Raw genomic sequence first — 70424 nt, forward strand, 5'->3', positions numbered from 1 at the left:
AAAATAATAATAATATTCTGCACTTTTGTCTCCTGTTACGGGTGTCCTCTCTTCAGAGAGATGGGTGGGATGGAGCAGATGAAAGTCCTGGACAAGAGAGGCTGTGGGTATGAGGCAGAGCCCAGCCAACAACAGCAACAACAAAAAAATGCTCCCCAAAAAACCAAATACCCCAACAAACAAAAAAAACTAAAAAAAAAACCCACCCCAGAACAAACCAACCAACCAAAACAGAACAAAAAAACCCCAAAAGTCAAAGTACCCTCTCAACCAAAAAGTCCCCCCCAAACCCAACACAAAACCCAAGCCCAGCCAAAAAAAAGAAAAAAAATTAAATAAAATAAAACCCAAACCACCAAAAGTCAGTCACTTGTAGCTGCAGGTATTATAAACACAGTCTTTGCAGCACCTTGCTTTAACCTAGCCCTTGCTTCCCCTCCTGCTGCCCTCCAGCCTCTGTGCCCAGCCATGAACAAACCAGATGGAGCCTTCAGTCAGAGGATGACAATGGAAGTAGGTGTAGGAAACCCTGCACCAACATATCCTGTGTATAATTTTATTCCCTCTTATCCCACATGCCAGCTCTATCCCACAGCAGAGCTCTCATCTGAAATCAGACATGCTGAGCAGAAATAGCCTGGTGCTTCAGAGATGTGCCTTCAGAGCCTGGAGAGAAACTAACCCTTCATTGCCCACAGCTGCAGGACACAGATGTGCCTCAGCCTGGCCTTTTCCAGATCCATGTTGTGCCTGTTTCAGAGCTTCTGGGGAGCCCCAGGCTTGCATCTGAAGTGTGCCAAGACAGCAGCACAACAGGATGCCAGGGAAGGGCCAGAGGGCTGCTGCAGGTGAGATGTTGTAGCTACAAGCTCCAGGCCTCTGGGGCAGGGCTCTGCAAAGCCACAGCTCTGCCTCCAGATGTGCAGAACATCACCAACCCCTCTGGCAAGGGGAGCAGGAAGGAAATTGAAATTGAACTCTGCTTTCCCAGTCACACTGACTCCTTCTCCATCATTCCTGGCACTGTCAGACCATGTCACGATCCTCCTGACAAGCTTTTGGGGTAAAGGCAAGGAAAAGTGAGTAGTCAGCTTTCTTTTAGCTTCTGGAAGCAACAGGAAGGTGGCAGAGCCTTTGATGCCTTGTTCAGCTTAGCAGGCAGAGATGTTCCAAATGGCTCTGAGTCAGCACAGCTGGAGAGCTTTATGAGCCACAGGTGGAGTGTTCAGTGAGGCCCTCAGTGGAGAGCACAAAGGGCTGGAGGAGGTGTCCCACCTGCCTGGAGACTTAGAGAGGTACAGGAGGCTTAATCAGAGTGAATCCTTCTGGGGGAAAAAAAAAATTTAAAAAATCAACAAAAGCTGTTTGGCAAAGGCCCTACCTGGTGGTTTGAAAAATGTGGATTCCTGCCTTGGGTGGGCAGGGAGGGTGTGGGAACTCCTGAAGCATTTGGAGATAAGAATTGTCCATCAAGAAAAGGACAGTCCAAACCAAAAAGATCTGGAGGGAAAGCTGATGTTCTGCAGGCTGGTAGAAGTAGAGAACAGGGTAACTGTGCTCCTACCTCCCAAAACAGAAGGAAATTTGGGGTCTGGAGGGAGAGCAAAAGAGAGCTGGAGAGGGATTTTTGACAAGGAATAACTTTAAGCTGAAGGAGGGTAGGTTTAGATCAGATATTGGGAAGAAATTCTCCCCTGTAAGGCTGGGGAGGCCCTGGCACAGGTTGCCCAAAAAAGCTGTGGCTGCCCCTGGATCCCTGACAGTGTCCAAGGTGAGGCTGGATGGGGCTTGGATCAAGCTGGGACAGTGGAAAGTGTTCCTGCCCATGGCAGGGAAGTTGGACCAAATGGTCTTTAAGGTTCCTTCCAACCCAAACCATTCTGTGATTCTCTAAACCCTTAGGTTAGGCTGTGCAAATGAACCATTCCAATGGGCAAATTATCCAGCGTTCTTGTGGGACCTGATCTTATCTGGGCTGCTACACAGGAGAGAAAAAAAACTCAGGAGAAAAAAGCAAGTCAATGGAAAGTGTCTCAAGCAATGCAGAAAGCAGAACCCGCATCTCTTTGTTGATGGAAGAAGGTGCCTCCATCTCTGTCTTCAGGGCCCAATTCCATCTCCAGAAAATAGGCTGAGTGCACCAATGAAGACATCATTTTTCAGGACCCTTGCACAAGATGGCCTGGTAAAATTGTTATTTTTAAAAAGGCCAAACTTTTGGAGAGAGAGGTAGCAAATTTTATATTAGCAAGGCACTGCAGAGGCTGTGGGTGACTGCACTGTTTGATGCTATTGTGCTGGGCTCGGGGCTGAAAGGGGCTGGTAACCTCTAGAAGGATTAAAGGGAACATGGAAAGGAAAACCCTGAATTTGGATTAAAGACTTTAAAAGTCTCTGGTATCAGCAAGCTCTTTTCTCCGGGAGAGATTAGGAGTGCAGCTTCTCTCGACAGTTCTGTTAATCTGGTCTCCATGGAAACAGGATGATGTTAGTGGTGACACACTCCCCTAAATGGCTTCTCAGCAGCTGTGTTAAGGAGGGAGATTGCCTTTGCTTTGTCACCCAAATCTGGTTAGTTTGTCCCCTCTCAGTCCCTGGCAGCTGCTGCTGGGGGAATTTTGCTGCTGGTTTTGTGCTGGTGGGACCTGCACCAGTGCCCCAGCGCTGCAGAGATTTTGCTGGAGAATTCACAGACTCCACAGCGAACCCAGCCAGCCCAGAAAAAGCCACAAACTTTCACACAATCACGTTTGTGCTGGTGCTCCTGAACGGGCCAGGCTGTGGCTGCTTTGCAAGCGTCTCCCACCCTCCTACAGTGCCCAGGGTGACTGAGTGACCTCCTTGCTGTGACACCGTGTGCAGGAGCCTGGGGTCTGCTGCACTGACCACTCCTGGACTCATACATGGACAAGGAATTGAGCAAGAAGCTGGGAAATTTGCCAAGTCTTAAAGCAAAACCAGCCTCGCAGTAAACACAGGCAGAGCTGGGGCAGCTTTGCTCCTCTGCCTGACTGTGCAGGGGACAGAAGAAAAGCCTGTCCCAGGGATTTGCCTCTAAATGCAACCTGGACGTGCTAATGTGGCCATCCAGGCTGGGGGTGAAACGGTGGGTGGCTTGTAAATGTTCCCTGCAACTTTCTAAATCCCTTTTCATCCTGAGTCACACGCAGAAGAGCGTGGGTGAGTGCGAGTAGGCAGAGGGAGAGGGGTGGTGGGGCTGCATGAATTTGGATATGCACATCAGCTATCAAACACAGTGCAAAATTGCTGTGAAAGCAATGAAAAAAGATAAATTTCGTGTCACAGTCTTCAGATGATGAGCTACTGCTGTTATTGCTTTCTGTGTTAGTGGAGTTAAAGTGGGACTCGAGATTAGCAAGGAGTCTGCTGCACCTCTCCTCTTCCTAACTCTTCCCTCTTCCTCTCCCCACTGCTCCACAGGTGCATTTCCCAGGGGATCTCAGCCAGGTGTGGGGGACTGCTGCTGCCTCTGGTCCTTTCAGATCAGTCATGGCTTTGGCTAAACAAAGCTGAAACAAAGAAAACAGAACGTAGATGACCTTTATGTCTGTCTGACTCCAGCTCATGCTTCAAAAACATTTTATGCCATCAGCTAATTCCACCTAGACCTGGAACTGTGTACTTAAAAACATCATGAAACTGAAGAGTCGATGGAGAGACCTTATTAGTGGCCCTGTTGGCCTCACTGTGAGCTCAGCCCTAAGTCAGACCTGAGATTCTCATCCCAGAAACTCCACAGCAATTCCAGCTTCCCTTACTCACTGGGGCCACCTGGAATTGCACCAGAGCAAGTCCCTGGGTGTTCCTGTAAATCCCATTGCTTCTCCAGCCTGTGTGACAGTTTTCACAGAAAGCAAGTCTAGTCCAAACAACCACTTCAGATTTAATCTATGAATGGTGACTTGAAATAAAATCCAGCTGTAGCAGCCCAGTGCAACTTACAGCAGGCACAGCCTGGCCTGGCTGTGAGTGACAGGGCTCTGCACACCTGCCCAGGTGGCCTTTCCCAGCTAGAGAGCCCTGGGGAGGGGTCCTGCAGCCTTGTGTATCATTTAAAGAATCATTCTAGCCCAGAAAGCAGGCAGCAGCTCCCGTGTGGGCTATACCTCGGCAGTCGTAACTCGTCCCAGTTTATAAATGAGATGCTTTTCCTGGACTGCCAGGTCCCAGTGACATCTACAAGGCAAGCTGTGATCTCTGTGGCCTGTGAATCATCTCTGATAATGGAGAACCTGCTGTCTGACTCCTATTTTTGTCAGTTGTACAGCACCAGAGTTTGTGGATGCACCCAGAGAGAGCTCCCTGGTGCTACGGCCAAGGAAATAATTTCTTCCCCCTGGAGCAGAGCCCTGGTGGAGATCACCTGGCAGGGATGCTCTTAAGGACAGAACAAGGTGGTGCTGTTCACCTTTGCTTTCCCTGAGAGGTATTCCTACCTCCCTGACCCAGCCTGGGGAAGATTCAGCATTTTTCTTCCTCTCATCTCACATTCGTGCCTTTTCTTAGCATCAAGGCCGTATTAAGTCTGAATTTCCCCCTCTCTTGCCCTTGGAATTGTTCAGTGCCTGGCCCATGTGCAATAGCCTCCAGCAATTAGGGGAAAACTTTGGGTCTCAGCATCTCCTGCTTCTCCCTCTGGAGCATCAGCATCCTGGCCTCCATCCCTGGAACCGGTTCAGAGCCCAGATAAATCTGCTTTGTGCACCAGTGTCCTCTTTACTGTGGTCACAGGAGTGTTGCCCTTTGTCAAAGTGAAGATAGCATCAAAAACTGTGGGAATCAGTAATGGGCATGAGCTGCACCTGGGAGGGTGAGAGCCTTTGCTGGGAGCAGCACTCAGGTGATGATGCTGGAGGCACTGGCTGCTGGCTGAAGTGTCTTGGGTGCTCTGCCTGCCTCCACCCCAGCCGTCTGGCACAGCTGACAGGGTGCTGTTTCCTCACTCTGCATCTCCTTTGCAGCCAGGATAACAACAACACCTTGTGGGGGTGAGGGATGTTCTTTGGCATTTGTCATCGACTCGCCTGCAAGCTCCCTGGGGAGGCCTGTAAATAAGTGAGGGGCTGTGATTCAGCAGCCACTGGAGGAGATGCAGCTGCCACCGTGTCCATTTCATGATCCCCTCAAAAGCCTCGAATCTTTATTTGATTTGTGCTTGTGCATTAAGTTTGCAAGAGCCCCCTCCACAAGAGGAGCAGGGCAAGGCGACCTGCTGTGCCTTGGGAGGGTGGGATGGATGGTGTGGAAGGGATTGTGGTGACAATGCAGCCCCTGGGAGTGATTGCAGGCTCCACCACAGCAGCCTCCCTCCTTATTGATGTGCACCTGCTTTTGTGTTTCTCTCCCCTTCTCTTTGCTCTGGTGGGTTTTCCTGATGCCTGCTATTGCTGGGCAGAGAGAGGAAATAAAAGAAAATATTCAGGCCAGGATTGTGGAGAAACAAGCTGTGTTATCAAGGTAGCAACACTTCTGCATCCCAGATCCAGAGATGGGACTAATATGAGACTGAGTGGTCAGAGCAAAAAGCACAACAGTGTTCACCTCGAGGCTCTGAGCAGCAAAATTGCAGCTTGGATTTAGGTTCAGGTTGCTGAACTTTACTCATTTAATTCCCCCAGTGCTCTGGGACTTGATTGGCAGTCATGATGGGACATGCTGAGGTGAAGGTCCTTTCCTGTTTCTGGATGAAACCACAGAACTGAAGCAGCTCTGTTTTCTGCAGGATTTCTGTGCTAACATAGCCTTACTGATTTTGTCTCTGGGAGGGTGCTTGTCTGTCCTTGTGGTGGGTTACACTGTGCTCAGCAGGGCTGCCCATTTCCACGGTGATGTTTTGTGGGAAGGGGAATCAGCTGGCCCCCAGGGTGGTGAACAGTAGCCACAGGAGCAGGTCTGCCCTAGGACATCCTGCTGACTCCATGTGGGCCCAGCAGCAGCAACACTGAGCTCCACTACTGGCTCAGAGCCACCTGAACGTCCATTCCGTGATGTCTCTGCAGCCTGGTGAGTGACAGCCCCCTCTGTGCCCTGCCTGTGAGTGTGGAAACATCCACAGAGGCACCACAGGCTTCTTCTGAGGCACAGCCAGTGTGGAGCAAAGATCCCTCAGCCAGGTCACCCTGCAGATCTCCCTGCTTCTAATGAAGCCTGGTGGCCACTCAGCCCCTTCTGCTTTCAAGTCAACAAATTAAAAAAAAAAAAAAAAAAAAAGAAAAAAGCAAAGAGGAGGAAAAAAAGACAGAATGATATATTTTTGTTCATCTCCCTCTCCTTCTTCATTCCTTTGAGCCATTTTTAACCCAAGCTAATTCAGCTGGAAATATTAATAACCCTATAAGGACGCCACCTCCTTGTAATGAAGTGTAAAGGTCACTTCTGCTCAAATCACACAACTCTTTCATTTTGTTCTCTGCAAGGAACAGCTCCTCTCTTTAATTATTCAGTTTGCTTTTATATTGCAGCCGCTGCTCTCTTGTCTCTAATCTCTGACACTTCCCCATTACACAAGTCCCCAGGAGGCTGGGCCATGTCACCTGCTGGGTCACCACCAGCGCCTGGATGTTGTCAGCAGCACTTGGGATCTGCCTGCTGGGGGGAAGGAGAGGCTGGATGTGGAGAAGAAGAGCTGACTCTTGGGTTTCAGTGTTGTTTCTTCGATGGTGTGAGCTGGCTGGTGTTTCTTCAGGGTGTGGGCTTTGCAAAATATGTTAATTTTTGGTTGAGTTGAATCCTCGTGCATGAGGTTGATGAGTTGGATAGGAGAAGGGCTGGAGGGGACTTGGAGCATCCCTGTCCTGGTTTTCCTGATGGCTGGGTGGAGGTGGGAGGCTGTGGGATGAGAAGTGACCTCTGTGTGGTCACTCCTCACTGAGGAACTGCTTGTGAAGCCCTAAGATGAAGCAAAACCTCTCAGATCAGTGCAATGTCCCCATTCTCAGATGTCTCTTGGGCCATGATGGCCACAGCCAGGGAGAAGAGAGGGAGAAATCACAGCATCCTCCTGTGAATGTGAGGATTTCTCCTGGGACAGCCCATAGCAGTCACCAGCACAAAGTGGGCAAGGGATTTGGGGAAAGCTGTTCTCTAGGGATGAATTTGGGGTCACATGGAAGTTCTCCCTGGACAGATGCCCAGGAGAGGGCTGGGGAACAGGGCAGTAGGACCATGCTGGTCAGCCTGGAGAAGGGAAGGCTCAAGGGACACTAAAGGAGCTCCAAAACAGCTTGAGAGGGGATTTAGACAAGGATTTTCAGTGATGGGACAAGGGGTAATGGCTTTAAACTAACAGAGGGCAGGTTTAGATTAGATTTTAGGAAGAAATTCTTTCCTGTGAGGGTGGGAGGGACCCAGCACAGGTTGTCCAGAGAAACTGTGGCTGCCCCATCCCTGGAAGTGTTCAAGGCCACGTTGGATGGGGCTTGGAGCAACCTGGGATAGTGAAAAGTGTCCCTGCCCATGGCAGAGGGGTTAAACTAGATCATTTTTAAGGTCCCTCCCAACCCAAATAATTCTGTGATTCTACGATTTCAGTGGCTGAGGTGATTATTCCACTAATTACTGCTGTGGGATCCTAAATAATTAATAACCATAATTAATTGTCTGGACCCAAGGGAGCAGAAACAACTTTTGTGGTGGCTGTAACCCCTCCCTCCCTCGAGCACTGCTCACTCCAGAACCTCTCTGCAGTGTTTTATCTCCCTGAATGTTTAAATGACTTGAGCAATTTGGGGTTTCCTCTGTTTCCCCATGGGACTCCTCACTCTCTGCTCTAATTATAACACCACAGCAGCTGTTAATGCCCACAAACAAACACAGGTCCTCGGTAGCTGCAATGAGTTAAGGTTTATATAATGATGTGAAGATCTGAGAGCTGAAAAGCCTTTCTCTGTGCACTGCATTAATCATTTAGAAGGAGCCTGACTGATGATTTTTGCATGTGTGTGTGGTTGTTTCCTTTTTTCCCCCGTGGAGTCCAGCTGTTGCTGGCTCCTCGTGGTGTGCTCAACACCAACCAAACCATTGCCAAAGCCACAAAGGCTTCTGGAAACTCCTGTTCACATTCATCTGCAGATTCATGCAGGACATGGGCTGTGCTGGTAGTGAAGAAACATACCTGGCCCTCTGATGAGGATGTGGAGAAGTTTTGCTGGTTAGTGGCAGGACAGTGGTAGAAGAAGCCTCACACTGAAAGGACAGAACTGACAGGGTCATTTCCAAATTACAGCTGGCAAATGAAGCACAGAGACACGGGAAGTCTAATCAAGAGCATAGCACTGATCAGCTCTTTGGCCAAGCATGGAGACATCCTTTTCCAAGCTGTGCTAGTGCCAGGGGTTTTGCCTCTCATTGCCCCTCTTGGTCATGCTTTGGGAGCAAAGGCATCATGGTAAAATCAAGCGACCAATTTAAATGTTGAAGCTGTTTTCTGTGATGTTGCCTGAACACCAGGCAGCCATCCCTCACACAACTGACACCAGAAACTGCTGCCCACAGTTTTTGCACCAGCATCGTCCCTCACCGCCTTCCCTGCTGTGCCAGTGGAGCATTAACAGCAGTGCAAGATGCAGGAGCACAGCCCGGACTGGGGCAGGGTTTGCTCTGTGTGCAGCCACAGCTGACAGGCTTGTATGACCTCATATCTGTAAAAGCTGATCTTAAACGTTCATTTGAAAACCTCACGTGGACATAAAACCCAGAGTTCAAAAGTTGCAACTTTTCAGACACAGGGGAGGGAAAAAAAAAATAGCTGTGAGGTTTTAGGTTAAAATGCAGAAACATTGGGCTGTGCTTTTGCAGATGTGATTTCCATGCTGCCACCATCAGTGGCGGGGACAGTTCAGCACCTCTGCTGCCACCATCCTCCTTCCCAGCCCCTAAGCATGGCTCAAAGTAATGAGATTTAAGGATGTGAGAAAGTCCTGGAAGAACTAAGGAAAGATAATCACGGCTAGTGAGCTGGCAGTGAGGGAAGAGGCTGAAAGTGGCAGGGGGCTATGGACTGGGTGGTGGAAATTCCACTTTCCAGAGTCAGTATTAAGGCCAATCAAGTCTTCTGGCTGAAAATGTGGTATGTTTTAATAATGCAGACATTGGAATTAGGAAGAGGAGCTAAGACAAGGGGACTTGCTGGGGTCTGTAAGTAGCAATGCTGTGGGTGATTGCTGTCCCAGCCCCATTTATTTGGAAGAATCTTGAGAGGAATGACAGATTTGTCTTTACAAACAAGCTGTGGGTCTGCTGGTAGGTAAAACTAGCACTGAGAGATAAAAGAAACGATGGGAAGGATTCCACAGATTGATGAATGGAAAAAAGATATTTGCCTTTACAAACAAACTGTAGGTTTGCTGATAAATGAAATTGGATATTGGAATATGAAATAAACAATGGGGAAACACCATAAATTCCATAAGAATTAGAAATTAAGGGGGAGGGTTGTGCATTAGAAGGGAATATTAGATATCAGGTGTTCAGGGTTCTGTACCTCAGCTAATGGGGAAAGAGAGAGGGAAATGCAGTCAGGAAATTGGGATAAAAAGGAGGCTGCATCCTCCAAAAATTTGAGACACCCCAGGAGAATGCCCCATGGCCTCTCCCTTTATTCAAATAAAGTAAAAGGACTCCTCTGTCTCCTCTTTGGACATGAACCTCTGGTGTTTGTGGAGTAATTTTCCTGACAGTCTCTGCAGATACCAGCAGGAATTCATCGGTAACCGCGTGTCCTGGAGCCTTCTGGCCCCAGCTAAAGGCACTGCAATTCAGGGAAAAATCAGCCAGCTTTTTCTCCTGGCCTTCCTCAATGCCCCAGCTGCCTGTCCTGCCCCGAGGTGGATGCTCTGAGCTGCACAGGGACAGCCCTCACCTGGGTGCAGGCGCTGAGCTCTGGCTTAGCTGGAACAGATGGCACCGCCTGACAAATGCACCCTTTCCAGCACTTCCCTGCTCCTTTCTGCCGCAAATTGAGGCCTTAAAAAGGATTGATGGTGCTAACAACAACCTCATCCAGGAGGACTTTTGGAGGGATTAATGACTAGTCGCTGGGGAAAGGTTTAATGGTCCAAAGAGATCAGCAGTCTCAAGCCAGTTTATTAATCAGCTAAGGCCATTTCCACTAAAAGGCTCAGCCTGGGGAGGAAGAGGAGGCGAGGGGTGGCAGTGATCCATCTCTGCACAGAGGTGGAATAATATAACAACAAACAAACAAATAAACAAGCCAGAGAAAGTGAAGGGATCCCTGGAATCCAGCACACAAACTCACCTCTCTTCCTTTGGTGTGGACTAGGATTCAGCGAGGAAATGCAAAGAGAAAAGGGAGCGATGGCCTTGCTTCGTTTCCTTCTGATTCACTGCAGCCCACCTCATGCTCTCGTGGCTGCAGCAGCTCCTGAGCAAGCCCACGGGCTCCCAGCCAGCTGTGCCTGCAGCAGTGCCCACTGCACATCCCTACACCCTGTGCTGTGGCCTGGGCAGTTGAGGACTGCTGTTGTGAGAGGAAATTTATTTCTGACACCTTGTTCAGAGATCATTTTTCTGCCCTGGAGCATGAAAACTGGGGTTCTTATTATTTTTATCACAGCAAGTCAAAGTGCAGGAGCTATTCTTATTTCTAATCCTACTCTGATTCCTTCCGAGCTGCTGCATTTGCTTTGATTACTTTTTCCAGTTATAGCTAAAATCAAATTTGCACTGTAATAATCTGCCCTTACAATAAGCAGTCCCTGAGATGAGGAGATGAGGGTCCTGCCGGGGACCTTCTCCCATTTCTGGGTGCAGGAAAAGCTTGGTTGTGTCCTGGCTGCCCTGGATTGCGTGGAGGAAAAGCCACATGTCTCAGTTTATTTATTTCTTCTTCACTTGAGACCCCCTTAGGGGTCATTTGTAGCTGGATTGGTATAATGTAATTTTCTGGGGCCCAGTGAGGGAGAGCAGTAGGGTTTCTGGTGAAGGAGACCCGCTCCCAGGTACTGGAGGTTTCGGGAGCAATTTTCCAATGCCTCCATGCCGTGGGACTGTAGAGCCAGGCCTGGGTCTGGGAAATGTTACAGCAAGCTGCTGTGGGTGGCTTGGGGTCAGGAGGCCTTTTAATTGCTTGAAAGTGAGGTCCTTGTGCTTTATCCTGACAGAGGTTGTTTTAGGCCACCAACAAAGGGTCTGATCTTCTGAGGAGAGCTCTGGCTTTGCTCTGGAATCTGATCACAGTGAGTTGTTTCTGTTCAGATACATTTTTAGGTGGCCGAAAATTTATATTATTTTTGGATTTTATTTTTTATTTTTTATTTTTTTTTTTAATTTTCACCTCTGTGCTTGTTCCATCCAAAGTCATGTACTACATGTGAGGTCAGGTGACTTACCTGCATTCATCAGCTGCCTTTTGGAGTAAATCCTCTTCTAAAGTGACATCCTGCTTTTCTTCCTTCTTCCTGCCAGCTCATGTATCAGGCAAATGAATTTCTGCTCCTTTGGGACACTGCTCCTGGAGAGCCTGGACCTCTGGCTGGCCCAAGATGGTAAAAGCCAGCATGGTCCATACACCCCAGAGCTCCAGCAATCCAGGTGTCTCCTCTTCACTTGGTATTATCAAGAGTCAAAAAGACAAACCAACCCTCCTGGAGAGGAGCTGAGACAATCAGCAGGTGAAAGCTGTCACTGCAAGAGGTATTTGGTGTCAAAAAGTGGTTTTCTGTGTGTATAAGGCTTAGGGAACAAAGGGGCTGAGCAACCTCCTGTGTCTTTGGATGGTTTTTGCACATCACTTAATATCAATTTTCCAGTTTACAAGGGCAGTAGCCTCAGTGTAAGGAGTCCCAGAGCAGAAAGGAGGTGGCAGACACCAGGGATGAGCTGAGTCCTTTTCTAGCTGGCATTCCTTTTCTAGACTGCCATGCCAAGACCTCACTGCTTTTCATCCCTCTTTTCACAGGTGGGATGGTTTATGGACCCAGTTCTCTGCACTTTTGGATTCCAAGACTTGCAGACTAGATATTTCTATTGCTTTAGCTAATGAAAGATGTGGATGGTTTCAACCTGCCAAGTTTTCCCCTAATATATACATATACACTGCTAGTGAATTTGAATTCAAGTCCTAAACACTGTGGGAGTGTTGGCCACCTCTGGGTCCACATGGAATGGTGACCCTATAACCCCTAAACCCAGCAACATTTACTAATGGCTTATCTGAAGTCCCTGTAGCAAACATTTCAGTCCCTTCAGGCAGGGAGAAGTGGGTTACTTTGTGAATATCAATGCAGATCAAATAAAACATATCTCAAGGACAAATGTATTTGTTCTGAAAATTTGGCCAAAGAAATCAGAAATGGTTCTTTAAAATACAGCAGCCCAGAGCAAGTTTTTATCTTCCTTTTTGAGCAGTGAAAGTTGATGATCAAACTATAATTTGAAATATGTGGTATGATACAGCAAAACCAATGCCACTGAAATTACCTTGCAGTTTGAACACAAACTGATCTGAAGATTTGACAAAAACATTTTCTTTGTTCTACAGGCATGAGACCATTTTCCTTCCTTTTATGTGTAGCACCCCTGGATTGTTCTGCACTGAACACATCTGGTGTTCTCTTTGATGAATCCACTTGTTTGGTTTATTTAGTTTGGGTTTTATTTTTATTTTTATTTTTTGTTGGTTTGGTGTTCCTTTTTTTGGAATGGTAGGTGGGTAAGATCTTCTTGGGCATGATGGGAAAGGGACAGCTAATTTATGTCATGGATTTGGCATAACTGGGCCATCAATCTCAGCAGAGCATGTACAAGGTGTCGGAAGCAGAGAGACACAAAGATCCGGTTGCTGCTTTCTTCCTTTTCTTATGTGAAATGAAAGCCAAAAAAAAAAAAATAAAGCAGGAATAGATACCTTCTGGTTCCAGGCTTCATGGAGCAATCCTGGGGCTGTCAGCAATGCTGCAAAGGGAGAGGGGAAGGAGGGAAGATGATGACTCACAAGAAGTTTCCCTGTCTGTTACGATTTTGCTTCGTCTTTTTGTGTTCTCTGGATGACTTAGGGAGAGACGCTTTTCCCTCATCTCTAATTTGCTGCCAGATGAATATATTGAGTAGCAGGATATTGAGAAGTCATGGGAAACTAATGAGAAATGCCTGAATGAACTCAGCATGTTCCTCCACGCGGCTGTTAGGCTTTAATATCCCAGTGGTGCTGGGCAGAGGGGCACAAGGGCTGTGCAGTTCCTTTTGCTCTGTGGTTTAGTGCCAAAAAGGGACAAGGAATAATGGTTTTGAACTAAAAAATGGAGAGTTCAGACTAGACACAAGGACAAATTTTTTAAATAATGAGAGTGGTGAAAACCTGGCATAGGTTGCTCAGGTAGAAGCTCCATCTCTGAGAACGTCCCAGGTCAGGTTCTGAGGCTCTGAGCAACCTGATCCAGATGAACATTTCCCTGCTCATTGCAGGGAGGTTGGACTAGATTGAATTTAAAGATTCCTCCTAATTCAAACTATTCTTCAATTCTATGTTTCTACCTGTTTGGCCAATGTGTGGTCTTGGAAATTCAGTCACCTAGAATTGTTATTGTACCTGTTATTTGGTGGTGTGACAGCTCTGGCCGACTAAAAACCCTTACTACAGCTTTTCCTTCTCACACATTGTCCTGGCTTCCTTCCCTGAGCTCTGTTGGATGCTGGGGTGGCCTGGCTGTGACAGAGGGGCTGGTTGGTGAAGGATGTTCCTCAAGGAATGGCAAGGACCACAGCAGATACTGAGCATTTTTGGGATGCTGACTGTAAACTCTTGGGCAGGGGTTCCTTGTCTTTCTGACCTGCCGAATTTCTGCTGCTATATATGTTTTTTGATGTTACTGGGAATTTCTGTGGCTAAAATGGGAGGAGACTATCGGCCTTAAAACATGTTTCAGAGCTGCCTGAACCTGGCCCAGCAGTCAGTATGGCAAAGGACATTTTCCTGGACTGCATGATCTTGAAAAGCAGATTGCAGTGAGGGACTGAATTGCTGCCACGGGGATTTTTTGACCAGATCTAAAGTTATTTCTCCAGGAAGAGCAATATATACCAGGAAAGTGGTACTCCAGTCCCAGATGGGCAGCCTTGCCTTCAGCTCATCTCTGATTCAGGTAGTGTTTTACCCTGAGGAGATGAAAACACCCAGAGAAGCAGAATAATGTGAAGGAGACATCTGTGTTTCACCACACTTTTGGCAAGGGGAGGTGGCAGCAAAAGTTCCTGGGGAGGTTTGTCAGGGTCAGTAACACTCCAGAGATGCAAATCAGCCCAGTGGCAGCCTGGCAATGACTCAACCTTTCCCTGCAGCCTGTTTCTGCCCATGTGTGTGATACAGGCTGCTGCAAAGATGGGTTTCATTTTTACAGATTTATCACCTTCCTTGGGCCTTTCATGCAGCAGAATGATGAAAGGCAGGAATCTTATGGCAGCTGAATAAAAGTCATATCCCAGCAGCTGTGACAATGTCCCTGGTTTGTTTTTCCAAGGAGTCCATGAAAGATCATGGGGACACCCATGGCTGCCACCTCCTGTCCACAGTGGCTGCTTTCTCTCGGGGCTCTTCAGACATCCATGGCATGTGCATCATCCCAAAACCTCACCCAGGGGCACCCAGCACGCGCCCTGGGGGTTTCACAACACGTACAACCCGTGTTGGTAAGATGGTTCTGCGCCTCTTGAGCCCAGCAAAGGGTGGTGTGAGCACGGGAGAGGGGCTGCAGACCCATCCAGCAGCCAGGCTGGGGCACTTCCCTCATAGATGGCTCTGCCATCTCACTCCAAACTTGCCTGCCTTGATGTGTCCTATCCTGTGCCTTGTGGAGGAGGTCCTCAAGAGCCTTGAGTTCTCTCAGATAAATGGCTCAGCTCAGAGCACAGTGGCCTGATGTTCCTGAAGCTGCTCATCCTAATTAACAGGCATTTCCTGAGTCCCTTTTATACCACTCCAGCAGCCCAAGTGGGCTTTAAAGAGAATGGAAATTACCCCATGGAGCGCTCTCCCTGGAGATGTTGCTATGCCGACCTGCTCAGAGCAATTATTGAGGCTTCCTACCTCTCCTCTATCCTGCATTGTTCTTACTGTCATAGAGGCTCAGAAGTGTGCCTGGGACAGAGAGGGCCCAGACTCTATTATTTACTTTTTCTGGAAGATGTGGGTAGAAGGGGAAGAAAACAAGTAGAGAGGGGTAAAATCATGTCAAGTGGCACCAACAAAAAAACAACCTGAAAGACCTGAGAGTCCTTCTGACAGAAAATTGAGTCAATTTTCTCATGCACAATCCTTTAAAAACATAAAAAATAAAATAAATATTTTTTTTTCCTTTTTTTTAATTTTTTATTAGAGATCTGCAGGCAGTAGAGCATTTCCCCTGGGTTTCCTCATCCACTCTGATGAGAACACTGTGAGGCAAGGTGTGTTCTACCCCAGCCCTTCACAGCAGGTGCCTCCTGCCCTTCATGGGCTGCCAGAGGGGGTGATGGAGCCATTTCTTCATGAGGAGAGGCAGCTCCCATCCCGTGCAGGCAGGAGTGCTTGTGTCTCCCCTGAGGCACACAGCTTGGAGCATTTTTGGCCACTCTCATCCTCCTTAAATTCAGTCTTCCCAAGGCTTACAAATCTGAGGCATTAGGAGGAAGACAAGTCATAATGAATGTGTATTAGGAATATAAAAAGTAACGACTCAATATAACTTTCTCTTCTGCCCTTCCCTCCCCCTTCATGACCTCATGTTTTTAACATTTTGGGAACTGCTAAATCTTGGAGGGACACAGAGTGTGCCAGGGAGAGGTGGGGGTGCTCCATTTGTGGGCTGGTGCCAAGCCAGGGGTCTCTCCCCAGGGCACTCAGAAAGCAGCATCTTCCCTCCCTGTGCCTCAACAAACAGCAATGCCTCCACTGGCATGCAAAAGTGGGGCAGGAATGGGGGAAAAAAATTATTAAAACGTTAAAGTGGAGCAGATGTGGCTGCGTGGGCCCAGGGACAAGGGGGTAGCTCGTGAGCCAGGCCTTCTCCAGAGCTGGGGTTGTCCTTTGGGTTATGGTGGCTCCAAAAGCAGGAGTGGGGATATAGAAAGGCTGAAATAAAGCCCACCAAATATCACTGCCAAACTCCCTCCACCCCAAGACACTTGGGGGAGCATCAGTTATTTTATTTACAATGGCATCAGGCTGAGGGGAACAAGCAAGGCCTTCTCCTGCTTTACAAATGATGGCTTTAAATGGCTGAGGCTGCTCCTGAGCAGTGCTGACCTGAAGCAACTTCTGCCTTTCTTGAAGAAAAACAACAAACCCAAAAATATCCACCGCCCATCAAAAATATCAGTGACACTTTTTCCCTACTTTCCAACAAGATAATTTTCTGTGGGGAAATAAATAAATCCACCAGCTCCAGTAACCCCATCAGGAGGGGGAGAGGGGATAATTTTTACCCTTCTCACAAGGTGTAGACAGACAGTGGTGAGGATGGGCAGTGTATAATGTTGTTTATTATGTATAATAAGAAGCATCCAGAAATCTCAGTCAAGGACCAAGCCCCAGAGTGCCAGCCCCAGTACAAACACACAGTAACAGAATCCCTGTCCTGAAGAGCATACAGGCTAAAAATGGTTCCTTATCTGGCATAATTTGGAGGGGAAGAATAGGAATTGGAGGTGGAGAAATGAAAAATCAACCTTTTTCCTGATTTCCTTTTATATTCCAAACAAAGGCCACAAGACATAAATGCTGAGATCATAATTTCCAGTCCCCATCATTAGATATTGAGATAGTAGAGTGATAGAATCATAGAATCATTTAGGTTGGAAAAGACCTTTTATGATCATTGTCTCCAAATGTAAATCTAACACTGCCAAGAACTCCATTAAACCATCTCCCCAAGTAACATCTCCACACCTTTTAAACAGCTCCAGGGACGGTGACTCCACCACTGCCCTGGGCAGCCTCTTCCACAGCCTGACCACCCTTCCAATGAAGAAATTTTCCCTAATATCCAATATTCCCTCATTCCCTAATATCCTAATATCCCTAAACCTTCCCTGGCACAACTACAGCATATTTTCTCTTTGTTTCTTTTTGCCTGGGAGAAGAGACCACCCCTCATCACACCCTCCTCTCAGGGAGTTCTAGAGGGCAATAAGGTCCCCCCTGAGCCGCCTTTTCTCCAGGCTGAGCCCCCCCAGCTCTCTCAGCTTCCCCTCATCACCTTGTGCTCCAGACCTTTCCCCATCCCTGTTCCAAAGCTGCCCCCAGGAGCTGAGGTGTGGGCTCCCCAGTGCCCCAGCTCACTGCCCTGCTCCTGCTGGCCTGGGATGTGTTTGTCTTCACCACGGCAGGGGGATGTGCAGGGGTGGGAATGTGACTCCCAGGGAGGCAGCAGGTGAGGGAAGCCCAGTGCCCACTTGGCTGGTGAGGCTGGCAGGATGAAGCTCCTCCACCACATTCCCGGGAAGTGGAGAATGTTGAAACCTCCATGGGAGGAGGGGGCAGCAGAGCCACCCAGGTGGTTTGAAACAACCCACGTGCTCTGCAGCAGCCCTGGTGCCTCTGTCCTCCCTGCCCAGAGCAGCACAGCTCAGCCCCATGGTGCTGCTCTGTGTCTAATGCCAGCCTAGGAGGGCACAGAGGGGCTCAGCTCCCAGGGCCATGCTGAGCAGGGCAACTCATGGCTACTGGATGTCTCTGTGCCCTGCGTTCCCTCCTGATAGCCTGAAAACCTTTCATAAGGAAACTGGAGCCTTGTAAAGTAATTTCAAAAGAATGGCAGATTTTTCTTTTTTGGCTTTTCTTAGCTTCCCTTTTTTTTCTTTTTTTTTTTTTTCGAGGTACTATAGAAAATTAAAAACATGATTGAATTTGTGCATGCCTTTATTTATTGTGCTATGGATGATGGGCACAGATTTCCCTAAGCCAAAAAGCCCCCTCCCTCCTCCTTCCCCAGCCTTAGTAATCAGCTTCCTTGTGCTCCAGCCCACGCTAGACTATTTTCCTCTGTCAAATCCTCCATCATTGGTTAAACTGCCTAGGTGTGTGTTGGCTTTATCTTTTGTTGGTGAAATCTAACAATCTTTCCAGTCTACTTTGTCCGAGTCCCCGTCATCCTCTTAGGTTTTTGTACACCCCGTTTCTCTCCTGGCTGATTTTGTAAAAGGTCTCATTTCAACAAGTTGCTGCTCTCAGGGCTGAAGTCTGTTCTCCAGTGCCCATGATAATCATGTGTGTTCACCAAGAGCTTCCAAGCCACAGCAAACTGCAGCCATTTGGGCACCGTTGCACATTGTTAATTTTTCCCTTCCACCTTCCCTTTCTCAGCTGCACTTCATCATTTTGCTGCCTGGGTTCAGAGCAGCCTCCACTGCCTGCACACCTTCCAAGCCACCATCCTGTTGAGGAGATATCTGGCATAGACCCTGGTTTGCCACCGGGGCGTCCCCTCCCACACACCCCCTGACAGCTGCCTTCCCAAATGTGAGGACGTGCTTCACTCAGAGTCTGCCGTGTGAGCCAGTTTTAATCTAGGATGCTCTTTCCTTTTGGCTCCCCACAGAGATCACAGGACCCTGTTTAATCCAGCTCCCTGTCGGTGTAGGGCTGAGTCATAGGAGGTTTTTCTGTTGCTACATCTAATAACGCTTTGCTACTGGGAGCAGAGCATCAACCAGCTTGGCTGGGAGTCGGCACTGTCACCCAGCAGCTTCCCTTGTCTGCAAGTTGTTTTGATTCTTTTCTTAGACTTCTCCCTCTCTGTGTCTTTCTCTCTAAAACATTAATTTCCTCTAATTAGAGCCTCCTTAACAATTCTTTTTTCCCCCCTCTCCTCAGTTAATTTCCTCTAATTAGAACCTCCTTAATAATTCTTTTGCTAAATCAATTTCCTCAGTTAGAACCGCCCGCCACAATTTCTTTCCTCCCTTTCAAAAGCTGTCGGAGTAGCTAAGCAAATTATGCTTCTGAGTAACCTTTATCTCTTACTTGGTATTTTAAAAGAACTGTAACAGGTTAGACAGGCACAATTTCCCCTTTCAGAGCTCTGCTGGTCTGACCCTATTAGGTTATACTTAGCTGAGTGTTGTACTATTGTATACTTAATAAGATGCTCTAGCTGTTCATCTGGAACCCAGGTAAGGCTGCATTTGTGAATGAATTAAACATGACACTTCCTTATTCAGATCAGTGTCAAAATCCGTCTTTAAACCAGATCAAACTGCTCTCCAATAATATGTAAAATCTCCTGCCCCCGTTAGCTGACCTGTGAGCCAGCCTTTCCTAACTTTTCCTCTGCAGCCATGCTGGCTTTCTTCTCCTGGCAAGCCTTTTAAGTTCTAATTTTTTTCTAAAACATGCTGTTTTTAAAAAAAGATCTTTTCTGTTTCTAATTTACACAGTAAGTAACTATTAACGGCCCACTGCTTTTCACAATCATGCTGTGGGCCACATCAGCAGCTGGTGTAAATGGGGAGGCAGCCAGTTGACATAATATGGACCCTGGGCCTGAGTTTCCTCTTCTTTATTATGCAGTTTCTCCCCAGCTGAAACTGTGCATTTCTCCATCTCTTTAAGATGGGACCATCTCACTACGCTTGTCCTTCTTAAAATCCATCAAGGACAACTCACTCCACTTCCTGACTTCATGAGGAAACAGGCCAAGTGATGATGGCAACTGGGAGGGGCCATCCAGTTGGAGTGAAAACTCTTGCTTTATGCAATTATGAAAAAAAAAAATAAAGAAGGGAACACATCTGAGCTGCAGGAATTCACAGCAGCTGGGTGTGTTCCCTTTCCTGTACCCCTTCCTCAGGTTGGCTCCGACGACCCAGCGCAGATCTGGTGGCATCAATGAGAGTCACTGCGTGGGACAGCACTGCCCCTCTGATTCACAGCCTGAAGAAAACCACCTCACAACAGGCTCAGGAGGCTTCTCCTGGCCTTTCTCACCAGAACTCCTTCCCTCTTTTGGCTGTGCAGAGCCTGCTCCGAGTCCTGGTCACACAGCAGGAATGTCACCGTGGGCCCTGAAGAGTCTGCTCCAGTAAGGCAGGTGGGCCCTTCCAGCTTGTGAAGTGCTTTTCATCAGCATCTGATGGCAATCAGCAGTGCCTCAGTGGGTGGGTGTCCTGGAGTGATCCGTGAGGAATGCTTCATAGAGACTCTGCGGGGAGCTGGGGGAGGCTTGCAGCAACTTCATCCTCGTCAGTGCCACCATCAGATGTCTGGGCAGGCCCAAAAAGTTTTAGCCAAGCCCAGCTCCTGTGGGAAAGCTGCACTGCTGTCCTGTTCCACACTATTTCCTTCTGACCTTTCTGGGCTTCTAGCACCCCACAAAGTCTGTTCTGGTGGAAGTGGTGCAGAAGTCCTAAGATGTATTTTATTTCCTTTGCAGTCTTAAGAATTATGCAGAAAACTCCATTTGCCGTCACTTCCCTTGAAATTTCAGATTAGGATTGGATGGAAAAATGAAACTCATTAAGGTTTTTGTTTTTGACAAAATTCCTAATGCTTGAGATGGGAATAGGATGTTTTTGGGTAATCTTACAAGGAGTACAGTGCTGGTGGTGTTGGAGAGAAGGTTGTCTGGGGAAGGGTAGATTCTCTAAAAAGATATGTTAGAAGGCTAAAAAAAAGCTGTTTGGTTCTTCTCAGAAGAGATGAGAGAGCAGGAAGAGGGAATCACCAGGTCGGGTTGTTCAGACTGACAGCTGACTACAACAGGAGAGACGCTGTTCTCTATCTGTGCTCCTTGAGAAGCCCCTCTTGCTGGTGCCCAGTCCGTCCCAGCTGAGGACAAAGAAGGGCTAGAGATAGAGATAGGCAATCCAATAGACGATGTTGAAGAGCAGGAAAGCGGTGGGGAAGAAGACGCGGGAGTAGGAGTCCAGGCGGGATATGTGGATGCGGACCCTCCCCTCCCGCCACATTCCCGTCTGGCAGTCCTCGATGCAGCAAAAGAACCTCTCACATTCCTTTCCCTCCAGGCACGGGGAGCCGGGGTCGTCATCCTCATCCTCCTCTATCTCCGGGGGCCAGTGCATGATGTGGTTGATGTTGATGGTGGTGAAGGTTGGCATCACCTGTGCACCGGCAGGTGGCTGTGAGGGGGAGAGGGAGGAGGGTTAAAGGGGTGGAAAAAGCAACAAAACATGTTCTGGACACCAACCCCAACCCAACTGGCAGTAGATCAAATCATCACGGGTGCAGTTCAATGGAGAGGGATGACGGATCATCCCCAGTCTCTGCACCTGGTTGTGAATCACCACATTTGCCTACTGGGGGAACTGGCAGCTCCCTGCCTGACTCTGAGTGTTCTTCTTGGCACCCCAGGGCACAGCCCTACTCAGCAAAGGTCTGATTGCACCGATTCCCCATCTGTGCCAATAATAGTCAGTGCAGAACACGACCTGTTCGATCTGTTCTGGCCAATTCCCTCATTTCCCTCAGCTCAGCTGTCTCTGAGGACACAGCACACAGCCCAGATGTGTCTGCTGGTTGCTGCCAGCTCCTGGAGAAAAGCTGAGGAAAGGCTGTGTGTGGTTCCTTTTAGCCCATCATGACCCTCATGGAAGAGCTCTGGCCTGGGATATGAGGGTGGGGGGTTTTGAGGGATATGGGGGATGTGCTGGGAAATGAGCCTGGCCCAGAAGAGATCTGTTTCTGTTTCAGTTCTGCCCCAGTTCAGAGGCCTCTTTCAGCTCATGGGTCAGAAGTACCTGCCATCAGCTCGGGCAGATCTCATGATAGAGGATGAGGATGAGGCGAATGATGACCACCATCCCCATAATGGGTTCACTACCCCACACTTAGGAGGTCTTCTGGTGGAAGACCACAAAAAAAAGGTTGGTTTCTGCATTTCTGTGACCTAAGATACCTCTGTAATCCAGAGATCAAAATGACACAGGTGTCTTAAAGTGGCATTTACATTCAGCCACGTGAGTCATTCTAAGCTGTTCTGATAAGCTCTCCAGCAATCCTGAAGAGAGCACAGGGTGCCTGGCTCTGTCAGGGGTCTCCTTGTTTTAAGGGAGCCTCAGCTGCTTTTTCTGGTTGTGCCTCACCTCGTACAGACAGTGGTCTGAAGACTGGCTGAACTCAGTCTGGCTCAGGCACTAAACCACAGCAGCAGTTTCCAATGCAGGCTCAGGAAGGATATTTTTAAATAGCTTGGGGTTGTAAGGGCATCCAGCTCTGCTGGCCCCTCTGACCTACCAGCCTGGCTTTCCTGTGGCTGTGCTCCAGTGGTTTCTTGTTTCCCACCAGGTAGTTGAGCGTGGCGTACTCCATGAGAGCGGCGAAGACGAAGATGAAGCACACAGAGACAAAGAGGTCCATGGCTGTGATGTAGGAAACACGGGGGAGGTGCTTGCGGGAGATGGTGCTCAGGGTGGTCATGGTGAGCACAGTGGTGATACCTGAGAGAGAAAACAGCTGGCTTGAGTAGTGACAAGGAGCACTTCTGTCTCCTACACCCATCCACCCCTCAAAACAGCCCCATTTTCCATCTGCTCTGGTTGTTTGGTCCTATTTTGGCTCTGCTCATCCACACTGTGGTCTTGAGGAACCCTCTGCCCATGCTCTGTGAAAAGGATTGATGTTCAAAACTCAGGTATGGCACAGACTGTCAATGTGGACTGGTGAACGAGTGGAAGACTGAGACTCTGCCTGAGGCTGGGCTGGTCAGGCAGGGTTTCCCTCACCTCCTGTCCTCCATGTGCCTCAGCACAGCTTCTAGAAGGATCTGATCCACAATCTTCCCAGGCACTCAGGGGAGGCTGACAGTTCTGTAGTTCCTGGGGTCCTCCTGTCTAGCCTTTGAGACAAGGGGTCCAATATTTCCCCTTTTCTGCCATGACCTTTCAAGTATCATGGAGAATGGCTTGGAAACCACATCAGCCATGCTCTGGGATGTATCTTGTCAGTTCCATAGGCTTATGGATGTTCAGGCTCTTCAGGTGGTCTCAAAGCTGATCTCTTGCAGTGAGAGGGACTTTGCTGCTCCAGTCCCCACCTGGCAGTCCATCCACTGTGCGATGTGGGGAGAGAGGCTGCCAGTGAAGGCTGAGGCAAAAAACTACCTCAGCCTCTTTCTTGTCCATTTCTACCAGTTTGGCAGTGGTATTCAACCTGCTTTGACCTTCCCTTTCTGGCTGACAAACCTGGAGAAGCCCCTGTGAGCATCCTCTGCATCCCTAACGCCATCCCTACACAACTGGGCAGTGTCCCTGTATTCCTTCCAGGATACCTGTCCCTGCTTCCACTGCCTGTGAATTTCCTTCTCACCCTTTAGTCTGACCAGAAGCTCTTGACACATCCATGCTGGTCTCTTGCCTTCCTTTCCTGATTTCCTACACCCGGGGATTGAGAACCCTTGTGCTCTTTGGAAAATTCCTGAAAAATCTGCCAGTGCTGTTCTGCTCCCTGGTCACCAGGCTGCCCTGTAGTAGGTACCTGCCACATAAAGGTTCCCTTCATTTCCTTGGTCCCATTCCTACCCATAAATTTTCAATGCTCCTGGCTATTCTTCAGAGACAGCTCTTCACAATCGATCCATTCCTTGATGCAGAGGGCAAGTATCACGTAGGAGGTGGTAAGGAATTTCTTTTGACATGAGTGGGGCCTGGAATTGGTTTTGCAGAAGCAGCAATGCTCACGTTTCTGCTTCCAGAGATGAAGTGTCGGGAGCCAGCAAAGGATCAGCTACAGGAGTTGGTATTGTGATCTCCTCCGCTGATTTTCAGGATGTGGGGAAGAAGCAGGAAGTCCACCTGCTTCTTCTCTAGCATCCACCTAAATCCACTTGCCACCCTTTCCTGAGGTCACCTCAGTGTCTCTGGGGGTGAGCAAGGCGAAAGATTTTCATGTTTTCCTGCCATACTTGCATTAGGAGATGTAATGTGACTTCCCATATTTTTGAAGTGCCAGTGGAACTGGTCCAGTGTACATCTCCCTAATGTAGGCTGGCAGCCTCAAAATGTGCTGGGGATCACTTTTATTAAGTACAGCAGGGGCTGTGGAGAGAATACAATATTCTTCATGGGCTGTAGTCCCCTCCCATAGAGACTGGCCCCTCTCCTGGGGAAACTTGCCTTTGGTTTTTGAGACAGTTACTAGAACCATGCACATTTTCTTCTCGCTGTTCTTTCCTTTACCAGCCACAGACTATGGCACACCCTCACCTTCATTGGAAATGACACCCTCCTCCTCCTCCTCTCTCCATGAGCACCAAACTAATTAATTTGAGAGGGAGGTGAGGAGGCATGGCCATCATGGATGGGCTCTGAATAGCTGATGGCCCCTCCTCTCCTCTCCACAGAGACCTGCAAGCAGGGCTGGGAATGCTACCTCCAATTAAAGGCAAAGTCAGCGGGGCTGACAGGAAGGACAGAGCTGGGAATCACAGCTTGCTGCAAAATGCAGATGCAGCCAAAGCGTATTAAAGACTCAGAAAGATCTCCCCAGCACCTATCAGAGCAGCATTCAATCAACAGAAGTGTTTCTCCTGCCTCAAGGAGCAGTTTGCTGAGAAAAATCTAAACAATAGGCAGAGCTACTCTCTGGGTCCTGTGGGGTGACTGACAGAAGAAGGTTGTACCTACAGAGCTTCCAGCTCCTGCCAGAGCCTGGGGCTCTGTGCGTGCAGCCAAGCAACTCTGCCCATTGACCCTACAACATTCCTGTCAGCAGCCCTACACAGAAACCTTGAAAAGTTGTGAGGAAACGTGGAAAATGTGCAGTGCTTTGGGCAGCACTGCAATGCCACAGCTCAGCCCCTCCCTCTCCCTTTTGGTGCATGAGAATATCCCATTGCCAGCTTGGAAAAGGCTGTGCTTGGGTTTCAGATGAAGCCATGAGAGTGAGATGCTCTCCTGAGATAATCCAGCAGCCCAAGCCAGCACAGCTGGAGGTTTGGTTGAGCTGTGGAGTGTTACACACAGGAAGCTGAAGGAAGGGAATATTCTCTGGTAAGCTCAAAAATGCCAGAAAATGGCAAAGTGCTTCAGGAGATTTTGTAGTCCAACACTGCCAGTCTGCTTGCCTGGCATAGTTTGACAAGCATCAGACATGCATCATCCTGTCTCTTACCCAGAGATGTCCTGGCTGGCGTGGAGTCTCTCTTGATCCAGAAGGAAACCCAGGAAAGAACAACAGTCAGGATGCAGGGAATGTAGGTCTGAATGGCAAAGTAACCCATACGTCTGCTTAGGTCAAAAGACACTGTCATCACCATGTACTCCCCTAGGAAAAAGCAGCAGAGACATTGGAATCGTAACATGGGGCTTCCTAGAGCAGAAAAAGGAGCAAAGCTTTAGAATTTGGAGTTTCTGATGAGGTTTTCTCATTAAGTGCCTGTCCATCTGTTTTCATAGCTGCCCAGATTGTTAACGTGGCTGGCTGAGTAGGTTTGGTGACTCGCTGGTTTTGTGGCTGGTTGGATTCTGTGGCTACCTGGCTGGCTCTGTAGCTGAGCTGCTTGATGCCTTTGTGACTAATTTCAGAGCTGACTTTGTGGTTCCCAACTGGCTGTTTGCCTGGCTGCCCATATGGCCAGCAGGCTGCATTCCTACTGGCCTGGCTAGGGACACTGAAAAGCACAGAGTCTGGAAAAGTTTCAGGGAAGGAACTGCAGGCAGCATTTATCTTCAGCTGATTGCTGTGAGGGTTTCTTTTCTATAGAAGCTCTTTGGCTGTAACAGGCTGCACGGCCTGGCTTGCTAACCAACTACCTGAGCTGTGACAAAGGAGGTGTCCTTCAATCACTTCCACTGAGAGTCTGGTTCTGCCTCTGGGAAAGGCATGTGCTGCTGTACATCCTAATTGCTCATTTGGCAACTTACAGTGGCAGTTCTTTCTTTTTTCAGAGGCTCACAGTGAATATTGGAAGAAAGCCACCTGACAGCTCTGGGGTTAAGATGGAGCTTGCAAGCAATTACCAAAAAAAGAGAATTACAAGCATCAGAGGGCCGCTGGTGCATTCAAGACACTTTCACTTCTTGTCCCAGTTTGTGCTGCCTTTCTACCCTGGCTGCCACTGTTGAGAGCAGCAGCTTCCTGCAGAGTGGGAGAAGCACTGCTCCTTGCAGTTTCAGAGGGCTTAAAAGTATGAGCTCACTCCACCTTCAGGAATCCAGAGGCTTTCCTCAGTTGTTTTGTGGGAAGGAAAGGGGATGTGAGCTATTATGAGGAGGAGGAGGAGCTGAAGGGCTTCCATTATTTAGTTTCTTCACACATGCAGCCTTGTCCCTGTCTCTTAAAGCACAGCTCAAGCGTTCATCAGCCTGACACAAGTTTACAGAAGGAAAGATCAAGACCTGTGAGTTGTGATTTCTCCACCCCCGTTCCAGTCATAAGCAGCACCCAGAGATTACACAGTGTGCACACACTGCAACAAGAGGGGATTCAAGTTCCCTCTCCTCTCCCTCCTGACCCTAGGGATAGCTTCATTTACATCAGCACTGTCACCCCACAGTTCACAGATCTCAGTGGTTCTGGCCTCTCCTTGCTCCATCTTCTCCTCACCCTTCACCCCCATCACTTCTGCTCCAAGTGGTCCAATCCTTCATTTTTAGTTTTTTTTCTCTGACCATGCTGTTGTTCCATCCCCACTCCTTTGCCTCCCACTAGGCCTCCAGCACAGGTGCTCCTGTGGGCTGCCTGCCCTTGTCTCACCTGCCCCAGTCCTGAGGACTTCCGAGGTGTTCCTCAGCCCCGTGAAGTCGAACTGGTAGAGCCTCCAGGTGCGCTGGTCAGAGACCTCGATGGAGTAGCGTCTCCAGCGATAGACAATCTCCTCCCGAGGGTATCCATCTGGGAAAATCCATCCACAGGCATCAGTGGAAGAGCATGCCAGGTACCCCCACCTCAGGCACCACCCTGACTGCAGGAGCACTGGCACCTCACCAGGGCTGTTCTGCAAACATGAACCCTTCAGGCAGGTTTCTGGTGCCTTTTGATTCGATTCCCTGAGGCATTCCCACACGGAATGGGAGTAGGGACTGCATCTTCCCTCGTGGGCTTCAGATCCTGGGGATGGGGAAGGCACAGAAACAGAGCCTTTCTAAGGACTGCACTGCTGGGAATTAGATGTGGGCTGGTCCAAGAGGACTCTGCTGGTTTGAGGAAGAGCTTCTCAGAGGGTGGCAGAGCACTGTGCCCAGGGAGGCTGTGGAGTCTCTCTCCCATGATTCTGGAGTCAAAACTCTGGATTCAGAGCCCCACCTGGCTGCATTCCTGTGTGACCTGCTCTAGGTGACTCTGCCTGTCCGTGGGACTGTTCTGGATGATCTCCAAAGGCCCCTTCCTGCCCCGAGTGTTCTGCGGTTCTGTGACTCCACCAGCCTGAAATCTTGAAGGGTTTTAGCTCCCTGGGGCTGCTGGCACCTCATGACTGCAATCCCAGGGTTGAGTACACAGGAATACGAAGCTGCCAGCATGGTTCTGGCTGCTCTGTGTGCTCCCTGTACCTCTTGCCCTCGGGGCTGATCTGTGGAAAAGAAGGGGCGCACTCCCCATGGAGAAGAAAACCTGGCCCTGCAGGCTGCAGCATAGCTTCTCCTGCCTCTGGCTTTCTTGATAAAGAAACAAGCCTGCTGTGAAGCAGGGACCCAGGAGTAAGGCCCTTGGAGGAGGATGGAGTAAGAGCTTGGCAGCTAACTAACAGCGTGTTTCTAATTATCAAGCGTGTACGGCATGCACCATTAATTAGCAAAGAATGAGGAGTGGTGGGACATGAAGGGATGAGATCTCCTCAGCATGCTGCCTCCTTCTGAAGCACCTCAGAGCTCGGAGCTGCATCTCTTCAGTGGCAGGAGAAGCAGGAGAACCCGAGCTCAGATGATTAAATCAGATTTCCCACCCACGCACAAGGACAGAGATCTCTTGGTGCAGAAAAGCTCCCTGCAAAATTACCAGAGGAGATGTGATAACATGGGAAGGCCTCTCTGCTGAAGAGTCTGGAGGAGTAGTGGCTGAGAGGGGAGGTCTGAGCAACCCTCCTTTGGAGCAGAACGTTTTCAGACCTCACTCAGAGGAGAAGGGGAAGACACAAGGCAGGACGGGTGCCATTTGTCCACCAGAATATATCCGTGTTCTGTCTGGAGTGACCAGAAGGTCCGTGAAATAATCTCCTCCAACCATCCACCCCAGTTAAGGAGAAACTCAGAGATGTTGTGAATCTGTCCCTGATGACCTTTGCTAGCCCAGGAGTGGGAGGAAGCTTCAGGCCATGAAGGGTAATAGCTCAGGAAGGGTGCCATAGAAATTAGGTGAAAAAACGTAGCTAAAAGGGAGGATGGTTACCCCAGGAAAGTATTCCACAGAGGTTTCTCTGCTCACCTTCTAAAGCTATCTTAAAAATATGTATACTCACAACTGGAAAAAACCAAAGGGCAGGAGTGGGTGTCCATTGGGAAATTCTGCAGCTGGAGCAGACATTCAGCCTCGATTGTCAGCCTGAGACAAGGGAGAGAGAGAAAGAGATTTTGAGCTGGTGAAGATGGTTTGATTCCAACACCTAAATGTGACAGAGGCATTCTCACTTCCCTGAGAACTAATTTGCTGAAGATCAGTCTGTTTGCAGGAACATTCCAAACCAAAAATATATGTTTGGATATTTTCAAGGTGAGGAAAAACATCTAAGTTTCACCTTCAAAAAGCCCTTCTGTTTAGTCAACTTTTCAGATTCGTTTATGGAAGTGAGAAGTTATGGGAACAAAGATCCAAATGTTTATTAACAGAATAAAATAGCTGGACTGACCAAGATGACATTATAAAGGATTTTAATTTAGGGAACCACTTGACCATCTCTTTGTTCCCTCCCCTCAGCAGAGCCTGCTGGATGTACCTGAGGGTGTAGAGCACCTTTCCGTCATTCCAGATGCGGAGGAGCTGATTAGGAGTGGTTATCCAGTGGGAATCAGCCCGTTTGGAGTTCCTAAAGAAGGTGTCAGGGATCCAGATGCGGCTCACCATGTTGGTGTTCAGCGTCAGCGCCTTCAAGGTGCTGTTGAACCGCAGGCGCCGGTCGTACCACGTCTGAGCAAAGAAGATGTCAATGGTGTATTCCTGGGAAAGACAAGAGTGGAATGTTCTGAGAGGGATTCAGGCCAAGCAGAGCCTGCTCCTCTGGCCTGCAGGCAATCACAGCCAGGAAATTTATTTTCTCAGTCTGGGAGCAGGTGCTGGTGACCACTGACACCTTTCCAGGCTCACCATTAGCTCAGGGCCAGGACATCCATGGCACACTTAGGAAGAGCCAAAGACTCTGTGTTTACTGGTGTGCTGAGCCTGGAAAACCAGAACCATACAAAGAAGACCTTGGGCTTCCTCCTGGCAACTCAACTCAATGCTCCTTTTAAGCACAGACATGAAGGGGCAGTGTGGATGTTGGCTGAATCCAGCCTTAAGTTCAGCTACACCTTTCTATCACAGGTGGGAAAGCTGCTCACCAGCTTAGCAGAGAAGGCAAGCAGAAAGTTCTTTCTGTTATTTATTGAGGTACAGCCCAGCCCTGTTCCACACACCTAATTTGCACACAGAGCAATAGTAGTGCTGTGCATAAATCCAGCGACAATCCACCCCCTGCTACAGGACTTACACTGCAAAGGGTTCAGAGGAAAACCCAGAGCACTCTGGGTCCTTGGGTGGGTACCCCTTGCTGGAGAGTAGAAAAGAAAGCTGGGGCTGCATGGTCCCAGCTCTGGGTGCAACCAGTTAAAAATCCTGTCTTTCACTGACAGAAAAGAGAATTTCCACCACAATAAGGGCCTTCAGTTTTGCTAAGACAGTGTGTCCTAGCTCATGGATAACTGGCAGTTCTGGGAGGCAGCTCCTGCCTGGGTTGGACTGGCAGTAGCCCACACCATTAGCCCACCACTCTGCTGCTCGCTGCTGCAAGTCAGTTTGCTCCTTAAACTCTTTTCCAGCCTGCCTGAGAAGGTGCTAATTAATGCCACGCAGGAACAAGTCTGGCACTCAGCAGCTGTCTGAACCAGACCCCAGATCCAGTTCCACCAGTGTGTGCTGCAGTCAGTCACCTGCTCCCGATAGCTCCTGACGTGATCTTTGGTCCCTTCCACTCCTCTTGAACCTGCATGACCCCCATCCCTCCCTCTCTTTTGTGTGCAGAGATGAGGAAAGTCTGACTTTGCCATCCCTCCCTCTCATTCTCCTCCTCCCTCTATTGATTTATCTCGGTGGAATTTTTATGACTGCAGCACATCCTCCCCTCGCTGCTGGTTCCGAGCCGGCTCCTCCAGCTGAAATAGCTGCAGCACTCCCTCGGACAGCGTGTCCTGCTGGGGATGGGCAGGGCTGAGCACTTCATCCTCCTCATCCTCACTCCCCTGGCAGCCAACAGTGGGGAGCAATGGGTCCCCAGCATGTCCCTTGCAGAGGAATGAGATGGTGAGGGAAGAGCTGCTGCTGCCAGGCAGCCCAGTCACTCTCCAGGACGATGCTGCACCCCGTTGGACACGGGGATCAGCAAAGGTGACAGGGTCCTAAGGGATGGCTGAGTGGGGAGAATGGGGACAGGTGCAGCACCTTCAGAGGGGTGGCTTTGCCTCTACAGTTCATTCAAAACAGATGTGAGCAGACACAGAGCTAAGGACAGCAGCAGCCCTCACAGCCAATGCTCCTCACTGCCCAGACCCAGGGGGTTGGGAGAGCCCATCCCAGCACCTGAATGTGCTGGATCACACCGGGTACTGCTCGCATATAGGGTGTGTGGTGATGGAGACATGTAAAAATGTGAAATAAAAGTAGCATTGGCACAGTGTTGGGGCCAAAATAGCACAATATTTGACATATTCTCCCCCATCACTGCACACCCCGTTTGAGTTCAGATGAGTTTACATAGCTCCTCCTAAGTAATATCTCTGGTGTAGGAGAAAGCAACCAGAAATGCAGTGATAAATTCATCTTAGATGTCATTATCAGTGTTTAACTCCCAACTGGAGTCACTGATAACATCTCACTTCTGGGCTGGCTGCTCAGTTATGTCCTGCTGTAAAGTTCAGCACTCAAGTCTGGGATAATCAACGGTAACACTCTGGAAGACTGGAGGGTCAGCTATCCCAGGGGCTTAGCATTTGTTGTCAAGCCCAGCTTTTGAGGAGGGATCAGCATTAAAGAGCTCCTCTTGTTCCATTCATAGCCAGCCTTTGGAAAAGGTGTGGTCACAAGTCATTCAGCTCTTCTGAAAATTCGGAGCTGTTACTGTCACTGTCCTGTGGTTTGATCTAATTTCAGTGGCTATTATTAGCACAGCTATTCACGAGGCAGAACTTAGTAGCTGAGCTGGCTCCCTTGCCTCCCTGTAGGGAGCCCATTGGGAAATTTTGGCATTTACAAATGTATTTTCTTTCAGAATTATCTGAGGCAAGATTTATACAAAAGTGCTCTGGCCTTTGGGAGGACTTTTCCCCTTCCAACTTCCTCCCCCTCGCTGCTGAGTGAGTGAGAAGCTGTGTGGCTGAGCTGCCCACTGGGGTTAAACCACTAAGCTCCTGAGGAATTCGGCAGCTGTTCCCATCAGGAATCCCCACTCTGATGCTGAGGAACTTTGCATGGCTGGGGTTCTGCACTGGTCTGCTGGGGGATGGTGCTCAGACCCTTCCCTGGGCATTATTGAGATCCCACTCAGCTGTAGGCATCTGCCAAGGTGATTAAAACAGGAGGTGTTTGCCCATTGGCTTCCTACAGCCCTTTACAGCCCTTAGAGGGAGGGCAGGGACTTCTGGAGGGAGATCTCAATATGCAGCAGTCCAGGTTGTCTTGTGGAAATAACCTCTTACTCCTCCTGACCTTGGAAGAGTCCACTGATGGAAGCAGAGCAGCTGGAGTTTGGATGAGCTCAGCCTGTAAAGCTCAGGGCACTGTTTCACCATCTCCTGCAGCCCTGTAGTTTTTCTCCACCCCTGACACTCAGCCATCAGAAAGAGACTTCTCAATGCCTCGATTTCCCCCTGTGGAAAAGGGTTATTGTAAAATACGCCTCCACCATTACTGCACCATCTGCTGTGCAGCACATGGAGGTTGCTAACTTCTCTGTGAAAGCACAGGCATTTTTAGTGTTTTTAACAGAAGGAGCTAACGAAGTAAGGAGGAATTGCTTTAACAGTTTGGCCACACCATTTGGATCACACGTGGGGTAGCACACACACGTTGGCACGCATGCAATATTACGTCAAATTTCAGTCATGAAATAATAAATCAAACTCCACGTAGGGCAAACCCCGTGTGCTGCCTACCCTAAATACTGCCACGTGAGTTTACCCCCTGCTCAGGGACGCCCTGCAGCGTTGCCTGTGCTGGCTGAGTGTGCTCATGTCCAACCCAGCCTTTCAGCACGTCCCTGCTGGCCCCTGGTTGCTGTCACCACCTGGCACTACAGCACATCCCTGATCAGCCCTGGTTTTCCTCATGTGGGCAGCACAGATGCTGGTGGAAACGCAGCTCCAAGAGAATGGCATAGCCTGAAAACATTTAATGGAAAGAGTGCTGCTCGGTAAAAGAACATTTGTGAGAAATAAAAGGATGGGGAGCTGGCAGGGGTGTTTCATATTGGAAGAAAAAAAAATAACAACAGAAAGATTTTATTGCGCTCTCAAACCCTTTCATTTTTCAAGAGCTATGAGTTTGCTGTGGAAAAAGTCATTTCTAAGAAAACCCTAAATATTTTCAGTCCAAAAGAAAAGAAATCTGCCTGACCCCAGCACAGGAGCTGGCTTGTGTGCTACCCTAGGGCCTGCTCCTTGGGTTATTGCAGGATGGGGAATCAGCCCATATTTCCAGTCAAATTTGACTTTAGGAACTCTGCTCTGGACCGAGTTCCACCCCGGGTTCAGAGCAAATATAATTTAGGGCTACTGAGTTTCAGAACAACAGCTTAAACTCACAGGGTTTGCATGACAAGATTTGAAGTGAAGAGTGTGTATTTTCAGGTTAATTTACACACCAAATAAATACAGCTGGTCTCTCCCAAAACATCCTTTTCTAATGTTTTTTATCAAGTTTGGGTGTTCAGTTCAGCTGGCCCCTCTCCAGGGTGCAATTAGTGGGATCCAGAGGGGATGGGACTCTTTGGCTCCTCTGTTCCATCTATGAGCTTCGCTTTCTGTGTTAAGAGCTCAGTTTCTGTCAAATTCCAAAGAGAGGAACAAAGCCATGAGATGAACATGTCTTAGATGGCCTCCTAAATTAGGATAAAATGAAGGATTTAAATGTGGTTTTTGCAACTTCACTTGTATTCAACAGCAACAAGAAAACCTGTGAACAGAGGGCTCAGAGACCTGGAAACACCTTCCTCAATTTTCCTCTGCTGGAGAGATGGTTTAGTCTCTTCCACCTCAGAATACTCTGTGAAAAATCCTAAATAACAGTGGGGCTGAGAGATTAATATCCTAGACAGTCGCTTTCTAGCTTTCATTGTTCTGATATTTGTTTTTACTCATCGAGCTCCCTTCCCTCTTCACCTCCAAGGAAATCCCTCACTGCAGTCCAATAAAGCAGGCTGCTTTCCTGGGAAGCAGGGACAGCATTTCAGGTGCTCTGACGTGAATGTGATGTGTCCATGCTGCCAATCACGCAGCCAAGCAAAGCAAATATTACAGGCAAACTCTTAGGGATGCTGCAATTCAGGAAATTCCCAGAAGTTCTTTCTTGGAGGAGACCCAGGAATGGGGTGTTTTTCTTTGAAGGGCTGGTAGGACACTCTGTGCAGATCAAGGGAAGCCAGGAATCCTCTCCTCCAGTCTCCCTCTTCTGCAAAACAGGGTCCCCCCTTCAGACACAGCTGTGCTCACCATGTTCCATCCCCCACAGCCCTGCCCAGCATTTCCCAGCAGGAAAATGTGAGCATTTTCCTCTCCAGGATACCCTACTTGCCCTCCCAGCCTGCAAACATCTCAGACAAATCCAGGGTTGCACCACACATCTGTCTCCACATCCCAGGGAACACTTTCAACAATAGTAAAAAGTCTGGGGATGGCTTCAAGACTAAGTAAATGACCTACATAAGATCACTGTATTTTAGGAGAATCTTGGCATCTGAATGCACCACTTCTTGTCCCCACAGCTGGTGGGCAGGAATGTGATTCTAGGTGTGACATGTGTGAGCACAGCCAGCAGAGGGGACAGGCAGCAACAGCACGTGCTGTGCCCAACACCAACCACTCCAGGGCCTGGCTGGGCAGCGCCAGGCTTCTCCCAGTTCTCCATCAGCAGTGTGGGACCTGTGGCCACCTCCGTGTTCCTGCTCTGGCTGAGATCTGTGTCTCCAACACAAAGACCAAAAGAATGTGATATAAGTCTAATTCCACTTCCAAAGTCCTCTTCCCTCCAAATCAGACCCCAGAGTGATTTCTGGACGTGCTGCTGGAGTGACCAGGGGAGCTCTCAAGGACAGCAGGAGCAGAGCTGTGATGATCTGTGTTTTCAAGGTGACACACTGAACTTCCCATCTGTTTCACTTCTGCAGCAACACTGGCAGTGCTGTCCTTGCCTGAATGTCTTGCCTCTGTCCAGGGAATCTCAGTTGAAACAGAGTTCTTTTTATAATACAAACATGCTATTAAAAACCATCTCCCTGTCCTCTGCTCGTGCCAGGAGCTGTCAAACAAGTCATGCTATAAATGCTGCTGTGTCCATTGCAAACTCCCCCAGTCACAGCTTGCTCACCCCTGGAGCTGGCAGATGGGAACTGGACAGGGCTTTCAAAACTGTGCTGCCTTCTCAGATCCCTGTCTGCCTGTTCCCCCTCACCTCTGCTCGTTCCTGCTGCCAGGGATGTGTGGGTGGGGACATCTAAAAGGCAGGTTTGACACCCCTGACAGCCAGCCACCCCAAATCCTTTCTTCAGAGATGTTCCCTTGTACCATCTCTTCCTGCCCTGCAGTGATGTTATCTCCGCCCATGCAGCCCTGGGGTGCCTGTTCCTCTTTCCATGGGAACACGGGCTGGCACAGGGAGCCTCTCCCCGGGAGCCCGAGGGGCACAAGACCCACACGTGTGTGTTTTAGCATCTGTTAACAGCCCTTCCCCAGAGGACCCAGGAAAGTCCTTGAGGCGAGACATGACATCAGCCAGACTCTGCAGAAGCACAAGTCTGTCTGCACTGTCCCTGATGAGGTTATTACTGAAAAGGCAGAGCTGTGGACACGGGATGCTCGATGCAGATGGGGCAGAATTGATTAAAGGGGAAGGAACTGAACACTTCACTGAAATATTATGCAAAGCACCTCAGGGAAGGACCCACCTCCTTTTCACTTGATTTTTTTCCTCCACTCTCAGGACAGGACATGCTGTGGGTGCAAAGATATGTGGGAGCACCTTCTGATGCAAACAAAGATGCAGCCCAGTTTCCACAACCTCTGGAAAATACCTGGGTAGAGCAAAGCTGGGTTTGTCCAAGTCTTGTCTTCATGTCACACCTCACTGCTAAATGCTTAACTGCTCCCTGCAATGTTTGGGATTAAAGGAACTTCGTGCAGGGAGAAGAGAGCAGGTGGGGAAAGAGAGGAGGTGAGGATGGAAGCACATAGGATAATTGGAGGAGAATATCTTGCACTTTGGGCAGGTACTCTTGTTCATTTTTCCTTCTGGCTCATGGGGTGTTTGAGGAGACAAAAGGAAATTTCCTTGGGAAGGGCTGGAGGACAAACGTTCTCAGTGCATGAGATTAACTCCCCGGGATCGCTCCCCCAGAGCAGCTCGATGATTCAGATGAGAAGCTGGAATTTCTTCAATTGCCTTTCCCATTCCTGTGCCACCCACTGTGCCTAAAAGGAACCACTGGGATGGGCAGTCCAATACTGCCCAGGACTGGGGAGGGAGCAGCTGCTGCAGCCCTGCTCCGTGAGAACCACTCACCACCAACAAGCACCACTTGGAGCTCTGTCAAACCACCTTTGTTGGCAGCATGTGGAGAGGGAGGGTGGAGGATCAGAACTGGCTCTGAGAAAGCACCCATGGTATGGAAATACCTGCACTGGCCAGGAGAAAAAACACTTGTGTAAGTCCCTATCTAATTCTCACCCTCGGGGGTAAAAAAAGGACATTCAAAACATCTGAGAAAGTTCTGGTTTCACAAAAGGGGAGCAGGTTGTGCCCTCTGCAGAGATCCTCACTCCTGAACCTGTTCTCTCCTGGCTCCAGATGAAGATGGGAACAGTGTACTCTGCTTCACCAACTCTTTCAAGGAAATCTGTTTCATGTTGTCTCTCATGCCCCCTCACTGTGCTTACCACCTCTCTCTTCCTGCCCTGCCAGTTCCTTGATATTCCTTTTCTCTGCCTCATTTTGTTTTTCCTTCTGCAGTTCTTCTCAAGCCACCACACAATCACAGCCCAGCACTAATGAGATTTCAAGGGAGCACCAGGCTGTGGAAAGCAACTGGGAGAAACGAATCAGGTTACAGAAAAAGAACAATTTCTCTCTGCCTGCCCTGTTGGGTCCTGGGAGGGCAAAGCAGCTGGAGTGCAGTTGCAGAAGGGTTACCAGGCCAGCTGATTCTCCACTCCAGGCAGATATCCACACTTCAGGCCATGTGGGGAGGTCATCTGGCAGTCAGGTCAGCACTCCTGGGCAAGCAGGACCTGCTGAGCTCTGCTCCTGAGGGCTGCTCACTTCCCACAGCACCTGGTGGGTGCAAGCAACTCTCCTGAGAAACGAGGGATCGATATTCCCAGTCCTTTTTTACCATCTCCCAACAGTTTTGTACAGTCTCTGCCTACTGTAGGTGTCTCCTTTGAGACTCAACCACTTGACCTTCCCCAGTTCCCCTCAATGACTTTAGAACATCTTTGGGAAGTGGTGAAAAAGATAAAGGCTCTGTTTTCTACACAGTGGTGTAAGAAATACTCTGACAGGTCTTGTATGTCCCAGAATCATACACAGAAAGAAACAAAACAATTTGGGATCTTTGGCTTAGTCCAAAGCTCCCGGGAGCTGGACAGCACATCTTTAACTGCTCCTTACAAAATTCCAGCACTTGGACTTGGCTTTGGCTTTTTGTGAGAGCAGCAATAGCGAGGTATTTTCATCCCTCCTCTTGCTGATCCAGAGAGAGGAACCAGGGTCCATTTTGCCTTCTCACCAGGTCCAGATTCATGTGAGAAATTGCAATCCCTGGACATGCCAGATCATGGAAGGAAATGGTTTATCTTGAATGTTACAGCTGCCTTCAGCTTTTCTTTTCAAGAACCAAATGAAGATCACTCAGTTATCATTTTAACTCCACCCCTATGGCTGTAGGAACAACCAGCCTAACTCCCTGAAGTTTTCCCCACTCCTCTACCCTGCTGCTCTGCTTCCCCTCCTTGCCTTTCCAACACTACTAAGGTGGTTTTGGGTGTCTGTAGAGGAGAGTGACAGACTAAAGGCCACAGTCTGCTGTGGGAGGCGTCACAGGTGGCAGATCTGGAGGGAGGGAGAACCTGATTGAGGGGAACTGTTGGAAACAAAGCTTCCAACATTTGGAGAATCCCCGCTCTGACCTCCCCTGTTCCCCAGCCACATGGAGACAAGGTGTTCCCCCACCCACGCTCCCAAGTGTTTTGGTTCACACCTCCCACGGGCATCTGCCTGGGGGGAGCCTTTACCACCACCTGCAATTCCCCTGTTGAGCAAAGCTGATCAGATGGAGCCATTCCTGGCCAGCTGCAGGTCAGGGAACAAACACACAAATCCTCACCACGAAGCTCTCTGCACGTGGAGACACACAGGGCTTATGCCAGGGTCCCCAGCCATCACGTCCCTTTATTCCCCCACCCCCAGTGCCCCAGGCAGCCAGCATGACCCCTCTGGGGCTTTGAGAAGCTGGGAGTTGGTGGGGCAGTCAGCAGCACCGGTGGGAAATGGCTGCAGCATCCCCCTGCCCGCTCACTGACCATATCCCACCTCAGACACCGAGCTGGAGCCACGGAGACACCAAGGCAGGCTGTGGAGACATGGGGGGACGTGAGGAGAAGCAGAGCCCCAGGAAGGCTCACACTGGCTTCTCGCTTCTAATTTGTACCAAGGGCAATTAAACCCTTCCTGTGCATGGAGATGGGATGCAATAATGGGAATATTCCACCCCTAGCACTGAGGCATGAAGAGGTCCTTGAAGCATATTGATTGTGGTCACCCACAACCACTGAATTCTGAGAAATGGTCTCCATTTTGTGACACATTTAAAGCAGGCAGATTTCACAACAGCCTTTTAAGGGAAATGGTAGGATGGTTTCATCTGGGAATGCAGGAAATAAATAGAACTGATTTCTACTGGGAAAAAAAAAAAAAAGTTTTGCTCAAAATAAATTAAAATTGTCAAACCCTAAAATGAATTACCTCAACCTTATAATTTCATTCAAAAACTTATTTTTCTTCAGTAAGCGAACAAAATCTTTCGTTTTGCCCTTATCTAGTTGATGCACTTCACTTTGACGTTTATTTCCAAATACTCATTTTCTTGCTTTACTTACGCAGGACAGGATTTATCACCATATGAAGAGCAAATCAAAACAATCTGATGAAACTAAATGTAAATGTTTTGATTGTCCCTGAACCCATTTCTCCTTGGAAATGCTGAAGAATTCTGGCTATTTGTCCCAAGTGGGAGGGGAGAATGAGCCTATCCTTCCTATGATGCTGCTGTTTGCCTTAGACCAGAAACCTTGGCCTCAAACCCTGCCCTCTGGTCATCTCTTTGACTCTATTCTCACACACCTGAAATATCCCATCCTCTCCTGCAGAGACATCTAAAGCCTTCAGCTCAGATAAATCAACTCTGTCTTAAAAATAATTCAGCCCAGCGAGTGACAGCTATTGGTAGAGCTCAGAGTCTATATATCTTTCAAATTTGACACAGCAGCTCTCTCCCTTTGACTTGGAAGAATCAATTTAATGAGGGTCAGAGCACAGATCAGTGCCTGGATGGCACAGAGGCCTCCTGCCCTGTCCTTGAGCACAGCCTGGGGATCTTCAGGGTGCCTGTGGTTGGAACCAGCCCTGCTCTGCAGCCCCACCAATGCAGGGGGCAAAGCTGCATTCCCACCGTGCAGCACTGCAGCCTCTGGATCACAGCAAAACCTGCTTCAATGCCCTGCCAAATGGAGAGCCAGCAGCCAGGGTGGGCAGAGGCATCACTCCAGGCTGGGCCAGACCCGCTAAGGGTCCCCTAAGGAGGCTGCCCTGGTCACTGGAAGTGTCCCTGTGACCCTTCAACGAGCAGGAAGCTCCGTCGCTGGCAGAAACCTCTGGAAAGTGGGACCAGGTGCAGCTGCTGTGACCCCAGGCTGTAGGAAGGGTTTTCTGTGGATAAGAGTGAGAAATTAATGCTCTCAGGTCAGGTAGAGCCAGCACGGCGTTTCCTTGGGAGGCACCCACTGGAAGCATCTTTCCCAGGCTGCCTGCAAAGGTTCAGGGCGAACAAATCCCTTTTGCATTCAGCCCAGCTGAAGAATTGCGAGTTTTCTCCAAAGGCTGGCACAAAATGAATGAGGGATTGAGTCATTCCTGCCAGCAGAAGGGCGGAAATGGGATCCGTGAAGGAATTTACGAGAGCCGATTACTTCATTATGGATGTTGATTTATCCCGTGTTGCCCGAGGGCCAGAGGCTGCCCGAGCTGTGGGCTGCGAGAGGCACCTGTGTGCCAGGACTGATGCTGCAGTTTAAGAAACCTTTAAGTACAGCCACACTCCCCATTTAGCACCAGGCTGCGAGCACAGATGTTAATTAACTTTAGGGCTTTGCTCTCCAGAAACGTCTCCGAGGAAAAGCACTTTTTCTGCCCCCAGGAGGCCACTGTCCAGATTTTCGTGTTTTATTTAGCTCCAAATTTCAGATGCAAACCTCCAGCTTTTCACTCCTCTTCCCTGATAACAAACTCCTTGAGTTTTCTGCACAGCCTGTAAATAAAATACCAACATGGATGTCTCACAGAAAATATCTGGAGGGGATTAGTGTATGTTCTGGATAATAAAAGGAGCTGGCTGAATTATTCATAGTGAATAAATCAGCTCTTTTCCGTTTTGGAAGCAAACTTCAACACTTCCAGAAGCTCTTGGGATACGTTTAGTATGGGAGCAACTTATTTATTTCATTAGACCTTTTGTTGCAGGCCATGCTTTGTCCCAGAAGTCACAAGAGGTTGGTGTCATTCCTCAGGGGCCTCGGGGCAGGGGGTTTTATATGGAAAGACAAACTTCTCCTGAGGAAAGCTGCTGCCCTTCCTGAACCTGGCCTCACTGCTGTGTGAGCACCAGCATGAGGGACAGTGCCTGCTCCTGAGCATCCAGGAATCAGGAGATGTGAGCACTCTCCAAGCACACGAGTATTTGTGAAGATGTAATAAATGCGGCACCGGCAGCTCCAAGCCATCACTCAGGCATAGAAAATAACAAGGCAGAAAAAGCACTGGGGCTGTTAGTGAACACTACCCATTTCCCAAGACTTGAAATGTCTGTGATACACATCAGGGGCCAAAACCCCAGCTAACCCATGAGTGTGTCCTGCAGAACCTCACCGGATTTGTGCTGATGACCAACTCTCGCTGCACAGCGGGCAGGCCAAGGAGAGCCCGCAATCCTTGGCAGAGCACTGCAGTGTGCTTTAGGCATTGCAATCCACCCTAAAGTGGGTGCATCTGGGCTATTGCCTCCCAGACAGATGATTTGTGAAGGATTTTTAAGTCCTTTCAGTTGAGAAGTGCTGTGCAACTGCTGGAACCTATTATTATCAGGAAAGGAGGGGGGAGGTAGCAAATTTCCTTTACCTATAGGCTTATCTTGTGCTCCAGAGGAACACAGTCGAGCATTTTAAACAGCGTGCCATTTTCAATTCATTTCCTTCCTACTTATTCCAAAGCAGCCAAAGCTAAGTATAATCAAGACTTAAGTGTTCCTCAGAGCCAGACAATTATTACTGGTCTTGGTTTCCCCATCTTTTGGAGAGAACGGAAGGCATTAACCCAAGCCTTGCAGCGGGATGCTCACACGAGCTGCCTTCCAACACAGCACTTTTTAGGATGTGGCTCAGTTTCCCCAGCCTCCAGCCGCCCCAGGGCTCTGCACAAGGGTGGCTTAGCTCCTGTAGAGCCCTGCTCCCCTTTCGGGGGGCTCTGTTTCAGCCGCTCACAAGCAGCTGCTGCCTCGCTGCGCTCTCCGATAAGGCGGCATCGGCGCGGATTTCGCTCCGAGAGCCAGCAGCTCCGAGTGTGGAGCAGCAATCCTTGGAAAAGGGCTCTGCAGACACCCACTGCCTCCCTGCCCCGCTCAGCCATCTCCCCACGAGCAGAGATGAAGTGCCCGAGGTCCCCAAGCTCTCTCTGTCACATCAGCCCCCTTCCTAAGCACTATCTCTTGTCGGCTTTAACTACGAAAGCCAAGCCTCCCTCCCTGCCTCCTCGGGATTTACATGAAAGGAGTCAGTGGGGACTTCTCCTCCTTCGTGCTGGGCTTATACTTCTAAATTATAAAGTGTGTCAAATGAGGATTTAATTTATATTTAACAAGACAATGTTTGTAAATTAATTATTCATCAGCTGATAACGAATAAACATTTCCCTCTTCTCTCCCTCCCCGTTTTTCACAGTGTTTCCACAAATGCACCCTACGTGCAAATCTATTAAACGCTTTCTGCAGTACTCCAGATGTGGGAAAATATGTTCTTCACCCTCAATTTCGTGAGTGTGTTGCATGGTAACTAATGTAGCCAAGCAGAGCATTATGAATTTAATAGCGTGCAGCATCTCCTTCCTAGAGAGGCAAGGGGGGAGTAGCCAACACTTGTATTTGGATGTATCACCCTCTCCAGGTTCCAGCCCCCCACTCACAGGCAGAGATAAGAAAACAATTTGCTGTAACAATTGAGATAGGAGCTCAGAAACCCTGCTGGAAATCACAGGCACTTCTGAGACAGCAGAATCTGGTCCCTGGTGAATGACAGAGGCCAGTTTTGCTCTTTCCATCTTTAGTATCATTAAGTAATGAGACTGAGGAGCAGAAGAGCTGCTGTCATTCTGTTTTGCTACAAAATTTGGCACACAAGGGCATCCCCTCACACATAGCAAACATCAGCACCCAAACTAGCCCTTGACTGCAGTGCCTCTGATCCCAGACACCTGAAGCAGGTAACCAAGGCAGGTCCCTGGCTGACTGAAATGTCTCCATTCACCTTTTCCAGGAGGCCACCACAGTGTTCATGCTCTCAGTCTTTGGCTCCTCAAGCCTCACTCCCGCTTTTGTGTAAGAAAGGAAGAAAAGGACATTCAGCTCTGGCATCTGGGAGGAATCTGAGAAGCTCTGGGCAAGACTTGCTCCATCCCCGAGCTCAGAACAGAAGCACTTCTCCCCCTCTCAGCCATACTGTCCCTCATGGACACGTCAGGGACATCCTCAGGGCTGGAAGACACTCAGCCCCAATAGCTGGCACCCGCTTTACTTCTACAGCATCATTTCCTGAGAGTTAAGCATCCCTAAAGGAAGGTGATCCAGAGCTCTAGGTGCCCTTGACACCAGTTAAAGCTATAATCTATAGCAATAAAGCCATTACAAAACAAAACCAGGAGCAAATCCCTCCAGCAAACAACCAGTCAGCGAAAAATTTGCACCCAAAGTCTCTTCCCTCGCTCCACGCTGCCACAGCCCTCCCTGGCACCTCTTCCCACAAACATGCTTGGAGGATGGAGGTGGGTCTTTGCATCAGGCTGAGCTGCTGATAAGCCAGGGACACCTCAGTGCTGTGTTAATGGGAATCTAAGTGGGCATGCAGCTCCACCAATTCTTGGAAACCTTGGAAAGCTGCAGCACCATGGGTGATAGCTCATTTGGCTCCAGGGGCTGCTGGCCAGGGCTCAGTGGTGGCCAGAGCTCTGGAGGGGCTCGTGGCCTGGTGTATCCTTCCCCTGATGGTGTAAACACAGCTTCCCATTGCTCTGAGAAGTGCCAAGAGCCCCAGTCCCACCTACAGATTCTTGGGCTTGGGGAGGAAATCCCAGTCCACGCAGTGATTGGAATAAAGAGATCTGTTGGTCACACTTTTCCTCCTGTCCCACTTCTTACTGAACCATCTTCTAGCTCTGTTTCTGGTCACTGCCACATTTTGTTTGGAGAGCACAGAGGGTCCTTTCCCCAGGGAAGAGAGAATAAAATCTGCTCAGCCACCTAACCGGGAAACAAGACTGCCATTCTGGTGGACAAAAGATATCAGGAAATCACTTTACGTTTCTTCCCGCTCCAAACCTGCCCATCTTCTGCTGACTCCTGAATGTTAATGTTATTTATGACAAGTGATTGATGAGGGAGACGCAGAATTCACACCCAGCACAGGGCATTTTCAAATCACCTATTCATTTTTAAGGACCGGAATCAGTTTTGTATCCTGACATGATTTATCATTTGGAGGCTGGGCAGTGGCTACGCAGGGCCAGCTTCCAATCCCTGACAGAGCACCAGCAGGATGAAGACAGCAATGAGTCATTAACCCTTTGGGGATGAGCAGAGGAGCACAGGAGACCAGTATTTAAACCAGATTGCTGAAGTTGGAGCCTTCTACTCCAGCGGCATGCCGGGCCATCCTGGAGCCCTCAGCTGCAGATTTATAGGCCACAGTGGTCCAAGCTAACAGCCACAGTGATGCTGCTGTATCTCTTAAAAGCAGAACTTGGTTTTTTGTCTTCTACACAGTCTATGTGAGAGAAATATTTACGTAAGGCGCTGTCATGGCAATGCACCTAAAAGAGATCAATGGGACATTTCCCCTCCAGTGGACCTTCCAGCCTACACAAGCCTCTCTGTCTGTGGCAGAGTGAAATGTCACTGTGGGCTCAAGAGAGATCTAGCTCTGAGACAAATTCTAGCTCCCTTTCCTTGGAAATGTGCATTTCCTCAGGTTGTGTATGGGAAGAAGGCAAGATGGGGCACGTGGGATGGGCCTGGCAGCTGGGAGAGGGCAGAGGGTCTCAGGCTGGGAGAACAGGGACAGAGTGGGAATGACGTGTCCCCAGCAAACACCATCTATCATATGTTTGATGCCAGCCTGCCAGGGGCTGGCACGACCCACAGAACAACTTAATTCACTGCATCAGCATGGAAAAGCAAACAAACACAAAACAACTGGGCAAAGCAGCCAAGTCTGGAGGTGACACTGTGACAGCTTTGTCACTGCCCTTTCCTCGCGTTTCAGGAGACCACGTAGCTGGATGCAGCCTCTCCCATGAGCAGGGGGAAGTCTACAGAGTACAGAGAGCAGAAATCTGAGGCTGTGAGACCTGGGTCTAGCTGCCCTCAGTACCTTTAACATCACCTTAATCTCACGGGAAAAGGTGTCAAAGTTCAAGGGCATCACAGGTTCACGCTTAAGAAGGAACAAGGGAACAAGGAATGAGAGATACCCCTAGAGAGTCTGCTTGGGGTGTCCTACAGAGGTGTCTCAAGATGACAGGTGACTGCTGGGACCCCCGCAGGGAGCCCTGGACTGGCAGCACCAAGGCACAAAACCCCTTAAAATTGTCCACACGGAGCAGTTTCCTCCCTGCCTGAGCAGCTCCTGGCCGTGCCATTCCCACAAACAGCAATCCCTTCCTCAGGTGGGAAGGCTGCAGATGGGTGGATCAGCCCCATGGCAGCAGTTTCCCCATCAGCCCTGCAGATGCTGGCAATTCCGAGTGCCAGCTGCCCCAGGGGTCCTGTGCACTTGTGGAACCCCCTTTCACGAAGAGAAAAAGCTTCTGCTGACTCTTAGAAAGAGCTAAACACATGGGTTGAGCTCTTCCACATGATTTCCTGGTCTCTAGTAAGGGCTGAGTTCACACAAAAGCTTTTCCCCTTGGTGGGGGTGGCTGTTGTCACTGCCTGGCATCTTGTTTTCCCAAAAATACCAGAGATACTGAATGTGCTTGAAGCTCCTGTACCTGCAGCCATTTTTGGCTGGTGTTAGCCCAGCAGATCCAAAATCCTGAAAGCCTGGGATGGACGTACGTACGTTCTCACATCCCCATCACCATGGCATAAGCTGTGTTTCTTAGGAAACCAGCCTAGCAGCAGTATCCCTGTTTAGGAGGAAAGATGAACTCTGGATGCAGACTGGATTTTAGAAACCACTCTTCTGCTGCTACCACCTGCATGGCTCTGCAGTGCTCCCGTGACAGCGAGGGCAGCAGAGCTTCCAGCGGGTCTGGAAAAGGGTGATGGAAGCGGATGAGAGGGAAAGAGAAGGATGAGGGTGTGCTCTGGGTTTTGTGTGGGTTTCTTGGCACATCCTTGGGCAGCTCAAAGCAGGTGGAATAGGCAGCTTGTGCTGTACCTGCAGGAGGGGTGAGCACACCCAGCCCCTGCACTGCTGCTCTTGTGTCACTTTGGCTTCACGGCCACACACCCCATGGGCTGGAGGGGCTTGTGCTGGCAGCCAGGGGTGACATCCACACAGCTCAGTGGTTCCTCTCCTCGAGACCAGGCATGCTTGGAACAATGCAAGGAAATTTTGAGCCTTGAGGCCGTCCCTGCTGGGCCTCCTGATGGTGCCCTCATTGGGCTGGGTGCCCATCTGGTGGCCTGTGAGCAGGAGCTGCTCGGGGGCACATCCTCGGTGGGGGCCGGCCAGAAGGGCTGCCTCAAAATGCTCCTCGGAGTGGAACTGGTACTACAGCTACTGTACCATCCCTCCATCCCCAGAGGGGTTTGTTCCTTGGAAATTTTGTACTTTGGAAACTAAAAATAAGGTGCCCATCCTAGGAACTTGTTTTTTTTCATTTTTTTGTTTGTTTTTTCCAGTTTAAGAGGACTGGTTTTGTTCCTGCTCTGTTTTGCATCATGAGAAATAAGAAAAGCCAAATTGTCCTGGCTGTCCCTTGCCTTTCTCCCCTCCACCTCACTGCACAGTGGACTAAAGAAGTCTTTCAAAACCTGACAGTCAGTCAGATTTGTTCCTTGCTAGAAAAAGGGAAAAAGATGACTTTCCAGGGAAAATAATAATAATGGAAGTTTCCTGTGAAAATTAAATAGTCAACAGTTGCTCTCTGGATCAAAGAGTGTCTCTGTTAAGTGTTTTCACAGCTCTCTTGGTACAGCTGGGTCCTGAGCCGTGAGGAGAAATCCTGCTAGTGGCATCTCTCTAAGGTTCTGTGCTGTGGAGATGCTGGACCAGAGGCACCTCTGCTTTCCCCTTGCTCAGCACCACAGGCCAGGCCTGGGCACCCGAGTTTCACACTGCCATCTCCAGCTACCTCTCTCAGTCCTGCTAGAAACATGCTGCCCTGGTTCAACCCTGCCCTAAATACCCTGGTGCTCACACACTTCCCAGGGAGGAGAGGGCAAAGCCACCAGGCAGAAGTGTTGGACAGCAGAGAGCAAAGAGCAGCATCATCCCGCTCCTGAGGCATGGGAGGGTTGCTGAGCTCACCCAGGGTGCTTGAGGACCTTGCCTCTAACCAGGGATGGTGCTCAGGTCTTTCCAGCTCCCAGCAGGTCAGAGCACCTCTTGCTAAAGGAGAGGAAAATTCTTCTCAAGCCAGAATTGAGTTCACACCACGTCTAGCCAGCATGACACAAGTGCCACAGCGCTGGGCCAGGCCTGTTGGGTCTTTATTTAGCAATAATGGGGCTGCAGGTAGGCAAACCTCGAGCTTTTTATTCAGCATCAGCCTCAGGACAAGGTGAGACATGAAGATGTTGAGAGCTCATGCCATTACGACAGCAGCCAAAATTCTCTTGGTTACAAGGCCTTTGTAAAAACTTTCTAGCCAATAGGGGTAATGTTAAAAGCTTACAAGCATTTGCTTAAGCCAATCATTAAAATTACATGCACTCTTTGCCTCTAACAATGTTTGCTCATTGTAGCTTAATGGATAAAGCTTCATTATTAAACTTACATTTTTCTTGCTTACCATTTCTTCTAAGGCCTATCTCTACACCACTCAGAACCACAGCCTTATTGTTTCCTGCCTTTGCATATCTGTATTCTGGCATTGTTCTATTCTGAGATCTGCCTTCACACAGCTTCTGAGAGTTTTCTACCTTTTCTATCTCCCGTGCAGGCCCTGCCGTGGGGAGGGGGCACTGGGACCCCCAGGCACGCGAGCACTCACCATCTGGATGACAGACACGGGCCCGATGCTGTTCACGTAGATATCCACATCAATGAACGTGGGCTTGACTGGAAAGACAAGAAAACAGGTACCATCAGCCAGGGCCAGGAGCATTTGCAGAGGGATGGAGACAAGGGGAACATCTGGGATGAGCGTGGCCCTATGGCAGCAATCATCCCAACTACAGCGGGCACCAAAGCATGGAAAACACAAGGCACAGACGGGCCAGGTCACCACCCGAGGCCACAGGGAGCTCCAGGGGACACTTACTGCCAATGTCAGGCCTCAGCTTGTTGTCATAGTTCTTGAGCAGCGAGTTGAGGATCTGCGTGGCATCAGTCTCCTGTGCCTTGGGCGTGAGGACCCAGGTTTTATTGATGCTGAGGTAATCATAATCATATTCCTCTGTGCTCTCACACCTGGAGAGGAGAGACAAAGGGCAGGGACATGGCTGTGGCAGCTCTCTGGCACTGCCTGGGAGCAGGGGCACAGCTGTGTTTCAGAGATACCAAAGGAGGAGGATGCAGCACGGGTAAAAGGCAGAGCACGAGGAGCTCAGGGATGTCCCCTCAGCCACACTGCTAAGAAGACACAACTCACCTGGCACCTTTGCTCACTTCAGGGTCACCAGACATGCAGGGGCCTTGCCACCAGTGGGGAAGACTAGCATAGAGTGCTCCACCTCCTCCTTAGCTCCCTTTGGAGACACACTGCTCATCCTCAAGGCGTGGGAGCCAGTCCCTGCTTTCCCTGCCTTCCTGCTCATCCTACCCAGCAGCTCCTGCTGCCAGAGCTGCCTGTTAACCTCAAATACCTCCACTACTCTGCCTGCTGCTGACACCTGAAGCAGGCTTCCTCTGAGGAAAGAGGCAGTGACAAAACAGTGTTTTTGGGGAGCAAAGCATTTGCAGTAAATTTCAGAGAAAAGAGGTCCTAACACTACCAGGCATCGTGCACGTCTGGCATGCCTGGAACCCAGCCATCTGCCCTGCACAGATCCCTGGAAATTAAAGCCTTATGCAAACTCCTCTGCCTCCAGGCCAAGACCTGCCACAACCCATTCCCTGCACTCACCAATCCTTCCTCCCCAGCCTGTGGCGTGAGCTCCCATTTAAAGATGTCCCATCTTCCCCATCTCCCAGTTCCAAGCTGGGCGAGGAAAGCTCGTATCCATCCTCCTTCGGACACGATCCACTTAGCAACAGCTTCTCTCACTGCCTTTCAAACCTGCCCTCTCTAAACCTTCGGCACTCCTCCCTTTTCCTAAAGGAGTTTTCCTAAACCGTCTAATTAGATTAGGTCCACACGGTCACCCGGGAAATTCTAACCACCTGCCGCCGCTCCGGGCAGCTCATTCACAAGGCTGTCCCCGGAATGACACAGCCATATGTGGGAGAGGATGCTCCGCTGCCGGCACAGCCCCCTCGACGTCTGCCATGTCAGAGTGTCACCTGCTCCGGCGACAGGGAGGGTCTGGCAGCGGGAGCTGACACTTCCCAGCTGGAGCCTCGCAGCTCCGAGGTGCAATCGGGCACCGCGGATCCGCATCTCCAGCGCCTGCGGAGCACAGCCCGGCCGAGGCGCTCGGAGGGGGCGAAAAAGCATTCAGTTGACACGTTGCGGCCGATTTATCAGACGCTCCTCTTTCAGAACCCCAGACAAGAGTCGCTTTTTAAAACTCTTTGCATCTCCGGCTCCGGGACGCGTCCCCCGCCGAGGGCCGGGCTGCGCGCAGCTGGCCGCCTGCCGCCGCGCATTAGGTGTTGCTACATCAGCTCATTGTTCCCTGGCTGACTGCGCTGCACTTCGGAACGATGCTTGGGGAGTGTTTAGCAGCGCTCTGGCCGGGCTCTCGCCGCGGCGCTGCCTCCGAGGCGAGCGGGGAGCCCTGCGGCACCCGGCAGCTGCAGGAGGCACCGGGGAGCACCCCGAGCCCAGCCCAGAGCGGCACAGGGCTGAAATCCGGGGCTGGCCCCGCTCCTGACAGAAACAGAGAGAGATGTGTCCCCGCAGCGCAGCCCGGGGCGAGGGACGGCAATCCGAGCTGCTTTTCAGAGCTGCCAGGGCTTTTGGTGATGCAGGCTGCCTCCGGCAAAGTGGGAACAGCTACACCGAGGCATTTTCTTCCTGTTCCCTTGACCTTACTTGAAGTCACCTGCCAGCACTGAACTTGGCGCATCCCCCTGCCCTGCCAAAAATCCTGGTCCTCTGAGAAACTGTAAGGCCACAGCAGAGTTTGAAACATCCTTTTGGGGGCTGAGCAAACCCTGGCTGAGCTTACCCTACTCACAGTCTTCTGCTTTCCCCACATTTAGTGTCACTGATTAACACCCCAAGGCTTGGGTAGCATTTCCAGGGAGTCACATCCCTATTACGGATGCAAGGACACTACCAAAAATATGCTTTTTGCTAATGCAGCTAATCCTAGTCGACTAAACCATACTAAGCCATCTTAGCATAAGCAAGCCAGCTTTTACTGGAGAAAATATGCTTTTTCTGAGTGCCTGTGCACATACAGACACACATCAACCCTTGCTGGTCAAGAGTGTAACTCTCATGCCACCCTATGCAAGCCACTGTCTCCTCCCTGTTCTCTCTTCTTGGTGGCCCCACTTTAAACCGAGAAGGGAAGAGCCCAAGATCTATTGCAGAGGACAGGCATTAAGGTGACATGTGCATCCCCCCTCCAGCTGCTAATGGAAATGTCACACTGCAGACCTGCAGAGATCCCCAACGTGCTGTGAACACTTGCTGGCCTGGCAGCTCCATCTCCAGGCACAAAGCGACTGGCTTGGTGACAGGGGACAGCCAGTTCTCATATGTCTCTGTGCAGCCAAGGGGAAAGGCAGAGCTGTGTTTCCTCACCTCTGCTTGTTGAGATGTCAGAACACCCTCCTCAGAGCCGGGCCATGGGGCTGGGACACAGCCTCAGTGTGGGCAGGGGGTGACAGCAGGGCAGAACTGGGGGTGTCACAAGGAAATCCCTGGTCTTGACAGAGGAGTTGTGGCCAAGGCAGCTCCCGCTGGTGCCCCGAGCAGGAGGCTGGCACGGCAGGGAGGTGTCCTTTCGCATGTGCTCACATGTATGGATGAGGTTGGACAATTCTCCCTGGGCAAGCTGTGGCATTACAGCAGGACAGAGCCGTGCCTTGGCTCCCTGATCCCCTTTTACTCAAGCAGACACCTGTTTGGCTGAGGCTTCCAAACACACTGCTGGGGAAAGTCACCTGAAGAGCTGCTGGCTGGCTCCCTCCCCCAGCGCCCAAGCTGTCTGGCAAGGTGTTCCCTTGGCAGGAGGAGGGCAAGAGCAACATGTGCCACGAGCCCTTGAAGACACCTCTGCTCCTTGCCTGCTGGGGCAGCCGGTGTTGCTTGCCTGGGATGCACACCCGCAATTATTCACCAGCTGGTGGTGGCCCTGAGGCAGGAGCCTCCCAGTGCAGATGCAGATCCCCGGGCTGTGTCCAGCCCTGCTGCAAACACAGCTGAAAGCCTTCCCTGCTCCTAAGGAAAAGAGAGCAGCAAAATGCAAGAACAACATTTCCCATGGTTGAAAAGCACCGTGGTCAATTCTAATTACCACATCACGTCCTTCTAATGTGTCCTTCTAGTCACCCATCCCGATGCCTCCTAGGGCTGTAGGCACAGGGGTGTTGAGGCAGATATCTCTGAATTAGAAGCAGGCAGAGGATTTAAAGACAGGGGCCTCTAACTGCCTCTTACCCTTCTCACGTCTTCCTACCTCTGACAACACACTCCATGAAGCCCCAGTGGTCCAATCTGCACAGTTTCAACCACCTGCCAAGCCCAGCATCTGCTGTGGTGCTGTGCAGGGATCCTGCCCTCAGGGCTCAAAGTTGGCTGCCCTGGTCCCAGCTGAGGCAGTGCCCTGGGAAATGCTGGGGAATGAGTCTCTGTGCTGGGGGGACCAGCTGAGGGGAGCTGAATCACCTGGCAAAAAGCATCCAGCCCGCTCCAGCACCAGGGGAAGGGTCTTGCTGCTTGCACCAGGAGAAGAGCATACACACATACACAGCTCTGTTCACATGAACAGAGCTCCCACCCCAGCACCTACCATGAGGGAAGAGGAGATTCACTCTCCACAACTGCATCCAGGTTCATTTTTATGCAGTGAATGCAGAGCAAGACCCTGATGTAACTTGCTCTTTTTCTCCTCTCCCACTCCATCATGCCCACCCCCCACAACCTCCACAGCCACTGCTCCTGGCAAAGCAGGGCTCAGGGCAGAGGCAGACTTGAGGCACCGGGCAGAAGAGAGGCCAGGCCAGCTATGGGGTGAACATTCCTGCTCAAGGGTATGTGTGTGAATGCATGATTTAATTGCTCCTCCGTGTGATGTTGCAGCTTACAAGCCATCCTCTCGAAACGCAGGGCTCGTGGCAATGCACTGCAGGGACGGTGGGGCACAGGAACCGGGACCACCACGGGTCCATCACCCCTCCAGTGCCCCCTGGCACCCGAGGGGTTTTGTGCCGGGGCACGGGAGAGGCTGGGTGTCAGGACACGAGCAGCGGGGCAGCTCTTGCTCCTTCACCCTGGGAAGGGCAAGCCACGCCGGACCACGGCAGGGATGGACTTTGTGCCCACCGCCGGGCTCGGGAAGCACTGGCAGGGCAGACCATTAGTAGCAGGATTCATGCTCCCCGTCCCTGACTGCATCTGTAATGGGATTTGATCGGCTTTAAGGCGGCTTATTCTGCCAATTAGCTTCAGCCAGTAAAATCCCTCTTCCCCCAAGCCCTGGGGGTAACAATCTGCTGACAACATGTTCTTTCCCCATCTAGCCATTAAACTCATCAGCAGGGCTAGGAATTGTAAAAAAAAAAAAAAAAAAAAAAGAAAAAAGAAGGAAAAAAAAAAAGGAAAAAGAAACTTGAAACCCCCTTGTGCGTGGGCCCTTTCACCGCTGTTTACAGAAAAGCGCTACGAACGGCTGGCCCTGGGAAAGCGCTGCCACCTGCCCGGCCCGGCTCGGGGCACCGGGCTGGCCTCGGGCTCCCCGCGGCAGCCAGAGCCGCGACCTGCGGCCAACCTGTGGAGCAGGGCAGGAGCCCTCCGTGCCCTCCCGCTGCCAGGCTGCACGCCCTGAGGGGGCCCGGGGGCATGGAGTGCGAGGTGGGCTCCTTCCCACCCAGCCCGGCTCCACGTGGAAACGCGCCGGTGATGGATGGAGCTCCCCGGAGGCGCCGAGCTCTCTCCGGTCCTGCTCCGGGCAGCCCCGGAAGGGGCTCGGCCCCCGGCAGGATTAGCCAGCGGGGTGATGGCCGGTGGAGAACGGGATGTCCTCTCCATCCCGGCATGCGGAGGGGGAGCCCGGGGCGCAGAGGACACGCAGGCACTCGGCGCTGCCGCGACGGGACCCGCTGGAAGGAACAGCCGGGGGCACGGGGGTGCCCAAATCCCCGCTGGAGCCGGCGTGGGGAGAGGCGCTGCCACTCCAACCCCCTCCCCTCCCACTGTCCCGAGGGGTAAACTGAGGCGGGGAGGGGGCGTCCCGGTCGGCGGGGGTGTGTGTTGGGGGGGGACTCACCTGGCGCGCAGGACCGGCCCGAGGGTCAGGCAGAGCAGCAGCACCGTCCCGGGCATCTCTGCGAGGCGAGCAGCGGCCCGGGGGGCGGCGGCGGCCGTGAGCCCGCCCGGCGGGGCTCAGCGCGGGGCCGGGCCGGGGGCGGCTCCGGGGCCCCCCCGCTGCCCGCAGCACCGCGCTCCGGCCCCGCCGCCGCCCCGCGCTCCGCGCCGCCGCCCGCGCTCCGCAAACTTGGGCATCTCTTCTCCGGTCGGCGGCGGGGAGGGGCTGGCAGCGGCTCCTGCCTCCCCGCGCAGGGGCCGGCCTCCCCCGCAGCCCCGGGGCTGAGCGCCGGCGGGGGGGCGCCGAGAGGCACCCGCGCATCTGCCGGAGCCGCGCTGCCGCTCGGGGAGCGAGCATCGTCAGCTGGTGCGAGGAGCTCTCGCTCCCCCTCTGCGTAACAAGGCGTTTGATTTCTCTTAATACTCGCCTTTTTTTTTTTTTTTCTTTTTCTTTTTTTTTTTCCCCCCTTCCCATGCACAACTGTTGGGGTGTTTGTCTAAAAAAAGAAAGAGTGGGTAATTATTGCTAAATTACGCAAGGCGTCAGGCCCCGCTGGGCTGAGCTGGCAGCGAGATGCAGCCGGGAGAGGGTCCTTTCCCACCTGTTGGGGCTGCTGTCCCGCAAAAACAGCCAGGAGGGTGTGTGGGGAGGAGCTGTGGGACAGCTGGGGGCTGTGGGCTCCCAGCCTATCTCTCTCTGCCTTCAGGATTTGCCAAGATGTACCCGGGCATTTCTTTACTCTGCCCACGTCCTGGCAAACAGGAATAACAGATTCCTTCCTGGGGAGCTCTGGGCGAGAGTTCCTCGGAACAAACTTTGTTACACCTACACGAGGTACCAATAATTGTCCCTTGTTGTTTAGTTACAGGCTGGGGTGCAGGAGCTGGTCCCCAGAGAGGCCTGGTCCTGCATCTCCTGCAGGTCTGGTAATTCTGACGGCAAATCCAGCTCCTCTGGACTGGAGTGGGACCATCCCTTTTACTGACAGCTGACTCTTCTCTCACTCCTGGGCCTGGCACAGCCTTCCCCACACTGGCAGGGGCAAATCACCCCTCTGCTCTCCTTCTGCAGCATCCTCCTGCTGCTGCCCCATTTGTTCAGGGCAGGGAGATTCCCGTTCCCCAGGCACACCCAGCGCCTCCCAGCCAGAACCAGTCTGGGTGGCCATGGGGATCCCACAGGGGCACGAGCAGGCAGTAACAGCACACCTGGGTGGTTTTTTGAGGCTCTGTCCCTTCCTGATTGCTGCAATGATCACGTTAAGCCCTGGAGTGTGAGATCTGAGTGGCCCCAGAGCCACAAGAGGCAGCTGCAGGCATCAGGGCTCTGAGATGGCATTTCCCTGGAACAGTGCAGCTACAGATGATGTTGCTTTACTTCATGCAAAGAAGTCAGCTCTGGATGGCAGAGTTTACAGGAAGCACATGTCAAAAGATAAATAATGAATATCAAAGCAGCAGTGAAGGTGGAAAGAGCTCTTTAAGCTTCAAAGCAAGCCACTGGATTGTTCCAGAAGATCTTCAGGGATCCAGATGAAGCTGAAGTTGGGAAAGGTGCAAGAATAGCTGCAGGGAAGATGGAGCTGTCAAGGATTCTGGTCACAAGCAGACCACAGAAAATCCAGGGGTTCATATATGTGCTCTCAGCTCCCCCTCAAGACGCAGGATGTGAAGTGGTACGTGGGGAAATTCCCAGGACTGATTTCTTCTGACTACCCCGTTCTGCTACTTGAGAACTGAGAGATCTGGGGAGGGCTGTGCTCGGAGCAGTGGAGATGGGCTGGGAAATGTTAGGGAATCACAGCATGTCCTCAGGAGGCTGTTTTGGGGACACCTTCCAGGCAGTTTTATGCACCAGGAGCTTCCAAGCACTTCTCCTCTCTGGTCTTCTTCATTTCCAGGAGTTTCATTTTGTAGCTGGTGCTGAGTCTTTCCCTGGAACCAAGGATAAGAACAAAGCCTGTTGATGGTGTTGGAGAGCAAGGGCACTGCTTTTCAAGCAAACACCTTATTTATCAGCAGCACAAGCTCGGCTGGGGAGAAATCCATTTCAAATTCACCATGATTGGTTCTGACCAGGAAAACCACCCTCAGTCCAAATGCTGAGAAGGACAAAATGTCCTGCTCTTATGTTTTGGGAGGGAGCAAACCCTATTTTCCAGTTTGAAGAGACATTTGTTTTGAGGTCTACTGTCATGGGATTCGAAACTTAAACAGGAGATGCAATGTTTTACTCAAGATGTTTTTTATCCCTTCTGGTATTTCAGTTTAACCGGCAAACTAATAAAACCTATTATTTACAGAGTCCTCATGAGCCCAGAGCCTGGGGGGCCAAGCTGCCACAGCAAATGAGAGTTTGGTTGTGCAGTCCTCCTGCAGGATTTAGCTCTGGGAGACAAGGAGACAATTCCAGCCCTGGCCCAAGGATCCCAAACCTTGCAAGGATGGCAGTGCTCTCGGAGGGATGAGCCTGGGCACATCTGCAGCCCTTTCCAAACCCCTCTGTGCTCTCTCAGAGCCCCTTTTTGGGGTGTGTGCTGCCTGCTCCTGTGCTGGGGGTGTGTTTGGGGCTCAGGCTGGAACAGCAGGGGAAGGCAGGAGGCAAAAAATAAAAGGCTCTGCCTCCTCTTGCCCGTGCAAAGGGCTGGTCACTGCTTGCCTCAGGAGACTGCTCTTCATCCAGGCTACATCAGAGGGAAAGCTGATACAAGCGGGGAAAAGTATCATCCCGAGGTGTTCAGGAGCTCATTTCTGAGGAAGCTCAGGCCCTTGGCATTTGCACAGTCTCCCTCAGACAGGTATGTCTCTCTGAGGGTGGAGGAGCGTGTGCTGCAGGAGCCCAGGCAGAGACAGATCCCAGGGGCTCTGCAGGGGCAGGGCAGGACTGAGAGCACTGCTGGCAGAGCTGGGCACTCCAGGACAAGGAGCTGCCAGGGCATTGGCAGGCAGCAGTGCCAGGGCCATGCAGCAGACTGCTCTGAAGGGCTGCACGGAGGTGAGCTCTCCTTCCCCCTCCTCCCTCGCTCTCCACGTCATACGGCTGAGGACAGAGCACAGTTAGAGCCACACTGTCCTTGATGCTCTCTGTCCTCCTGGCAATGAACTGGTCCTTGAGCTGTCACCGAGCCAGAGCATCCCCCAGGAGCAGGCAGGGTCAGGCCAAGCCCTCTCCCCATGGCCAGGGCTGTGTGCTGTGGCACAAGGCAGGGGCTGGTCACTCTCCTGCAGCAGCACCCATGAGGATGAGAGCTCTGGCAGGCCTGGATGGGAGTGGGCAGGCACAGCTGAGGAGAAGCTGGTTACAGGCTCCCTCTGCAAAACTCGGAGGATGAAAAACCCTGCACAAGGCTCGGCCCTGTTTTCTGACTTGGGGCATGTCCCGCACAGCAGAAACATTTGTTTACTCTACCAAGGCATTTGTTCAACATAACCCAGGTTTTGTCTTTTTCAGGCTCGCCAGGCACAGCAGCAGATGCTGTATCTGGGCTCACATGACATCAATAACAGCTTCAGCTGGGCTCTGCCTCCCCACCTTTATGGACAGCAATGATAGATGAAGCAGACAGGGCACAGTTTGGTTTTTAGGTGCTGGAGTGAACCTGCAGTGCTGACAGATTAAAAAAATGTGTTTGGAGCCTGAACAAATGTGACGTGTTTATTTTCCAAGGAGAGTGAAGGGTGTGGGAGGACAGCCCAGGCCGTAGCAGGAGCTGGTGCAAGCTGTCCTGGGGGTGACGAGAGCGTTGACGGGAGCGAGAACTTTACCTCCATCCTCTGCTGCTGCGTCAGGCCTGGAGGAGTCTCTACTTTCCTTCCATTGCAGGCAGTCCCTCCTCAAAATTAGTTTCTTAGTGGAAAGAGATCACCAAATGTGAGGTGATCTGATCCTGTGTGTCAGAAGAGTTCTTGCTGTCACCCTGGGGATGGGAAAGGTGCCACTTGCTGCGCTTTCATGGCTCTGCTTTTCTAAAACCCTCCCCAGCCCAGGGCTTAACATGTTACAGTTCTCCTAGGGATTGAAATGCAAAAGGAGAAAATATACCTGGGAAAGGTTGGGAAGGGGAAGAGAACTGGCAGCATTTGACAGAAAAAAGGGGGAAAATCTCAGCAAACTGAGCACCAGGTGTTTCAATACTTTTATCAAGTGGAATTTACGGCTATGCCATCTGTACATCTGATGTGGCACGTCCAGCACAGGACCATGAGCTGGTAGTTTAGACCCCAGAATAACTCCCATCCTTATTTCAAATACTGTGCAACTGCTGACACAAACTTTGGGGACATGCAGCTGTGGGAAGAGCTGCTTCTCTTCACTGTAGAAACATGGCTGCTTCTGGATGGAGGTGCACTACTCCTTGTCACCCCATGCCACAAGGGTTCAGGGAAGGGGAAAAGCAGCCAGGAAGGCCATGGATCCAACAAAAACTGTCACTGGGATGCAAACTGTGTTTGGCACATTGAATCCTGCCTGGTTTTGCTCAACAGCTGGGTAAAACTTGGGGCTCTCCAGAGGACAGGCTGGGATTCAGAGCAGAGCCAACACGTGGAAGGTGGTGCTGACCACCAAAACCCTGTGGCCAGCAGTGGCTCTGCCTGGCCCTTCCTCTGCTGCAGCCCTGAGGGAACTTTTGAAGCCACATCAGCACCTGCTGACCCCGAAGGATTTAAGCAAAGGAGAGAGGGAGGCACAGTTGCCTTTTGTTGTTAATGCCTGTATGCATTTCTGCCCAGGGGTGTGGGGATTTCAATGCCTTCTCTCTACACTGGCCCAGGAATGTTTATACACCAGTAAATAATGGGAATTGCTCATCTGTGTCCGAGTGTGGATGTTCAATTACAGCCCTCTCCTGCAGCTGATCCGAGCCCTGCGCTCCGCTCTCCTCTCGCCCCGGCTCTGCGGTTTGCTGGCAGTTTGACATTTTGTCAGCCTGAGGATAAAGCAGGACTGTTGACAAGCGGAGAAAACAGGGAAAGGAGCTTTCCTCCCCGAGCTGAGGCAGAGCACAGTTCCTCCTGTTGCAGGTGCTGCCTGATGTGGGGTCCCAGGAGCTGTTCCTTGCTGTCTGTGATGGGTCTGACTCTGAAGCTCTCTGACAGTTGCCTGCAGCAAGCCCATTTTTTCACGCCTCTTTCCTTCTTGGGAGTTCTTAGACATTTTCCAGGCCTCTTTCATTTCCTTCTGCGTGGAGCTCCAGCGTCTCCTGTGCAAGAGAGGGAAACGCTTTTCTCTCTCAAATGCCTGAAAGCGAGGGATGCGTTTTGGAGGGGCTGTTTTCTGTTGTTTTTTTAGGGAGGCAGTGCTTGGGACTGTGGCACTGTGGCCCTGAGTGCCACCCCAACAAGGTTTCATCAGCAAGAGCTCAGCAGGGAGCTGGGAGCAGGCTTGGCAGACCCAGAGGCACTTTGCCCACCCAGCGTGGGGGCTCCCCAGCACGCCCAGGGAACTGGGCTCTCCACCAGCGCTGCTCCTTCCTTGCAGCAGAGGCAGATCCTCTTGCACCCCTGCCCCAAAGCATCATTCATGCAGGGAAAAGGGAGCATGTGCTGCTGTTATCCACTCCCAGATGGGGGAATCAATGGGACTGCCTCTCCTGAGAGCCCCCCATGGTCCTGCCATCAGGGTGCTGTCCCACTGCCAGCCTGAGTGCATGGCAGAGCTGCTCCCCAGCCCAGACCCCACCCAGCTGCTCTCTGTCCATTGCTGGCCCTGCCATTTGCACCTTTCCCCCAACACTGTGTCCCCACTGCTCCTCAGTCCGTGCTCCCAGGACTTCATGGAGAAATGCCAGCACTGCTCTGTTCCTCGGCTCTAGGATGAAACACTGACCTAGGTCAACCCTGTGCTGCCCAGGGCTGTGCTGCTGAGGCTGCTGTGCACAGAGGTACCCCAGCTCCAGCATCTTCCTTCCCACCCAAAAGCGTGGAAACCCAGACCCCATCCACCAACAGCCAGTGCTGCCATGTCCAGCGCCCCTCTCCCCTCTGGTTTCCCCCTCCATGGCAGCCCCTGTGCCTGCAGCAATCAGAGGCAGCTGAAGTGCAGAGGAGCCGACACCGTGAGCTGCCCTGCAGCTCCTGCGCTCCCAGAGCCAGCGGAGCAGAAACGCCTCACGCGGAGCTCCTCTCCAAGAGAGGGATGCTGGCACTGGGATCTGGCAATTGCCAGCACGTCAGGGAAGGAGAGATCGTCTCCTAATACTCTCTAAGCTCCAATCTTAATCTTGTTCATTGCTGTTAAGTCTCAGAGAAATCGGGCCGATGCGTTGAAAGGAGGCAAAATAAAAAGATTCAAGAGGAGGCTGAAGTCTCTTCAGAAAACTGAAGAGAAATAATCTTCAAAGGTTCCCACGAGCCTCTGCTCCTCAGCCTGGAAAAGCAGAACAGATAAACACTGAGCCTTGCTGGAGCTGTTTTTCAGTCTGGTATTTTTTAGGAGGAGACAGAAGTGTTAAGGCTGGAATATCAGAGAGCAGTTATGGGATCTCAGCACACAGGGTTCCTTCCACCCCTTCCCTGAGCTCTCTTCTGCCTGCCAGGCTCAGGTCCCCGAGGCAGAGCCTGGTTCCCATTTCCCCATGGGGCTGAGGGCAGCACAGGAGGGGCTGGGTGTTTTTTCCTGGCTGACACCCTCCAGGTGGGTCTGCAGCCCCTTTCCACTGCCCCATCTGCAAGGGTGATCCAGTCAGTGGGAACACCCGCAAAGAATCCGGGGGGATGAAAGGAGTTACCTCGGGCTGCTGGCCTCTGCCTGGGTCCCATCATCAGGGCAAGGAGCCCGGGCAGAGCAGCACCTTGTTCCTGCCACCCTGCCCGGGGCTGCCTCGCCCCTCTGCATCCCTGAAACCCGATGCCAGCACCCTCTCATCCCAAACAAGGGACACCCGTGCAGGGGTCTCCCCTCCCCTGATATCCTCCCCTAAGGCCTGGGAGGTTCCTACAGCAGGAGCTGCTTTCAGACTGCACTTGTCACTGCTGGCTGAGCTGCTGCTGCTGCTGAATCCCTTCCTCCAAACTCACTTTTAGCCTCCCTGACAGCCCAAGGCAGCACGTGCTGCCATTTAAAAAGGCCTGGCTGTGAAAGGTGCTGCCTTTTCACCTTGCAAAAAGTGCTTGTGTTTGGAGGAGAACAAGGATCATCCATGGCATGCTGGAGAAAATGGAGAAAACGGGGCACAAACCCCTCTGTGCCCAGCCCCGGGGGTTTGCAGGGCAGCGATGGAGATGAGCTGAGCCAGGTGCTGTCTGTGCAGGTTGGGTGGGGTGTAAAGAAGGTGCTGCAGGCTGGGGGACGGTCTGTCTGCAGGCTCCTGGCCAGAGCCCATGTCAGGGAGGCAGAGAGTGCTGACTCCCCAGGCAGCTCTGCCAGCTCCAGCCTTTGCAGCAAATTTTAACTTTGTCATTGCCCATGTGCCTGGTGGACAGGGGACTCCTGTCTTCCAGCAGGATGTTAGAAAATGCCTTTCAACTGCAGTAAAATTCACCCTCCTCTCTCCCCCCTCCCCAAAAAAAAAATAGAGTAAGCCATAATTACACCCACGCAGCTCTCCACACTGCTTCACCCCCTCTCAGAAAGGCACCCGCATCTACAGAGTGGATATGTTGATTAAAAGTCCCCCAAAATGAATAGATCAAGAGAAATCTTCCATACCCCTGCAGCAAGGGTGAAGTGCTTTTTAATTAAGGACAAAGACATGCAAATGTCCTGAATCATCACAAGCAAATAGCAAAATAGCACCTGTCAGAATATTAAAAAACAAGCACTCAGCATTCCCTTGTGATCAGCTTGAAGGAGGCCTTGAGTTTTTTTAAAAAAAAAAAAAAGTAATTCCACTGAGAGTTGAAAAACATAATAGACTGGGAGTGAGCAAAGGATATGGCTCAAAAAAATTCCAGGTGGGGATGACTTGATGGTGGTTTTGGCTGGTGAGTGTGTTGGGGTGACCCTCAGGAGGGTCTGGTCCATCCCTAGCCCCGGTACAGCCTGGCCACTGCTGACCTGCCCATCACCAGCCAAGCCCCTTTTCCTCCACGTGCCAGCTCCTTGCCACCACCCTGCGAAAATCTGTAATTACGAGCACTCAAATAACCCCAGTCAGCTGGGCAAACACAACGTGATGCATTCTGAAGTGTTTGCTGGAGGAGCAGCCTCGGGGGCTGCTCCAGCGCCATCCCCTCGCCCCTGTCAGAGCTGCCCGTGCTGGAGGAGGGGATTTCAGCCCTTGTGGGTAATGAAGGTGACAGGCTGCTGCATCCCAGAGCCCCGTGACAGCACCCCACCTTCTCCTCCTGCGTTTGTTTGTGTGGCAGCCCAGGAACGTGCAGGAAGAGCCCTGGATGTGCCCAGAGCCTTTATTAGCAGGATTGATTAAGGGGAAAACTGGCTGGAATGGGTCCCTGAGTGCCAGGGCTGCTGGGGAGAGCAGGCAGGTGCTCTCAGGCTGATCGGGGCAGGAAATTTTCTTTCCTAGAACAGGGTTAAAGAGGGAGGCTTGAGGAATCCTTTTGCCTTTTGGGCGTTTTTACTGCCACCGCTGCTGGTTTTATGGAAGCCCACGGGTGCCCAGGTCCCACAGCAGCTGTGGCAGGACGTGGTGCTGTGAGGAGCCCCCAGTCTCCCCTCGGGCCTCCTTGGCTGCAGCCCAGAGCAGCGGCCTTGGTGACACCGTGCTGTCCCCAGGGCTGTCCCAGAGCCAGCAGGGAGGAGGAGCGGGGAAGGCAATGAAAGGATGGAGTGTTGGGAAGGACGGCGAGAGCCAGCACAGCCCAGCAGCAGCGACAAAGGGCTGTGAAGGGAAGGCAGAGTGAAAGGGAAATGCCTGGAATAATAAGTGACGGACGGATGCCTTTGAAGGGGACTCGGATATCTCGGGTCTCCCGCCTGACCTACTTAAAGGCAGCGAAATCTGATGAAGGAGCAACCCCCAGCTCTAAATATAAACTTCTCTTGATTTAAATTCCTTCCCTCTGGCACCCAGGGGTGGGGCTGGTTGGCAGCTGGAGGCAGGGTGTGAATTCCAGAGGTCCTGGGCACCTTTTCTGGTGAGGAAAACCAGAGGGATTGGCACCGGCAGTGCGTGTTTTCCCAAGTCATGAGCACAGCAGAGCTGCCCATGGGGATTGGCAGGAGACACAAGTGAGAAAACCCTGCACATCAGGACCCAGAAGTCAGGGGACCTTCATTAGCTCCTTGTATACACATGATTTGCGTGCTGAGATTTTTTCATTTCAATTGAACCGCAAATCTGGTGCACAGCAGAGTCCTGGGGCGTCAGATTAATTGGCAAATATAGGCAGAATTTGGCAAATTAGTTTAAATGAGAAGAAAAACAAACAAAACCACACTCCAAGCAAAACCCGTTGCAATCAAAATACTTTTTTCCTACCTGTTTTGAAATAAAATGCTTTGCTTAAGAATGCCAAAATGTTTCATTGATCTGTGTTCTAAATTAAATGTTTCAAGTTTTTCCACTTCAGCACACCATTGTTCATTTAAAACCTAACTTTATTTAAATAAAAGAATAGAAAAAGAACCACTCTTTTGGTTTGAACAACATACTGAAATGACAAGATGAATTTTTTTCATTTTTCCTCTTTCACTGGAAAGCCATATTAAAAAAAAAAAAAAAATTGATTCAATATGAACCAAATTTAATCCATTCCTCACTTTGCTCCAAAGCAATTTTCCTATCTGCAAATAAAAATAAAAACAAACTGGGGCTTTTGGGGCTCCAGGTCTTCCCATTGCCATGTGGGGAGCAAGGTGGGCTTGGTGGGAATTCCCAGCAGATCAGAGCAAGATTCAATCTGGATTTATCAAGAGCTTTCATCAAACCCTCAAGGCTCCCTAAGGACATAAAATTTCCAGCTCATAGACTCTGGGGCTGAATTAGCTATTTAGGAACCTTCATATGCTTTATTCAACTTCCTTGCTAAATGGCAAAAATGTATGTGGGATTAGGAAAGAAAAACAATTAAATGAAAAACAAAGTCATTACCGAAAGCCAGCGAGTCTCTCAGTACCCCCATCAGAAGGAAATGAGTTTTCTCCCTTCGTGGAGACAGGCCCTGTTAATTCTCTTGGCAAGATCTGCCATGTTAAAGCAACAAGGCAAATGTTTACTCTGACTTCTCAACGGCGTTTGTGAACCCTGGGGGGGCTAAAAAATAAAGAGAGAGAGAGAGAGAAATTCTCTTAATCTGAAATGCTCTACACGTTAATTTTTGCAAAGCTCAGATTTAGGGTCAAATGCAAACTGACAGAGTCTCCTTGGAGTAGGAGGAGGGGCAGGAGATAATATTGGGTGAAGAGAAGAGAAGGATGAGACAGGCAAAGTGGATTTCATTTTTTTTTAATTTTTTTTTTAAGCTTGCAGGGAGATACTAAGCCCAATAATCAGACAAGAAAGGCAACGAGCAGCTATCAAAGCAGCAGCCGTTTTAAGAGCTGTGCTCATCTGAAAGCGACTCTTGGTTCCTGTGAAAACTGCCGCCTTAACAGCTGTCCCAATTAGAGCCAGCCGGAAATTTCCCAAGAAACCCACGGTTTTGTCAGAAAATAATTCGCTGAGTCTGAAATGCTCCGAGCTGGCTGAACTTTTGTTGAATGGGGAAAGCTGGGCTCCAACTGGGTCCGGTGCTCAGCTGCCGGGTTTGTGCTCCGAGCGGCAGCGCTGACGGAAAAGTCAATTTTGCTGAGCAGCTGCAGGCACCAGGAAGAGCCTGGTTGCCATAATTTATGTTTGGGATTTGGTTGGAGTTGGAAGGGGGGGGGTAAGAAAAAAAAAAAAAGAGATAAAAAAGGCAACTGAGTTCCTTATAAATTTGAGCTCGAGCCAGCCAAGTTTGCTCATGCCATGATCCCATATGCCTGACCTGTTTTAGGATCTTGGCGGCTGGATCTGCGAGGGCAAAAATAAACCAGCCCCAGAGTGCTGTGGAGAGGCCACAATGCTGCCATCCCTCTGCCAGGGGAGACAGCTCGTGGCTGTGCCCATGGCTGCGTGACAACCAGGGCACTGGGTCTCCTGGGGTCTCTCCTTCCCCAGCAGAAACATCCTGATGCCACTTCCTTCCCTTGGCTTTGTCCTGGTTTTATTTTTCAATGATGGTGAAAGCAGTAGCTACAGTTACTTGGGGTGTTTTTCAGCTACATCTTTGAAAACTGATGTGTTGCCACTGGATGCATCATCAGATTTTTTTTTAATTTTTTTTTTTTTCAGCTGTTTCACTGCATCAGAAACTTATTAAAAGAAGGAAAAAGTCATCAAGACTTCGTCTAGGAGAATCTGTGCAACATTTCTCATGGAGAGAATTTAGCTACCCATACTTAAATTGTGTTAAAAAAGAAAAAGTTACCAGGCAGGACAACAACCCAGGCTCCCCTCGACCACCTTCCAAGGGGCTGTGAGGAGCAGCCAAGGCCAGAAGAGCCCCTGAATCAAACTGGACCTGCTTTTGGGGGAAAAAAAGCTATTAATGCTCTGTGTGACTCCTGACCAGCAGGGAAAAGCCTTTCTGTGGGTGGTGATGATTAATTACTAATGATAATTAACCTACAACAACAGTGGCGCTCAGAAACTAGAGCAAAAGCACACATCCCATCATGTGTGGCTCTGAATGAAAACAGAGCCTCTGCCCCAGAGGGATTTCTTTTTAAAAATGCCTAGAAACGATGAGTGACATAACTGGAGCTTTTCCTCTTTGGAGCGCTCCCCAGTGCAGGTGCAGAGCCCTGTGCAGGTACCACCCTCCCTTCCCATGCTGCTGCCTGTGGCTCCTGGAGGGGCTCTGCTGCTTCACCAGGCACCTCCCAGGGGCATTCTTGGGGTTTCCTGTGCTCCAAGCCTGCCCAAAACCATGTGCTCCATCCCCAGTCCCGTCTGGAGTCCATGCCTTCGCCCTGCAGAAGCAATACCAGCACTACCCAGGGTGCTGCCACTTAGCTCGACAGAGAAGCATGGAGCTGGAGCTTGAAATCGGCCCCCAAAGTGATGCTAAGGGCCCTCAGAAGCTAGGGGAGGGGAAAAAAAAAAGCATCTGCCACATTCTTCATTTCATCTCACAAAGCTGTGAGATCCCACCCCTCTCACTGCCTATCCCTGCTGACAGCCGTGCTTCCTACAGAGCAAATGGGCTTGAAACTCCGTGATCAAAGTCATTTGCATTGACTTCCATGGCCTGGTTTCCCTGCCTGCATTCTTGTCCCTGTAGCTGCTCTGCCCCTCTGAAGCAGGAGTGCAGCTTTGTTGCCTCTTTGGGGTTTTGTTGCGTCCCTGTTTCCTCTCCAGAGAAATGTCAGATTTACCTGCAGCACCATCAGCACCTGCAGCACCATCAGCACCATCATCACCTGCAGCACCATCAGCACCTGCATCACCTGCAGCACCATCAGCACCTGCAGCACCTGCAGCACCTGCAGCACCATCAGCACCATCAGCACCTGCAGCACCATCAGCACCATCAGCACCATCAGCACCTGCAGCACCATCAGCACCATCAGCACCTGCAGCACCATCAGCACCATCAGCACCATCAGCACCATCAGCACCATCAGCACCATCAGCACCATCAGCACCTGCAGCACCTGCAGCACCTGCAGCACCATCAGCACCATCAGCACCATCAGCACCTGCAGCACCTGCAGCACCTGCAGCACCTGCAGCACCATCAGCACCATCAGCACCATCAGCACCATCAGCACCATCAGCACCTGCAGCACCATCAGCATGAGCACTCTGAGCTTTGGTCTGTCCCAGGCTCCTGGCAGAGGGGGATGTTTCCCCACACGATTTCCCAGCCAGTTTCTCCTCTCTGCTCCCTCCCAGGTGACACTGGGAGCTCACCCCTCCCTGGGCTGTGTCCCACCAGGCAGGACTCGCCCAGCACCTTGTGCCCCCTTGGAACATCTCAGGCGGAGAGCTCAGCCCCTCCCCGGGCTGGTTCCCCAGTGGGTGGCAGCTGGTGTCCCCAGCCCTGTCACTCCCCACAGGGCTGCCTGTGCTCTCTGTCCTGCTCATAAAAGGACTGGAGCAGCATCTTGCACTCTGGGAGGAAAGGAGGTCTCCATGGCAGCTAGCATGACAGGAAAGACTGTGCAAGAAACTTGATTTTTTTAAAATTTTTTTTTTCCCCCCTTACAGAAAATGCTTCTATTTTTGACAAAAGGCCTTTTTGAGGTATGAAACCTCTTATGAAACTTCTCCCACATCAGTGCTTTACATAAACTATTTTGCTGTAGTTGTGTTATTCATTGCACGCATTTCACACCAGCATGAACCAGTTTTCCTCCGGAGGGTGAAAGGAGAGCCTGGCTGCGGGGCAGGGCACCCTGGAAAGCCACATCCTCTCCAGGTCACCTCGTGCAAGCCATGCCTGTCACAGACAGCACTGCTGCCCGCTGTGACTCCTCCAAGCAAGGCAGGCAGAGGAGAAAAGGGTCTCACAGCGTGAACAAGAGCTTCAGCCATGTGTTAATGGGTGGAACAGAGCGTTCGTGGGCCAGGAAGATCCCACAGGTGCGCCCCTGTCACAGCCTCTGCCCAGGTGAGCAGCACTGATGGTCCCAGAGAGCCCGTGGGCTCATAAGGATGTACAGGGGGAAGAGTCCATTCACTGCACTGCTCTCTCAGATGGTTCTTTTATTTTCCTCTGAGCCTGAGATGTCAGGGCTGCTAGCAGACAGTTTGTTTCACAACGAATGTACAGTGATAGGTCAGGGGAACAAGCGAAAATGCCACCTTTGAGGGGAATTAGATCATTAAAATGTCACAGTAATATCTTGGGAAGCCAACTGGAGATTCCAGCTACAGTTTCTTGCTCCCTCTGCTAGGAAAAATAAATAACACCTGCCAAGCCAGCCCAGGCCTTGGTTTTATAGAGATTACTATTTTTTGAGTCACTATTGTTTCACACCACTCTGCCAGCAAGAAAGTAATGATCTCATTTTACATTGACACCGAGTCTGATTTTGGGGAAGTAAAAGCTTTTCTCCAAACCTGGGCTAAAAAGAATAAACAGAGTGCTCTGGGAATAGTAGCACAGAAGGGAAACCTATGGACCACTCAGCCTCCCAGCACATCATTAAATTAATGACAGCGACTTGACTCTCTGGGTTTTTCTGTTCTCCCCCTCCATGCTGCTATTTCTTGCCATCCAGGTGCCCTAGAGATTTTCAGCCTCTCATCCCATCATGAGAAGCAGCATTTTCCATTGAGAAATGTCGTGGTCTAGGGCTGTTTGCAGCTCTGAACTGTCTTGATTGGAGCCTGCGGGGGATTTCTCAGTGCTCAGCTCCCCAGCCGTGTAATGGAAGGAATAATCCTTATCTCCAGCATGTGCCCTTAGCACCAAGGAACTCTGCACTGCTCTCAGCAGCCATTGTCCTCCTCAGAAATTTCCTTCCCAAGAAAATAAGGCAGGAGGTCTGCACAGTAACAGCACATTTTAGAAGAGGCCACGGCAGGTAAAGCCAGGTTCTCGCTGTGCCTCTTTTCCCATCTTCCCAGAGGAGATGCCAAGGAAAGGAGCAGGTGCAGGGACACTTCTTCCCTTTCCAGAACCCTCCGTGTTTCAGTCAGCTCTCGTGAGTTACCCTTGTCCTCTCATCTATTTGTTTTCCAGGCTCTCACTCCCCGCTCTCCCTTGGCAGGGCTGGGATTTGCTTCCCACGGCAGCTCAGGATGGAGAAGTGGAGCCAGAAAAGCCTTTGCTGTCAGGTTCCCTTATCTGGGCAGCCAGTCACAGGACAGCTGATGGCAGCAGCCACCAGCACCACTGCTGCCTTTCTGCAGCTCTGTCCCCGCTGCACCGCCAGCCAAAGCTCCCCGAAACCCAGAGCCCTCCAGCCCTCGAAGGAGAGACCCCTCAGCTCTCCCCCTGCGCTGTGCCTCGCTGCACAATTGTTCTCACAGGTTTCCAAACCCTTGATTTACCTTCTGCCACCATTCAGGTGTTTGTTCCGTGGGAGCACAGCAGAGCAAGGACAGCGAGAGCGGCAGGCAGCGAGGGGCAGGTGACAGCTTCCCTCCGCCCGTGAGCACACGGCAAAGCAAAGCTACCTGGGCTTTTGTTTGGCAACACCAATCTGCTCCAGGTGAGATAATAACCACAAATGCACAGGGCTGGGGTGCACAGGATGAGGAGGGAGCAGCTATTGTGGCTGCCTGAATGGTTTGACTGCTGGCAGAGAGAACCACTTTTGTCCACTGATTTTTATTTCCTTGCACATTTGCTTTACTGGTCACCTTTTGTGTTTCCCCCTCCCCTCCCTGCCTCCAACATCGAATTATTGTCTTTGGAGGATATTTCCAGAACTTCAGGCAAGGCCAGGAAAGTGCAATTCCAAGCAAGGGCTTTGCTGATCCGAACCCCCACTTCTAAAGGGGACATGAACCCTGCCCTGGGGTCTGACTGTGCTTGTTGAATTCTCCCTGGCAAATTTTTAGCTCTTTGCCTGATCCTTATGATGAGCCATTTTCAGCATGTCAGGCACAAATTAACCATGGGGTTCATCTGCCTCCAGAGTGATCTCTGTGCCACAGAGTGAGCCAGCCAAGCCCCAGCCAGACCTTCGCTGCCTTGGATCGGATGACGGGACGATTTTTTAATCAGCAGAATCGCAGATGGCGAATAAATGAAAATCTTCCCCCCCAAAAAATCCTCAAATTAATATTTATTTATGCTAAATATGCTAAAATTCACTGTCCCTTTTGTTGACAGCAGATTCATGCATCAGGAGGGTTGTGATTGTTTTGGTTTCCCTGACCAGGAAAGAAGCTGGGAAGATTTGGAGTCATGCCACACGAGCAGGTTCAAGGCAGGGAGGCACCTGAGAACCAGAATATATTCACAACTGGGGCTTTGATTCTCTAATCCTCCTGGTGTTCACGTGCAGGGGAGAGAGGGATTGTTTAACTTTGAAACTCCAGAACGGCCTTGTATCCATAAAGGTTTTAGAGAGAGCTTGCAACACAGCAGGAGCTGGGGATTAAGCTCTAAATCCATGTTTTGTCCCTGAAAAGCTGTGCTGATCACTAATAAAGTGAACTCTGCTCTCAAGAAATATTTATCTACATCTTTAGAAACCCCTGCATGGCAGCTGGGCGTGACTGGCAGGCAGCAGTGGAGAGCAGGACAAGGGAAGTCCTTCAGCTTGAGCTTGGACAGCCCCAGCTGAGCAGAGCAAGGGCAAAGAGAGGGGGGAAAAGCCTCAGCAGAAGTGTGACAGCATCAGCAGCAGCCCCAGCAGAGCAGGGGAGCTGGCTCAGGGCAGAGGGACAGCACCTCCAGGCACTGCCACTGCCCCCGTGTAGCTCTCATCTGTCCCCCAGCTGCAGAAACCTCGTCCTGTCGGGTGGCAATTCCCTTTCAGCAGGCTCCTATCATGCCCTAAGTTTTAGCTTTCATATTTTTCAGATTCTGCACTGCCTAGGTGTAGTTTTGAGCTTCATATTCAGTGTCAGTGAGCTCTCTTCACAGAGTACTAGATAAAACAATTCTTTTTCCAGCTTGGTACCAAGAACAATCGTTACAAGTTTCAGGCCCAAAAGCAGAAACAACGCTGGGCTGAAGAGAGAAAACACAAAGGATGGGACTTCATACCCTGAAGCAGTCACTGGACAATTAACCCCGATATGCAAATGGACCAAAACTATAAAAATGTGAGACCTTGTGACCACTCATCCATTTTGTGACCATTTTTAGGTCCATTTTGGGGTAGCTCTGGTGAGGCCCAGGCTCTTGTAGCACCCAAGGTGTGTCCTTCAAGGCCTTTCAATAAATCCCCGCTCTGTTCTTAACTCTGTCCAGCCTCTGTTCTAGGTCAGCCTTCTCCAGGCATCACCTACAAAACACAGAACTGCCCAAACCCAGCTCTGATCTCCTGCAGCTCTTCCCAGGAGGTGAGGAAGGCCTGGAGTGCTCAGGTTGTGACTCTGCAGCCCATCAGAGCCAGGGGAGGGCTGAGGTCTCTCCAGAACTGGGGCTACACTCAGCTCCTGCCCTGGGGATTTTTTTTGGCTGGGATGCCACAGCCTTGGCTCCCTCAGCCCCCATGGCTGAGATATTGAAGATATTGAGATATTTGCCTAGTGGAAGGTGTCCCTGCCCACAGGGATTGACACGAGGTGACCTTTCAGGTCCCTCCCAACCCAAACCATTCTGTGATTCTTTAAAATAATGCATGAAATCCCGGTGTATTTTTGTGTGAGGCACGGGATGGACAGAGAAACAAAGGTTGAACTTCTCTTGTAATGAAAGCATGCACAGAGACATCAGATGGGAGGGAAAACCATAGCCCCCAAACCAAAATAAAGTGGGGGCTTTATTCCACAATTATAAACAAGAAACTCCTTTCTGTGGCCACAGATGAGTCCAAGACCAAATCACAGAACAATCCATCAAGAGTTATTATAATCAGAGATTTTCAGTCCAAAGGGACCAACAATGATCCTTTAGTCCAACTCCACTTCGAGGCTGACCAAAAGTGAAAATAATTATTCAGGGCATTGTCCAAACAACTCTCAAACACTGGCAGGCTTGGGGCACCCACCAGCTCCCCAGGAAGGCTGTTCCAGTGCTGGACCACTCTCTCTGGAAAGATAATTTAACATGATTAAACACAAGGATGTGGCTCCTGCAGGCGAGGGCCACAGACTGCTGGGGGCTGGGAGAGTGCTCTGCTGAGGATCTGTGAGATGCATGAGAGGGAAAGAGAGCCCAGGACATCAGAAAGCATCTGATGTGCTGTTTGAGTGCTGTCAGGATTCAGACACTCTTT

General features: G+C 50.7%; 1 protein-coding gene across 1 annotated transcript; it reads right to left on the minus strand.

Annotated features, from left to right (window-relative positions):
- Positions 1-16466: 16466 nt before the first annotated feature.
- On the minus strand, positions 16467-52687 carry LOC102108093 (gamma-aminobutyric acid type A receptor subunit epsilon). The gene is made up of 9 exons (XM_005527415.3): positions 52611-52687; positions 47330-47478; positions 47060-47127; positions 28836-29056; positions 28362-28444; positions 26663-26800; positions 25079-25231; positions 22205-22407; positions 16467-21090 (listed from the first exon to the last, which is right to left on the minus strand). Exons 1-9 carry the CDS (start codon positions 52664-52666, stop codon positions 20797-20799), a joined length of 1365 nt encoding a protein of 454 aa, XP_005527472.2. The 5' UTR covers positions 52667-52687; the 3' UTR covers positions 16467-20796.
- Positions 52688-70424: the final 17737 nt, after the last annotated feature.

Source organism: Pseudopodoces humilis, chromosome 15 (genome assembly GCF_049639895.1).
Source record: "Pseudopodoces humilis isolate 2021_Gansu_Grassland_sample_001 chromosome 15, ASM4963989v1, whole genome shotgun sequence".
In the NCBI taxonomy this organism is placed as follows: Eukaryota; Metazoa; Chordata; class Aves; order Passeriformes; family Paridae; genus Pseudopodoces; species Pseudopodoces humilis.

What these genes read in the sequence shown, in the direction of transcription:
- LOC102108093 (XM_005527415.3), bottom strand. Translation starts at nt 52,666, where the DNA reads ATGCCCGGGACGGTGCTGCTGCTCTGCCTGACCCTCGGGCCGGTCCTG. An exon ending in AAGGTGCTCTACACCCTCAG is followed by an intron (nt 28,445 to 28,835) that starts GTACATCCAGCA and finishes CCCTTGTCTCAG; the next exon opens with GCTGACAATCGAGGCTGAAT. An exon ending in GCCACAGGAAAGCCAGGCTG is followed by an intron (nt 21,091 to 22,204) that starts GTAGGTCAGAGG and finishes TCCCCCTCACAG; the next exon opens with CCACCTGCCGGTGCACAGGT.